The sequence below is a fragment of the Astatotilapia calliptera genome, chromosome 3 (assembly GCF_900246225.1).
Source record: "Astatotilapia calliptera chromosome 3, fAstCal1.2, whole genome shotgun sequence".
Taxonomy (NCBI): domain Eukaryota; kingdom Metazoa; phylum Chordata; class Actinopteri; order Cichliformes; family Cichlidae; genus Astatotilapia; species Astatotilapia calliptera.
This window is the reverse complement of record NC_039304.1, coordinates 33,030,799-33,091,482: the sequence shown is the minus strand read 5'-3', so window position 1 is coordinate 33,091,482 and position 60,684 is coordinate 33,030,799. Positions and strand designations below refer to the sequence as shown.

General features: G+C 41.6%; 4 protein-coding genes across 7 annotated transcripts; 2 read left to right on the top strand and 2 right to left on the bottom strand.

Annotated features, from left to right (window-relative positions):
• Positions 1–4,604: 4,604 nt before the first annotated feature.
• Positions 4,605–13,808, bottom strand: mazb (MYC-associated zinc finger protein b (purine-binding transcription factor)). The gene is made up of 7 exons (XM_026162934.1): positions 13,007–13,808; positions 12,637–12,787; positions 11,241–11,671; positions 10,479–10,726; positions 10,322–10,385; positions 8,624–8,795; positions 4,605–7,307 (listed from the first exon to the last, which is right to left on the bottom strand). The coding sequence occupies exons 1-7, from the start codon at positions 13,037–13,039 to the stop codon at positions 6,964–6,966; spliced, it is 1,443 nt and encodes a 480-aa protein (XP_026018719.1). The 5' UTR covers positions 13,040–13,808; the 3' UTR covers positions 4,605–6,963.
• A 1,068-nt stretch (positions 13,809–14,876) lies between these two features.
• Positions 14,877–46,275, bottom strand: taok2b (TAO kinase 2b). 2 transcript variants are annotated; one of them, XM_026162931.1, is made up of 20 exons: positions 45,654–46,275; positions 41,064–41,204; positions 39,495–39,566; positions 39,306–39,407; positions 37,161–37,206; positions 36,965–37,061; positions 36,591–36,704; positions 35,412–35,503; positions 35,200–35,293; positions 34,629–34,710; positions 34,075–34,242; positions 32,848–33,054; positions 32,153–32,361; positions 31,805–31,982; positions 31,382–31,510; positions 31,030–31,233; positions 27,082–27,321; positions 21,500–21,712; positions 19,610–19,792; positions 14,877–18,719 (listed from the first exon to the last, which is right to left on the bottom strand). In XM_026162931.1, the coding sequence occupies exons 2-20, from the start codon at positions 41,193–41,195 to the stop codon at positions 17,787–17,789; spliced, it is 3,495 nt and encodes a 1,164-aa protein (XP_026018716.1). In that variant the 5' UTR covers positions 41,196–41,204; positions 45,654–46,275; the 3' UTR covers positions 14,877–17,786. The 2 variants fall into 2 exon arrangements, with proteins under 2 accessions (XP_026018716.1, XP_026018715.1); XM_026162930.1 differs by lacking the exons at positions 14,877–18,719; positions 19,610–19,792; positions 21,500–21,712 and having other exon boundaries at positions 25,123–27,321; positions 45,654–46,269.
• Positions 46,276–50,446: 4,171 nt separating this feature from the next.
• cabp5a (calcium binding protein 5a) lies at positions 50,447–53,080 on the top strand. The gene is made up of 7 exons (XM_026162933.1): positions 50,447–50,663; positions 50,907–50,956; positions 51,138–51,168; positions 51,284–51,427; positions 51,569–51,678; positions 51,802–51,949; positions 52,036–53,080. Exons 1-7 carry the CDS (start codon positions 50,624–50,626, stop codon positions 52,062–52,064), a joined length of 552 nt encoding a protein of 183 aa, XP_026018718.1. The 5' UTR covers positions 50,447–50,623; the 3' UTR covers positions 52,065–53,080.
• Positions 53,081–55,910: 2,830 nt separating this feature from the next.
• nif3l1 (NIF3 NGG1 interacting factor 3-like 1 (S. cerevisiae)) lies at positions 55,911–60,439 on the top strand. 3 transcript variants are annotated; one of them, XM_026162927.1, is made up of 7 exons: positions 55,911–55,992; positions 57,000–57,595; positions 57,715–57,871; positions 58,996–59,119; positions 59,216–59,354; positions 59,868–59,951; positions 60,041–60,439. In XM_026162927.1, exons 2-7 carry the CDS (start codon positions 57,010–57,012, stop codon positions 60,223–60,225), a joined length of 1,275 nt encoding a protein of 424 aa, XP_026018712.1. In that variant the 5' UTR covers positions 55,911–55,992; positions 57,000–57,009; the 3' UTR covers positions 60,226–60,439. The 3 variants fall into 3 exon arrangements, with proteins under 3 accessions (XP_026018712.1, XP_026018713.1, XP_026018714.1); XM_026162928.1 differs by lacking the exon at positions 55,911–55,992 and adding an exon at positions 55,999–56,086; XM_026162929.1 differs by lacking the exon at positions 55,911–55,992 and adding an exon at positions 56,133–56,264.
• Positions 60,440–60,684: the final 245 nt, after the last annotated feature.

Below are 60,684 nucleotides of genomic sequence, written 5' to 3'. Positions count from 1 at the left end.
ACACACACACACACACACACATCTATCTATCTATCTATAATATCTATATATATAGATATATCTATATATATATATATATAGATATATATATCAGAGTTTGAAGGAGTCATTATTCAGTTATGGTCAGATGTTTACTTATACTCATTATGGGCATAAATGTTATGGCAACTATGTGATTTTAATGATTTCTTCGAACTGTTTCTTTTCCAGGATGGAATGATTGTACAAAGTCTTTAATGACTTTTAAAAACAAGAATTGGGTTTACACATTTACATGTATTTGGGACTTTCTCTTACCCACATTGGGTGAGAAGTATATATACAGCGTCTAATATATATACAGTACATATACTCACCTAAATCTTCAGTGTCTTTTAACTTAACAAGGCCAAGGCCAATGAACTTCATATTACTGACTATGATAGACTACAACTGCCAGTTTCTCTTTGCCAGCATAAAAAGAATTTGTTTGACAGAACTTATTGGATCAATCAACACAGAGAACAATGGGAAATTCTAACGAACTCAGTGAAGATCTAAGAAAGAGAAGTGTAGATTTACACAAGTTGAGGATTTCTCCTATAGCCATTTCTAAACAACTGCAGATTCCAAGATCATCAGTTCAAACAATTAAGTATAAGATATCCAGATGTGTCACCACTTTGCCAAGGTCTGGAAGATGACACTAACTATCACCCTCAGATGAGAAGAAACTGGTTAGGATGTTCAGGAACAACCCAGGAACCACCAAAGCTCAATCGTGCCATGAACTGGAAACTGCTACAACACCAGCATCACCGTCCAAAATGAAGTAAGTTTTACATCGCTATAGAGTGAGAGGGTGCTGACCAAGGATGAAGCCCCCTTCCAAAAGTGACACCTATAAGCTCAACTGAAATTTGCAGCTGCCCACATGGACAAGCCAAATAGTCAGACGAGACAAAGATTGAGCTATTTAGCCACAATGACAAGAGTTATGTTTGGAGAAGTAAAGCTGAGGCTTTCAAAAAAGAAAACACGGTACCACCGTCAATCATGGTGGAGGTAGCATCATGCTCCTGGGGCTGTTTTGCTGCTAGTGGTATTGGATCAAATAATGAAGGCAGTGGACTACCTTCAAATTCTTCAACTTTACCTCAGATCAACAGCTATATGGTTGGAACGTGGACACAGTTGGGTGTTCCAACAGGACAATGATGCCAAACACATCAACACTGGTTTATGAAAGGATAAAGCAGGCTAACATTAGGCTTCTGAAGTGGCCTTGCTTAAGGATATGTAAAATGGGGGTGCAAGTATACTTTTGACCCTTTGTCTATGAGACAAAATCCAAACTATAGTCAAACCTATGGACCCAATTCTTGTTTTTTAAAGTTATCAAAGAACAGCTACTAATAACATGCAGTGTAAAATGAGTTCTGTTTGTTACTAGTTGATCATACTTTAGTCCACACCCAAGGACATTAACAGTCTTCCTGAACGCTCAACGGCATCCGCTCTTGTAGAAACATGAAATATTTTTTTCTCAGTTAAACTGCAAACATGTAGCTGCATGTCTGAGTAGTAAAATTTGCTTGGGGCCATTTCAGCTACTGGTGTCTGAGTTCTTGTTAAAATTGATGGAATAATGAACAGAGAAAAGTACCATCAGATTTTTATCCACCATGCAATACCATTGAGAAAGCATCTGATTGGCAACAGCTTAATTCTTCTGCCAATACAGTGTTAGAAAACCACACAATGGAACAGTATCAGTCATGGATTGGTCTCCCCAGAGTTCAGACCTCGGTATACTGAATCAGTGTGGGATCATCTTGACAGAGAACAGAACAAAAGCCAACAAACATCCAAAGAAGAGCTTTGAATGTCCTCTAAGAAGCCCGGAGAACTATTCCTAAAGACTACTTAAAGAAATGTCAAGAAAATAATGATACTACTACTACTAAGGGTTGGCTCAAGACTTTTTCATAATGCTGTATGTATAGTACAGTCATCTATACAGTCTGACTATACTAATAAGTACAGCCATACATTTCAAGTTCAAAGGAACTTAATTAATGGTTTAGCTAAATCAAATGACACACAAGGGGGGGAAAATGGCTGCAATAACATTAACTAATCCAAAACAATTAAACAAATTTGAATCATTTGGTTTCACCCAATTAGGCTGTCAGCTATTCTTCAGCTCTCCCAGCCCTTTGCCACACCTTTTGCCAGCCAGGAAGGGGAAGCCAAACCCCAGGTAACTCAAGCAAAGACAGATGTATTAATATAACATAAAACAGAACTTTGACCTTGCGGTGATAATATGTGTGCATGCCATACAAACATTGGAAGGTGAAATGAAAAAATAAATACATTTAATAAAGAAACAATATTGGACAATAAATAGAATATATTTAAAGTAGTGACTGCAAAGTAAACTAAAGTGAATCAACTGGCGGTGAGGTGTGGAGCTTACCATGTGTGGCTTGCCGTCACAGGTGCACATCAGTAATATGAATATCCCGTTCCTCCACGGATAGCTGGTTTAAATCCTATCTCTCAGAAAGGTCCTTTTCTGTCACCATGGGTACCTACTCCTCCTCCATTGCCCCTGTCACCTCTGGTGTCCCCCAGGGGTCTGTGCTGGGTCCCATGCTGTTCTCTTTGTACTTGTTACCCTTGGGCCGAATCTTTGATAAATACAACTTTTCTTTTCACTTCTATGCGGATGACATTCAAATCTATTTTGAACTAGCTGAGGATGTCACGTCGTCATTGCAACACTTCTTTGATTGTATGAATGAAGTTAAAAACTGGCTACTGAGCAATTCTCTCATTTTAAATGATAAGAAGACAGAAATTGTAATCTTTGATACTCCCTTCTCTCGGGCTGAACTAACTGGTATTTTTGGGCCCTTTGCTGACTCCCTTTCTGACACTCTGAGGAACCTGGGTGTTGTCTTGGACAGTTCCTTCAAGTTGGACAAACATGTGTCCTCCGTAGTTAAATCGACTTTCAATCAACTACGTCTAATCTCTAAGGCCAAGCCCTACATACCACGTAAGGACCTGGAGAAACTTATCCATGCCTTTGTTACATCAAGGTTAGATTATTGTAATTCCCTTTATACTGATCTCCATTCTGCCCTTGTTCACAAACTGCAGCTCGTTCAAAATGCAGCTGCGCGTCTCTTAACTGGAACTGGCAGGTTTGAGTCTATTAATCCAGTTCTTTCCGACCTCCACTGGCTCCCTATTAAATTTCGTATTGATTTTAAAATCTTATTGCTCACTTTTAAGATCATAAATAACACCGCGCCCAACTATCTTACGGATCTCCTCAGCTTTTATACCCCTGGGAGAGCGCTTAGATCAGCAGGCCAAATGCTCCTGGTGCGACTTAGATCTCGGCTCAAGACCAGAGGTGACCGCGCATTCGTCGCTGTCGCACCCTACCTCTGGAATAACCTCCCCCTAGCTATTCGGGCGTCTGATACAATTCAATCTTTTAAATCTCGATTAAAAACTTATTTGTTTAGCCTTGCTTTCCCCGCCTCCTAGAGCCCACATTCTTCCAATCTTCCATTTACCAGTTTTGGTGAGCCCATGCATATTGTAGCCTCAGTTTCCTGTTCTTAGCTGACAGGAGTGGCCCCTGGTGTGTTTTTTTTTCATCTGCTTCAAGGTTTGCTGTGTTGTACTTTGTAAGAAGTGGTTGTTTGAGTTACTCTTACCTTCCACTCAACTCAAAGCAGTCTGGCTGTTCTCCTCTTACATCAGCAAGGTATTGTCACCCAGAGAACTGCTGCTCACTGGATATTTTCTCTCTTTTCTGAAAACATGCTAAAACTTTTTTTCTTGTCATCAATATTTTCTGATTAATTTTAAGTGAAAAATGTCAAAGAATTTTAAAGCTGGCTTTATCCAGTATCCAAATTGGTGCTGCTGTATGGACTTTTACTAACATTATCCCTTTTTCCCACAGTGAAACCTGACATTTTAGGACATTCCTGATACAAAAGAAATCCCTAATGTATAGCTGCCTGTTGGAATGTTATACAAAAACCTTTTACTCAATTTAGTTGTCGTGTCTTCAATTAAAATCAGCACTAGTATCCTGCATTGTAAATTGCCCAGCTATGAAGAAATAAATGAATGGGTAAAGATTTATGGTCTCAAATGATCAATATGGGGCGATCGTGGCTCAAGAGTTAGGAGTTCGCCTTGTAATCGGAAGGTTGCCGGTTCGAGCCCCGGCTCGGACAGTCTCGGTCGTTGTGTCCTTGGGCAAGACACTTCACCCGTTGCCTACTGGTGGTGGTCAGAGGGCCCGGTGGCGCCAGTGTCCGGCAGCCTCGCCTCTGTCAGTGCGCCCCAGGGTGGCTGTGGCTACAATGTAGCTTACCATCGCCAGTGTGTGAATGTGTGGGTGGATGACTGGATATGTAAAGCGCTTTGGGGTCCTTAGGGACTAGTAAAGCGCTATATAAATACAGGCCATTTACCAATATGTGCAACTTTAGCATGTAATCAGACAGCACTACACTACTATAATCCTTTTAACTGCCTTCCCTTACTCAACCTTTGTACTTTGCAGACCAAATTATGCATCATTTATGCTTAATAGGCTACTTAATGTGTATTTCAATGTGAAATACTAAACTGAAGACTCTCATTAATAATATTCTTATCAGTGGTGCCATTGTGGTTAGCACTGCCACCTCACAGCAGAAGGTTTTGTTCTCCCTGTGGCTGCTTTGGCTTCTTCTCACAGTCCAAAGACATGCACGTTAGGTTAGTTGGCGGGGGTGTGAATGATTGCCTGTCTCTCTGAGTTAGCCCTGTGATGGAGTAGAGACCTGTCCTGCATGTACCCTGCCATTTACTCAGTATCTACTGAAAGAGGCTCCAGGCCCCACCGGGACCGAGATGGATGGACGATCGTCTTACACGGTCGGAGAAAGGATCAGCCCACAAACCAGTGCCCATTTACTCTTTTTAATTTAAATTGTCCAAATTACAAAATAATAACATGAACTCTACTGCATCTACAAAATAACATAATATTTATGACTGTAGTAAGCATCATTGATTTTTTTTTTTTGCTCTAACAACCTTTTAGACATGCATACTGTTGAGAAATATAAAAATATAAATATAAATACATCCCATTAATATTCTTAATGAATCCATGACTAAGATTTGAAATATTTTATCATAAAAGAATTAAAATGCAGTTGAGTACGATAAGGCATTAAGATGTATCACAAGAGCTGTACAGAATCCTAGAGTAGAGGTATTACTTTTTTTTTCTTAATGTAATGGAGAAAAGCTAAAAATTAACTTGTAGTAATTCACTAATTTTCTCAACAGGAAGAACGTATTTCCAAAGGAAAAGAAAAAGGAAGAAAAAAAAAAAAAGGTGAAAAGAACTCTATGAATCTCGAGATAACGTATCAACACAAAACTGAAAACTCGCTCCAGTACGAAACCAGGATTTAGTTTACAGCAAATTCCGACTTATGTCATCAAACTCCAACTTGTGACTTTAGAAGCCCTTTCAACACCACTCAATCACCCACAATATAACTAAAAAAAAAAGTCCATTCTTCACATGATTAATGCAAAATGACGTGTTCGAAACATTATGTGCTATACAGAGGGTTAAATGACTAAATCTAATGCATAAGTTTCACTCATTGGACTGGTACATAGAGAAAACAAAAGGACTGTGGCGATACAATCAAATGAATGGCCAACAATGTTAAAAATGTCTGAATGAAATCAACACTTTTATAAATATTATTGTTTACAGCCAACTAACTTACTTAGTGGAACTGCTGAAAAGTTTCTTTTGTCATCACAGCTCCCTAACAATACGCATGACTGAGCTAGCTTGTTTTCATGCAAAAAGGTAGTTCTCAGGTGCAAGATTTCGCCATGTCAGAAGCTGAAGTGTTTGTTAGCAGTTGTTTCTTGCTTTTTCTTTTCTTTTTTTTTTAAATTTCAAAGGCTAGACCCAGAGAGGAAGACTCAGAGCGAGAAAAATCCAAGAAATCTTAAACCCACTTCGATCCTTTACAGAATCCAGCAATAACAAGTTTAAGGTGCTTGACGGTGCTGAACGCAACTCTCTCGTCATCTCTGTACCTTTATGGAGACAAATGAATAAAGTACATCCCACGAATGCATGCCGTCTTCTGTCCCGATCTACAAACATCCGAATCAAAGAGACTTAAAGAAACGATCATCGCCGCTTCAAATCAAAAGTTAATTCTCTGAAAAAAAAACAAATGAAATAAAACAAAATACAAGCCAACATGCGAGTCGAGCCGAGACTTCCGCGCACCCATCCACGCGACCTCCCCTCTAAACCGATTCTTCGTTTTATTTTCTGGGAGTTGCTCTCTCCCTGCTACTTTTTTTCTTTACTTATTTTAAATGCAAGCCTTTTGGATTCTTAGTAAGTGAGCTGCAAAATGGAGGTAAGATCAGAGCTGGTGTGAGATATACATACAGTACTTGGTGCGCTTGCAGAGAGCAGCCGACGCCGGGGTCGAGGGAAGAGACAGAGAGAGAGGAAAGAGAGAGGAGAGTGATACAGTAGATGCTCACAATACCACAGCTTCATTGGAGTTTTAAACGTACAAGAGCACTCGGAAATATCTGGACAACACATCCACGTTTGTCGTTAGTGTCACTGAACCTCCTGCAGCTACAAATGTCCTTTTGTCTGCCCCCCTCCCCGGCTCCTCCATTTTCTCCTTTTCTCTGGTGCCTCAGCTCTGCAACTCTGAGGTTAAACTGCCCTTGAGCACTGACTGGTGTTAATCTCCCCTCAACTCTTCATCCTAACCTTACCCGTGAGTGGGGATGTGACAAAACTAAAATCGGATCAGCATCTACGAGTAACTCCAACCGTCTCTGACCTTGCCCTCTGCTGAAGGACAGGGGTTATTGCTGATGAGCTCTCTACTGCTAACTTTGGGGTTGCGGTGCTGCAATGCTAGAGCAGTCTGTGACGAGCAGGTCCACCACCGTGTTACCGGTGACGTAGACGGTGGGTGCTGTCACCATGTTGCTAAGGGTGATTGAGCTGCTGGCAGCCACATTAGAGGTGACGGGGTTCTGGGCGGCCTGGTTGTTGGTGTGGGTGCCCATGTGACCCTGGAGCTGGGTGGGCGTCTTGCAGTGGACGCCACACAAGTGACAGACGAGCATGCCGCCAGAGGCGCTGCCGCCAAAGCCCCCCGGGCTGTCCTTCCACTCCTGGCCGTGGTGCTTCTGAGCGTGGACACGAAGGTACGTCAGTGTGGTGAAGCCTGATGGGCGAGAGGGAGAGAGCCGAGAAGCGTTACTTCAGCGAGAGATGATGCAATTGAGATCCAAGCACAAACAAAACAATGCAGCAAGCTCATAAAACGACAAATTAAAAACTCAAGGTTTTATTTTTTTCTCTTTTGCAAGACTCCCCTGACCCAAGCCTGCCAACCACAGTGCTACCATGTTATTATAATACCATATTTAAATATGTAAACGGTCATAAGTGAAAGAACGAGTGTGTAAATGTGATTGGACACTAAATAAATATCAAATACTGATGTTGGAACCTCATGTTAACAGTCTGAAATTTTACAAATACACTTGTCACCGCAAGAATGTCTCGAGTTCGACTCCACCATCTGGCCGGGGCCTTCTGTGTGAAGTTTATATGGACACTTTTCAGTTAAGTGTTATGCAACAAGAGTCAACTGGCCACATTGTTAGGTACACCTTGCTAGTACTGGGTTGTACTCCTGGCAAAGATTCAACAAGGTGCTGGAAACATTCCTCTGAGACTTTGTTCTAAGAGATTCAAAGTGTGCCAAGAAAATATCTGACGCACCAGTGCACCATCACTACCACTGATATAAGGACTGAGTCATGAACCATGCTTTTATGGCTCATGGCCATAGGACTGAGCCATGCTTTTATGAAGCTTATTCCAAATTCTGACCCCACCATGTTGCAGGAGAAATCAATACTCTGCTTTATTTCTGCATAACTTGGTTGTAATAAGAAGTTATCTGAGTTACTGTTGCCTTCCTATCAGCTCAACGCAGTCATCCAGAGAACTGCTCATGACCGGATATTTTATAGACTGTTCTTTGTAAACACTAAAGATGGTTTTGATCCCAGCAGATCAGCAGTTTTTGAAATACTCAGGTCTGGCACTAAAAATCATGCCACGTTCAAAGTCACTGGACTCTTTCTCTGAAACATTCTGGAGGGTTGCTATCGCAGTAAAACTGCTGAACAAACAGCTGTGACTTCAGGCATTTGCAGCACTCAGCCAGGAAATAGTGCAGCACATAAGCGCGTGCTATAGCGGTGATGGTAGATTGATTTTGTTTTCTTCAGGCAGAGCAAGATAAATGATCCTTTTCTCTGTTTTTTCTTCATCTTTCACACAAAGCAAGAACAAAAGAGTAAAAAAGGTTAAGCCAGGTGCACTGTGGTCTTTTTGTTTTTGACATTTTTACTACAGAGTCCACAGTCTCTGTTTCATCCCTAAAGCTATGTCTGCTTTAATGTCCGTGTTTCTTCCCTCAAAATGCAATATATATTGAATGTAGTGCAATAAAACACCTGTACTTACTGCGGTTACAGAGATGGCATGAGTGGTGCTGCGACTGGTTGTGCACTCTCATGTGATCTGTGATGTAAGCAGCTGACAGGAGCTTCCCACAGATGTGGCAGGGCACCTTCTCTTCGTGGCGAATCATATGTGCACGCAAACGATCCTTAGTAGCGAAACTGGACTCACATGTCTGAAAAAACAAGAAAGCAATATGACAATATGATGGCAAAACTTTTCGCAAACTACAATTTTTAAAGTGAGGTTTTACAATATTATGTTTTGCACGCCACAAAATCTTAGTGACAGCTGCACATATTTGAAAACCCACAAATGTATTCCGCACACTGTTCGTCGCTAACGCACTGTTTCAGGCATCAGACTTTCTTTACAGAAGAAATACATTTGTTTAAAGTGTTTAGGTTCTACAGCTATTTTACCTTTTCAGGATCAATATATGTCCAAAACAATGTTCACACTGCTAATGCTGACAGAGGAAGCTGTAGCTGTTAGCGCCACTGTACCACAGCTAATTTCTTTGGGGTGCTTTTGACATTTTAAAGATTTCCAGGGCATTTATCAGACAAATACTATGCTTTGCTTTGTGGATAATGGACCTAACAGCCTGTTCAAGAAGCCTAAGCTCCAGTTTTGGTGAGTAAAATTCTTTACTTAGCAGTTATTAGCAGGTATCTGTTTGCTATCTTGCGTTAGCTAGCAACTTAGCACTTTGCCCTCTTATCCAAACATGTTCACTTCAGGCTGTAAACCCCCCCCCAGGATGGTGACAGTCATGATGTCAGAATTGAGACTTCAAAGAGGGCTTCACAAACCACTGTGATGTCAGCAGCTAACTCCATCTTTTTTATACAGTTAGCGCATGCCCATAGCATATGATTATTTGGTCTGTTTGTACTGTTGGTAAGCTAATTTACTTAATCATAATAACAAAAATTAAAAAACAGCAGTGGTAAAAGTTATTTTTTATAAATAAATAAACAGATAAATCTATGTATGTTTAAAGGGCCACGTGAACTATGTAATGACTGCTACTACACTCAGCACAGAGACTCTCACCCCTCAATAAGTGCAAAAAAAAATTGTTATGCAAGATTTTGTTCTGTTGATCATACAATGATACAGTAAAAGAGAATTTCATAACTTCAGTGTCATGATGGCTGCATATTTATATTTATATATATATTTATATTGGACTGTGTGAGTGATCCACAGTCTAATAAGTCTGTGTGTATCTGTGTGAAAGAGTTTTATCATTTCTACTGTCACGGTTCGTCATCATATAGTTGATAAACCAATATTTATCAAATTTAAGTTAACGAAAGTTCAAAGATCTGTAGTTCACATCTTTATGTATGACGCATGTAGATGCACATATACATAAACACACAAGTGTGCGATGAGACATGCTGATCTTGCCTGTGTAAATATCCAGCTTCAGTTGTGCTGCATGTAGGCATAATGTTCACAATAATGTTAAATAAATGTTATGCCTACATATCTGATTAAGATACATATGTACTTTATCCACATCGGTTTCCATGGTAATATTCTCATTGTTCATATACTCGTGTCTGTCTGCAATATATAAGCTGAAAATATAAAAGCACTGCAATGTGTAAGAGGAACACTATGCACACAGTGAAGTGACTAAACGTGTAAAGTAAAGTGAAGATAAAACACGAGATAATTGTGACTTACGGGGCATTTGAAGGGTCGTTCTGAGGAGTGCACCTGTCTGACGTGACTATTGAGGTGGTCGGGCCTTGGGAGCAGAGAAAGAACAGAGAAACACGTCAGAGCAGGAAATTCTTCATGTGCCGCAAGTGTGTCGGGAACATTCGTTCTGCTGCATTACCTGGAGAAAGCCTTTCCACAGTGGGGGCAAATGTAGGGTTTCTCCACGCCGCCCTGGTGGGAGCGCACGTGGTGGCTCATGCGGTCCTTCCTCTTGAAGCGCTGCTGGCAGATGGGACAGGAGAACGGCTTCTCGTCTGAGTGGGACAGGCGGTGACGGTTGAGATGGTAGACGTCTCTGAAGGCCTTCCCACACGTCTCGCAGGCGTGGTTCTTCCTCACGGGGTTGGGGTTGGGGTTCGTGGGCCGCTGAGGCAAAGCAGACAAGATAAGCACACTACAGAGTTCAGACGTTAAGCTTTTCGCTGCTGCACTGTGAAAAGAAATGCGTTCATTGTTGGCTGCCCTGTTTCTTATGTGGAAACCATGCAAGATGCACGCTGAGATTTTGCCAATTAAGTGTGGGTTGTGCAAAGTTTTCACTATTTGTGCAAAACATTTAGCCACTTTCACACTGTTTGTGTTACAGAGAACATGCAGGGGAGCATGGGGGAGGCTTCCAAGCACAGTGTTTCTCAAACTGAGGGACCAGTGCCAAACACTGGGATGGAATTTACTGGTCCCTTAACGGATTTCTGTTCCTGGGCTTTATGGAAAATGTGAGAAACTGGGGAATTTGAATCAAATACAAAGCAGGTGACACACGGGCAGCTGCTTGCGGGGAGAAGACGTCTTAACCATCCCTCCGGTCAGGCAGCTTAAGAAACAACATGCTTGAAGGTTCGGGGTTGACGACAGCCATCTCCACAAGGCCCTGACCCACCTGTACTGCCGCCCCTGTGGCCATGACGACAGCAGCAGGAGGCGGAGCATGAGGGTTAACACTAGCCATTACGTTTGGCATGGCCACCCCTTCACAATCCTGACCACCCAGGGGAGGCTGCTGAACGCCCGCCAGCACACCGGGAGGGGCGAGAGGGGGAGGCGCGGAGAGGTGCAGCAGGGAGAGGGGAACATGGGGCCTCTCCGCCCTCCCTCCGGCCCCCACCGCCATTGCCGACGGGTCCGCCGCCGCCGCCACCACCTGGCTGGCAGCTCTCTCCTTTGCTCCCTCCGCCTGCTCTCTGGCCCTGTCCTTCATGCGTACCCCAGTGTGGACCGACTGGTGCCGCCGCAGGTTGTAGTTGTTCTTGAACTGCTTGTTGCAGATGGCACAGATGTGTTGCACGCGAGCTGGCCGAGACACGGGCTTCACTGGAGCCGAGGGAGGTGTGAGGAAAGACAGATGATGGAAAAAAGAAAGAAAGAAAGAAGGAAAGATGTTAACTTTTGATGCTTTATATGATCCTTTAAGGCATCCTGCAGGAAAACAGATACATACAGTGTATGTGGCCGGTCTAAATATAAACCTCTGGAAGGTCAACTAGTCCAAAAAATAAAAAATAAAAAATCCAAAGCAGAAAAGTCCATCTTAAGAAGATGTAATAGAAAAAGATTTTTAAACTTTTTTTCTTTAGCTTACATAACTAACTGGTTAGCTATTAAAATGACTGGCTGATATGATTGATATATGGCGCAGGGCTGTTACTATAGTAACCATTGCATTAACTATTCTGATGAGATTAAAGTCCATTCAGAAATGAGTTCTTCAGACACTCTAAACCTCAAAGATATTCTCTTATCAACCACAGATGACACGTATAATCGAAAATATTCACATTTTGGGAGGGTGACTTATTATCTGAGTGACAGATGGGGATGTGGTGGTCAGTGCTCCATATTTCTTATTTTTCTGCTGGCACACAAGTGAAGACGATGTGCTGAAGAGCTTCATGGCTCAGGCTTGGTAGGATTAAAGAAATTTAGTTGCTTTCTATGATAGCAAAAATAAATACACATTATTCATAAACTACACAATCCTGCTCTGATCACCAGTGTATGAGTTGATATTCTTCATGCTGTTGTCATAGCGATGCTGAGATGCTCTACACTGTGTCATTCACCTGTACCTGATAATCCATGAGTGACCTGTACACTTTTTACATTTTTTAGACCACACAAGTGGTTCATTCGCTGCCATTTGCATTTGCACGTTTAAGTACTCGGCTATTTTAAGAGATTCAAATTTTTGTGGCCATCATCTGCCTCGCTGTGTCCGGTCTTTTCACAAACACTTTTTCTCAGCTCCACAGGTGTTTAAGAGTGCAGTGTCCCCTTACCAGGCAGAGGTTCCTCACTGAGAGCAGTGGTGTCCACAGTTGAAGGAGGCTGTGCTATGTGCTCTGTGGGTGGGGTCTGGGGAGAACTCGTATGAACTGGCAAGAGCTCTGATTGGAGGCTCCCCTCCACTTGGTTTTGAGTGGGAGTACTCTGGAGAAGCAAAGGAGAAGGCCATCACCAAATGTAAACACAAGTCACAGCTATATCTTCTCCAAGAGTGCGGCGTAGTAAATGCAAGAAGTGAGGGCTGCAGGACAGCTGTGGACCCACACTGAGAGACAGACAGAGGGAGAGAGAGGGGGAGGCCTGCGCGACAGCACGCGAGCTGTTAAAGTGAAAGCAGAGCAAAGAGGAAAGAGAGAGGCCTACCTGGAAGAGAAAATTGCTCCAAGCAGCATCCATTTTGCGCCACAGCGATGGAGATTAGAAAGTCAGCTCTGGATTGAGATCGAGGAGAGCGGTCTTTGCATCGCTTTCTTCGGGTCGGCCCGCCGCTGATCGGGGCGCAAACAGCCGCCTGTCCGGCAGCAGAAACGCCGGGCTCCCGGGTCCTCTGGAAAAACGCGAAAAAAGCCGTCTGCAAAAATATGTTTCTCTCATTGAGGTAGCCTAGTGCTGACGATTAAAATGCACGCAGCTGTTGACTAACGCACGCTGCGGTACACAGGCAGTGGTGGAGCAGGCCAGGCCAATAACAGCCCGTTTCTCTCTTTGACTTTGGTTTCTAACTTTAATTAATTTAAACAGCAGTCTCACTGAAGCGCAGGATCACACAGTCCAAACTACTTCCAGAAAAAAAGAAGCAAAAAAACAAAAAAAACCTCGCATCTCACAGTATCACACTTTAGCAACAAACAATAAGCCAACCTGCGTGAAATAAATGCGTATTTTTACGCAAAAGAACAAATATGGGTTATAACACACGTATCTGGCAGCACAGCAGGTCATGCTTTGTTTTTAATTTATGAATCCAAATATTTTTTTTCCGATTTCCCCCCAAATAGGCCAATCGGGTGTTTGTCGAAGCCTCGCTGTTGGATTCAAGCCCTGACCCCGGCGAGCGGCGCTCTCGCCGGGCCGCAGCCTATCGCTCCACCTCGGCCGTTCAGCTGCGAGGATGTCATCTTTCTTTTTTTATCGCCCGCTCTCCCTCCTCCCTCCCTGTCTCTTTCTTCCTTTTCTTTTTTAATTCCTCTTTCTTCTCCCCCTCCTCTCCTTTTCTCGCACCGCTATGTCCCACTTGCTCTTAAAGGGATAGGGTTTCCTCTTTGGACACCCCCCTCTCATTTCCGTCTCTCTCGGCGGAGCCCTGTCCCTTCTCCCGCTTCCTTCCTGGGTTTTCGGCCGACACAAAATCCACTCGTGCGTGTTTTTTTTCTCCCCGCCTTCCTCCAGCCAGGCCCTTACTGAACAGATCTGCACCGCAGAAAACAGCCGGAGTGACTTTCCATTAACGGAGCGATGACAGACGCATCTTAAAGGGCAGTGCGCACAGATCCTCCCAGTCAGGCTAATGATGTCAGAGATACAGTGGAGGACAAATAGCAGCTCAGGATATGAACACAATGGACGAGAGTAATTGTTTAGCGAAGCATTTGTCTGCTTAGGAGGAAAAATATGAATTAAAAGGATGTGAATATTTGACTTGACTTATTTTTATAAAACGAATATATTATAGATAATTAGAAAAGTTTGCGTCATCATCATAGGGAAATCATTTCATTTTAAACTAAGGAGCCCAGAAAATCACTAGGATCACTGGTAAGTGTAAGAATAAAGGGTCCATCTTCAGTTATGTATAATTAGTGATGTCTAAATGAATAAAACAATATGAGACCCTGAATTTTAAAGAGGGGGACTTTAACTGGGCATACGGAGGACCAAGTATGCCAATGAAAAAAATGCATTAAATTAAAAAAACTGTAACAAAATATTATTACAAATAAATATTTGTAATAATATTATATACATACACACATATATGTATGGTCTGTCCAATTTAAAAACAGTGCCATCATTACACTAGAAGGTTTGTTGATCAGCAAAAACCTGAGCTTTTTCTATATAAAGACTAACTGCAGAATGTAAATATTAAAATTGGAAAAATGATACATAGGAATTACATTGAAAACTTGGATTTTATTTAAAAAATAAAAATACATTGATAAATAACATTAAATAAATAAATGGGTAAATTCAAACGCAAATAAAAACATGTCATTTGAAAGACTAACTGATGATACCAATTTAGTTACAGTCATTTAAAAACAAAAGTTAAATTTTGGTCCTCCATATTTTCAGCCCCCTACTGCCTAAAAAATATTTAAAAACACTGACAGATGTTCTTTGCCATATCTTAAAAAACAGAAAATATTCACACTTTAGAAACTGAAACTAAGATCATTTAGGCCCGTTTTTCAGATACTTAAAAGTTACGTGAAAACCAAAAATTAAATCAAGACAAGTTAATGTGTTAATATCAATTTATTATCTTTTTTTTAAATTACTTTTTTAAAGCACCCCATTTCTTTTCCAGTACATGTGTTAAGACCCTTATTCCTCTCCTTCCTCAAGCTTGGAATTGCTTGACTTGAATATTTAATAAGAATTTCAACACCCTCCCCCCAAAATCTCTGCAAAGCACCGCCGAGCATGTGTTCAATCCTCATTCTCCTTCATCCAGGGCTCGGCACGGGAACCGAGACTCCCCTGCCTCTCACCGAAACCCCTGACAGCCGGTCTAAAAACACAGTCACACTGATGTCCCCACACACAACGGCCGTCTCCAATCCACCAGTCTTAGTTTATATAAGGAGTTTATGCATGCACTGAGATTCCAACCAAGCATAAAGTAGTAGGTTATACAGGGAATTGTCTTGAGCTGGTGTTTCTGAGTCATACAAACAGCAGGGTGATTATCCTTTTTTCCATTTTTTTTAAATAAAGTAACAATAATAATAATAATAAAAAAAAACAGAAACAAAAAAGTTATTTCTGATCTTCTTCAAGTAAATGTCCGCCCACGAGACCCTCTGTGGGCGTCACACCAAACACTGATGGGTCTTATTGATCCGTGTGGACGGGCTGCTGCTGTCACTGCTGCTGTGCCGGCACCAGAGGGCGCACCTCCACAGCAGCTCGGTCGAGGCCCGTCCTTTTACTTCCTCCTCCGCACACTTTAAAACTTTCTTTTTTTTTTAAAAAAACATACTGATTGCATGCTGCACCCTTCAGCAGTCAGATTCTCAACTTTACCCTGAAAACAAATAAAAAAGGAAAACCAGCGTTTACATTCCAGTGGCCAATTTTTTTTTCCTCTATGAGAGTCCACAAGAGGTCTGTGTTCACGTGAATAGCAGGGTGTTGTTGTAAGAGTGTCTCTGAAATTCAGTCTAAAAATGAAAAAAAAGAAAGAAGTGGTAATATAACTAGACTTTACCGCCTGACACGCATACAAAATAAATCATTAACAATTATCAATAATCCCTTATTAATAATCATTAAGACCTTGAACACACCACACCTGACAACAGTTTTTATCACCTTTTTTTGTGTTTTTTTGTTTCTTTGTTACACAGCCAAAAGTGGGCCCTTTTTGCTTATCGCAAGAAAAAAATTAAAATAAAAAAATAACCGTGAACATGATTACAACAACACTTACATCAGGATTAGTTATGGTAATATTGACACCTATAGAAAATGCAATTGGAGCTGTCACTCTAAATCTTGAAATTCAATAGTCGTTTTTGAATATATCAAAATTACTATCATTATCTTTGTTACTCTATAAAACCAAATGATTGTTTTTTTTATTGTTTTTTTCTTTAATATTCCCATAAATATGTACAGTAAAGATCCAAAAACAAACCAAATGTGGGACGAGTGATTTTAAATGCCAGTGAAACTCGGGACAGGTACGATACATTTCAAATGTGTTTCGTCATGTTTTTACAAATGTTTTTTTTTCTTTTTTCTTTTTTGCACATCTATCTCATGCAATTGGAGTGACTCCCATAGACACCTATGTTGTTTAGATACTCAATACGTCATGGATGCCAGAAAGCTATGTGTTTTCCCCCCCTCTCTCCATATGTATTTGTACATTTCCACATAAAGATTTTTCCTCATCCCATTTTTCCTTTTTCTTTTATCTCTTTTTTGAAGAAGAGTCTCTTAACTTTACAAACATTCCGTGTTATTTGTATTCGGCTTTGAATCACCTCACAGCCGTCAAATTTAAAAAAAAAAAAAAATTCAGATGGCACGACATCCCTTTAAGAACCCCTTAAAGGCATTGGTGACGTTCTGAGCAACTTTTTTACGCGTGTGGTTTTTCTTTTAAATACACAATACAAAAAAAGAGAGAAATTAACAAAAAAAGTAAATGTTTAAAGCAATAAAAAAATGTTTTTCCAAACTCCAGAAGTCTGGATATTAGAGTAACCCCCCCCCCTTAATTTTTCTTCTTGCATTCTGCCCATTCGGCGCGTCCAGTTTATGGGCGCTTGCTGGATAATATCTGGACTACTACGAACTACATACGAGTACACACACAAGCAACAAAACATCACCCTCGTTTCCTCCCTCGTCCTCGCTCTTTCTCCATTCCAGCAAAGAATATCATAGAAGAAGACATGGCTGCCATCCCCCCTCTCTCTCTCTGTGCAGTTCCAGGAGGACACATACAGGGAAAAAATTGCTAATCGTCCCCTCTTTCACGCACCTCATCTCACTTTTATACAAAGATAAAAACATTAAACAGAAGTGTCTTTTTTTTTTTTTACCTAATGTCACCCTAATCCAATGATTTTACAGGTGGTTACATTCCTCCCTCCCTTCCTCTTTGATACTTGTGGGAATGGAAGGAAACCTCTCCACCCACCCTGAGTCTAAAGAGGCAGGGTGCAGCTCAATAATGTCAGTTTGTCCTTTCTTTGCTTCTGATCTCTTTGACCTTCTGTGCGTTTAGAGAAAATAGCGACGTCCCTAAATCCTTTGTGTTAAGAGTTTAGAATTGAGATCAGCCCAGGAAGGAAAGAAAGAAAGGTGGCAAGCTGAGAGTATTGAGATGCAGCCTGTGATAGCTACCTTCCTAAATCACTCCCACCCTTCTTCCTATCGGGCTCTCTGCTGTTTTAACGCCTGCTGTCTAAGAGTAGGAGAGGTGGGAGCCGTTGGAGATGTGCGAAGTGACTGAGGTGCTTCGGCTCAGGACGCCGTCGCTACCCCCAGCACCTCCTGGCCCCCCGCCGGACGCCGTTCTCCTCAGAGGTTGGGGGCTGTTTCTCAGGGCCATCAGGCTGGGGGCGCCGCGCACTGCCAGCCCGCTGCCACCGCCGCCTCCACCTCCGACATAAATCCCCCCCTGCGAGGAGGAGGAAGAAGAAGAGGAGGAGGACGGCCCGGAGATGGAGGGAGGGGCAGGGGGCGGGGGAGGCAGCATCGCCAGGGACTGAGAGGAGGAGCGCGAGGGCAGGTGATGGGAGAAGGGCAGGGGGTGTGGGTGGGCCAGGTCGCCGCCGGAGCCCCGCACTCCGGCCCACTCCCGCTCCCTCTCCTTCTCCCGCTCCCTATCTCGATCCCTCTCCCGCTCGCGGTAGAGCTGTGGCGTGCTCTGGTGGTGGTAGTGCTGGGGTAGGTGGTGTCGCTGGTGGTGGGAGGAAGACGAGGAGGAGGAGGAGGAGGAAGAAGAGGCGGAAGAGCGCGACGAGTGGTGCATCTCCCTCCCCTCCCGGCCCAGCCCCAGGGCCATGCCCAGGCCGTGCGAGGAAGAGGAGGACTCGCCCCTGCGATCCCCGCCGCCGCTGCTGTTGTGGCTGCGGCGGGAGAGCTGCTGCGAGGGCACATTCTGCGGGTGGATGCCGTGACTCCAGTGGCCAGCTGAGCGGGAGCTGGAGGGCGGCACGTTGGAGTAGCCCTGCTTGGGGTAGGCTTCGCTGGGAATGCCGGTCAGCGCCATGTTGCTAAAACCCAGACGTAGGCTCTCTGCATCAAACGCCTCGATCTCGCTGGCCTGCCGTTCCAGGAGGGTGCGGATACGCTCTGAGCGCTCGTTCTGCAGGGACAGCATCTCCTCCTCGATCTAACAAAACATTAACAAAAAACGCATGTGCAATCATTGCATTAATAAAAACAAAGTACTTAAAAGTAGCGATTCAGACCATAAACTAACCAGGAATGAAGTTAATGAGGTCAAGTTAGAATTGGAGTAATTTATCCACAGATTTCTTTGGTTGTTATAAAGACTGCAGGGTTAAGACACATCTTCACTGGATTCCTGTTTTGGATGACTACATCCATCTTTTATGTACAGTCTATGATTCTTCAGTCAGTCTGAGGACATGGAGAGCTTTTTATCATCATCCTTCGTAGACAGAGCTGCCCAGATGTCATTGTGAGATATCAATAAAAGTGACGAGGAACTGTAGGCGTTAGATTGTAACTGTTAACTAATAGCTACACAATCCTCCATTATTTCCAGCTAAAAAAAACAAACAACAACCTCTTTCCACTTTCCATAGAAGAACAGACAGAGGTCTATGTAATTAAATAAAGCTCCAAAAACAGCTTGCAGGGGGACACTGTGTTAAAGGTGCCCAGACAGCAGACAGATCTGAGCCTAATCTGGACTATTTTTGGCACTTATTTGCTACGTTTGGCTCAGATGTGACTCAAAAGTCCTGACATGCCTGAATTTTGGCCCGTGCAAGGTGGCTAAACCGAGACAACAAGACTACGCATCAGGGAGGGGCACAAGTCGAGGCCAAATGTGGCCTGTAGGAGAACTTTGGATGACGGACACCAAAAACATCTTGCCCTCTTGGAGTCGTCAGCGACTGTTATTTATCATTCAATGTGCTAGTGAAAAGATGAGCTACACCTGTCTGGGATCTTCTCTGTTTGCTTGTTTGAGGTCCTTGCACTTTATTCTAAGAAGCTTTACTTTGAACACGAGTGTCAAAAGGCTCTAACCCTCTGTTCCAGCAGGGCCCGGCGGATGGACACCCTCTGCTCCAGATCCTTGACTTCTCTCTCGTGCTGCGTGTCCGTGTGGATCTTGATCTTGCTCTGGTAGGCGTTAAGCAACTCCAGCTCCTGCTGCAGCTGCATCCGCAATACCTTGTACTCCGCTTCCTGCGTCTCATCCAGTCGAAGCTAAGAGGAAGAGAAAAAGGAGTGTTTAAGTGGAAAAAACAAACCAAGAGAGATCTGAAGGTGGAATCACTTTGCATGTGTTCATAAGGTTAGAAGAGCAAGGAAAGAAAAGGGGAAAGGATTGGGAAGTTAATAAAAGCGTGTGTGCATATTCAACATATTCCAAAATAAATCAATAAAAGAATATTTTCTTCAAAGTGTTGAAGTGCTTCGACCTCTGTGTGTCATGTCTGTTTTATAGTTTGGCTCATGTTTCAGATGACAGACAGATAAATATATATTTTCCTGACCTCTGGATTATAAGTTTAATCAGTGTTTGGGAAACCGTCCCAAACAGACTTTAGCTGCAGTCGCAGCATGAGTAGAACAAACAAGGGCGGCGGGGATTTGGCTTAGCGGACCGACGTGGCGCTCTTCCGTATCGAGGTAATTAAAGCAGCGCAGAGGATCATGTTATCCAAGAGACATTTTGTTACGTCCCATCGTCTTCTTACTTTGTTTCATTCATTTAGGAGTTTAGGATTTACATGCGAATGACTCCGACACTAAGAGGCCGGCGACTGACTGAGAGAAGCTTTTACAGGATGGTCTGAAAGTGATTAAGGAGGCACAGGCTTAGAAAATGTGGGCACCTTTCACAGTGAAAAATAGAACCTGTCTATTATCAATCAGCTCATTTCTTGCTTAATATGTACAAGAGAACGGGTCGCAGGCTTCAGCAGTTTAAATCAGTCTAAATTACATTTAAACTTTATGTTAGGTTCTGCTGTGATTCATGGGGCATTTAAGCCTCACTTAATTATCTTCTTTTTCCTTAAACTGGAGTCACTGCAGCTGTGAAGTGGAAAACAAAGCACAGCAGAGGTGGGATCTTTGCAGTGTTGCATGTGGGAAAAAGACCTTGTTGGGCCATGGCCGGACTGATCTGCTGAGGAGTCCCAGGGCATCACTTGTTTGTTGGGCCTCCCAGGTTTTCTTATTTCCCCAGGGTAGGCTAAACTATTCAAACACTTTAGATGAACTGATTCACAGACTGAAAGTTTAGTGGTTTAACTGTGTTATGATTTTACTGGTGCATGGTTCATAATTTGCTGTGATGATAAAGGAACAGTTCATCTGTGGTCCAACAACAGCAACATCTTGACTTTATGGTCCGCTGATTACACATTCATCATTGACCAAACAGCCTCAATTAAAAAGTAAACACGACCTGGCACAGCTGATTTTTACCTAAGTGCCAGTTAGAAGTTATTGCTCTAATTACACAATATGGCTTAAAATTGATTCAGAGTTTAGTCAATTACTACACTCCGTTTAGGAAAAGTGATACGTTTATATAAAATGATAAAGATAAACTGAGTTTATAGCACTCTTATGTGGCTGAATAAGAGCCCTGAATTTATGGCTATAGCAGAACCTCTAACATTTATCTTCTGAACCTCTCACAAAGCTGTCATCACTTTTTCCTCTCTTCAATATTCCTACTTTGAATGGATGTTTTTTTGAGGAAGGACCTGTTTAACTGCAGGGGCAGGTAGCAGGACAGATCACAAGCTACAAAATTTAATTAACACTGAGGGACCAGGAGGTGGTTGGTTGGCGGGCAGGTAGACAGGCAGGCAGGAAGATCCCCCAAGCCAGGCACAGCAGTGGTGCTGGTGGTGTGGTGCGAGTGTGAAGTGAACGACGTCTCCTTGCCTTACTCACAGCTTGTGTGGACAGCATGTCATTGATGGAGTGGTCATACTGCTCGGCCAGGATGGCCAGCTTACGAGTCTGCTCATCCTTCAGCCGCTTCAGCACGGCCTTGTGGTCCGACTTGGGCGTGTTCTCCAGCAGGTGGTTGCGCAGGGCCTTGTACTGGCGGGTTTGGATCTTGCAGGTGTCCTGGAACTGACGCTTGATCTGAAGCTCTTTGGACTGAAGGAGACAGAAGAAAGATGGAAGCAGCTCGGCTAAAGTGCTCCTATTGATTGTAGAAATGATCACGCTGACAGATGTGACAGACGTGTCAAACATTTTACATATTTAAAGTGTAAACACCTGCTGAACTGTTGGATGACACCATCACGGCCACATAAGGAAATGTCCTTTGTCATGAAAACACATGTTGGAGATTTACCGTTTATGAAGACTTGTTGGATGGTTAAAACGCACATCATCTAAATTCTGAGTCTAAAAATCACATTCTTATGATGAATGTCTGCATCTTAGATTAACATTTATATTTAAGAGGTTGGATTTATAACATTTAAATAAACATATAAGGAAGTCCTACTTAATTCCAGTGTAATCAAAGCTCTGCGATGGTCTTAATGAGATGACTTGGCTTCTTTTATTTAAATAAATTTACCTTTTCTTGTTGCTTATGTCAATATTATTTCCCTCTGAAGAAAGTGCTTGAAATCAGAAGGGTCCGAGGGAGCAGCAAAGTTTAAGCCCTGCTTTGGTGATTTTACACAATCGCTGTGAACTTTTTCAGGTGCTCACATAAACCAGCAGCTGGACGAAACACACAGTACACAGTCTGCTCAAAAGTCCAAGGAACTAGTTTATTTTTAGTGTACTGAGAAATAGATTAAAGCATCACGTTGGCCGATGACTTACTGGGGCAAAGTTAAAGGCTGTGTGCAAGGAAAATGTAATACACTGATCCAAGGCAAAGCATGAACGCATGCAACTTAAATAAATAATGTAAAATACACTTTCTAAATAGGTAGGAAAAGGTTTTGCTGTCATAACCTAACATTTTGTGGTGACCTGATCTGGTCCTGTAACTGTTAATCATCCCTATGTGTGAGCTCTTTAATGCAAATGAATATTTTTAAATGCTAAAATATAATTATTTTGCTATCCATTTTTAATTCTACTCAAAAGAAAAAGGCAGGAGTTAATAGTAAAGCACATTATTGTTTAATTAAGGTGCCAAATTTCTTTTAAGTGGTTAAATGTTATGCTTGATTAATTTCAGACTTCTCGGAGACACATCCGGTGTGGCGACTCAAATTTCTGTGTATAACAACATCAATTCAGTAATTTTTAAACACGTTTTGATGGACTTAAAGTTGTTTTGTTTTAATGACAGGCAGCCTGATACATTTGTAAAGCACTGTATATAAATGTATATATGTAAAAACACTTTCTAGGACCTTTAATCTGATGTTTATTCTTAAGAATGAGCCTTTCTGTATATTTGTCAGGCGATAATAAATCAAGAGTTGTTTTCATGTACTGCACAAACTAACGAGTCATGTCCAAGAAAGACTGATCTCATTTCACTAAAACCTGATCAATACTCTGCTGTTAAACAAACGGCCCTGACCTCGAGCATAATCTGGGTCAGGTCGAATCAGACGATCGCCATTTAATCCCATAAATATTTGCAAGTCATAATCACAATTTTGTGTTTATACTTGGTAATAATGTTTTTGGTGGCTTATAAATGGGGCAAAAAGGGGACGACAGACGACAACAGGAATGTGTGATGATACAGGAGGAATGAACAAAAAGGTAAAAAGGATTCTTTGCGCAGTGAGATAAGGAAGAAAGTAAGCAAATGGAGACATGATAATAATGGAAACAAAAACAAAAATCAAAAACAAACAAGACAATGATTTGAACACAAAAGAATTTATTTTTGTGTATGACAAAATGTTTCTCTATGCTTGCGAGCACACGGCTGTACAGTATGCCAACACTCATGCAGCTAAAATGAGAATAAAAGGATGACGAAATGTCTGCCCAACACAATGCAGCACTGCTCTTATAAATACTGCATTAATTAAATATATATATTAAAAAAAACTCAAGGTGATATAACTCTGTGGAAACACTCAGTGTCACAACAAAACAGAATGCAGACATGTAAACATACACAAAAGGAACAAGTTACATTCAAATAAAACATTGATTGAAACTTTTCTTTTAAAGCTCGAATTGCAAGATGCAAAAAAACAACAACAAAAAAACCCAAAACACATTTTTTCCTTTTCTTTGGGTGAAAATACAGTTAAGACTGAGCTTTCCTACTCAGTACCGTCCCTCCACAAAAACAGCTCACATGTGGCGACACAAACAAAGCTCTTTATTCCTGCCTTTTTAAGCGCTAACGCATTTTACGAATTTGCTCCGGCTTCATTTACATGAACTCAAAGGATTTTGGCGTTTAGCAGAGACACAAACAGCAGAATTAACCGTGGGTTTCTTTTGGTCTGACTGACGCTGAGCTGAAATGATGAACTGACTGATCAGAAAGTTCATTTCCTTATCATTTCAGTCTTTTTTTTTTTTTTTAAAAGGCTCAAACATTTTGGTTTTCAGCTTGTCCGATTATCTTTGGGTTTGCTGAACCCGTAGGCCGGGTGAAGTGGAGTTGCGATGGGTGTATTTTTTAAGCTTCACGAGCTAAAATTGAAACGATCTTTTCATAGTTATTTGTATTTCTTTAATACCTTTCAACACAGTGCAAAACAAAATATTGATAGAATCAGATATCTGCCTTCTCTTCATTCGACCTGCTCAGCCTCATTTTTCACATTCAGTAGTTTCAATCTTTTTACTATAATTCTACCTCAAAAGATTGTCTATATGGCTTCATATTAAATGAGTTACATTGAAATATTAAACAGTTTCTTATACTTTCACTATGCAAAAACATATCCTGATTATCCTGATTCCTCATGTTTCCGCTATAGATTTAGGATATCACTTCACAACAGACTCTTGAAAGCAGGCACTTCTTATTCCATTACTACGAGCGAAATGTTTACATGGTAAATCATAACAAGATTATTGCACAACATGCAATAAAACATAATAGTCATAATATCCAACTAGAATCTAGATGATGTATTCACTAGCTGCATGTATTATAATAATAATAATAATAATAATAATAATAATAATGTATAAACGTATTCTAGATCAACTGAATATGTTTTTTGTTCCAGCTAAATGGCCCCATACTTAATCATTTAAGACCAAAATATTAATAATTATTCCTCTCTGCTCTCACAATGGTCCGAGACGTCACCACTCAGCGGTTTATTGCACTTTTCAGTCGGCTGAGAGCTAGTGTTCAGGCTGATGTTAGTGAAATCATTGACGATCTTTCATTTTCACAGTACTTTGTGCTTTGGGGAGAGATATTACAGCCGTTGAGCTACATAACACTCTAATATTTGTTCGAAGCACTGAGGAAACAGCGCACCCTGTGAAGTAAGACAACTATGAAGAAGAACAAAAGATTGCACAAAAAACGGTCTCAAAAATAACCATAAAAAAAAATATCTGTCTTACAAATTAAGAGCAAAATAATAAAAATTAAAGAAACTTCTAAAGGAACTTTTACAAAAAGCAAAAATAATGAAATATTAAAACTTCACTGGGTTTCATTCAGCAACTGTGGGTTCGACAGCTTGTTCAAGTTGCTCGAGCCAGCTCATTCAGTAATATGGCTTGTTATGTGCGTGCGCACACACACACGCTTCTGGAGCCAGCGCACACAAACCTCTGTGTGCATACGAGTGTGTGGGTTAAATACGGCTCATCTTTAAAAATGTGACCAGTTTGAGTAACAAAGGAGACAATGTGGCCCAAACACGCAATGAATGGCTGCACAATGGCGTGCACACACACGCACGCTCGCACACACACATTCACACAATCTCACACCAAAATGTTCCCGACATGTCTCACTCTTGCTATCTCCACGGCCGAATTTTCCCCTTGACAAACCGTCCCGATGAAGTTCGTCTCAATCCACACTCCCACCTCGTCTCCTCACGAAACATCCTCTCCCTCTCTTCCCTCCTCTGTCTCTCCCTCTCTCTCCTCCTCCTCTCCCTCTGTCTCCTCTCTCTGACCTCCCGGGGCAGCAGGCGCGGTAACCTGCTTGGAATTTCCTTTTTCAAGATGCCAAGGGTTTGGAGTTTTATCCTGACCCTGAGCGGCAGCTTTTTAACGACCTGCCGGGCTAGTTTTAGCACTACCGAGTTAGCTAGATCTGCCAAGATGCCGAGGGGGCGTCTGCCGAAACGCTTCACCCACAGCAGGCCCTTGGCTACAAGAGAGGTGCTCCTGCATTGAGCCTGATACTCCAAGGCCAGGCTCTTTAGTGGAACTGGGATTTTGGACTGGCGAACGCCCCAGTTGCGGCCTGCTTTAGGAAACATCTCATAAAGGTTACGCTCAGCCATACCGCCCAGCACCGACTGGCACATGGCAAACAGTGGCCGAGGCAGGCGGAAGAGGACGCGCATGCAGAGGCGGTTGACTTTGCGGGGCGCGAGCTGGAAGAAATCACGGGCTGGCCTGACAATCAGGACCACGATCAAATAGAGGGAAAGGAAAATGGAGGGAGAGCTGAGGAAGGAGGCTGAGATGAAAATAATGGGGATGTAATAAATCCCCAAACTGATGGAGAGCCCTAAACTGAAGAGGCCATTGGCCCAGAGGCTGAGAGTCAGGTAGGTGGAAAGCGACAGAGAACAGCAGGAACGAAGGAAAAGGTACGAGAAGAAGAGCGCCAAGAAGGCGAGCTCAGCAGAGAGGAGAACGGATGCCACCGAGGGCAGGGGTGGAGAGCGGCGGAGGGAGAGGAGGAAGATGGAGAGCAGCAGCAAAGTGAGGTTGGAAGGCTGCGCAGCGACAGAGAGGGAGAGGAGGAGGCAGATGCCGTGAGAGAAGAGTGAGGGGAGAGAAGTCTGGGCAGGGGGTGCGGGTGGGGGTGAGACGGGTATGGGCTCCAGCTCCTCAGAGGCGTCAGGGAAGTAAAACTCTGACAGCTCATCGATGTCTCGCTCACGCAGCCGCCTCTTTTCTGGGGACGAGGACAAGATGAGCTCCGACGGACAACCGTCAGCTACACCCCTGCCCTCTTCTTCTTCTTCTTCTTCGGTCTCTATGCGTGCAGAGTTACCATGATCCTCTTCGTACTCCCACTGCACTCCTTCTACTTCCCTGACTTCTGTCTCCTCTTCACCGACTTTCCACTCAACTACATCTTCTGATTTACTTCCCTCCTCGTCTACCTCGTCCTTCCCCTCAGCCACAGCGACACGCACACCCTCCACCTCATCTACCCCTCTGCTAAAAACTTCATCTTCATCATCTACTACTCCATCAAGCTCATCCCCAACATCATACACCTCCTTCGCCGCCACCTCGCTCTCCTTTTCTTCCTCTAGCTCCTCCCCCCCTCCCTCGCTGTCCCAGCTGCCGCTCGGCCCCTCTGTCGGCTCGCTCTTTCCCTCCTCGGGAGACCCCTGGCTCTGGGTGCTGTCACTCACTTTGAGGCTCTTGGGCTGTTGGCGGACCTCCACGGCGTGTTTCTGACGCAGCTCTTGCTCACGCCTCTTGTTATACTCCATCTGGTTGGTGAGCTCCGTCTGGTGTTGCGTGCGGATCAGCTCGGCCCGCGTACGCTGCACCAAACTCAGCTGGCGGAACTCCAGCTCCTGGGTGGATTCGTGGTGACGCAGCAGCATGGCACACTCCAAGTCCTTCAGAGTCTGCTTTTTGTTCAGATCCTGAAGAAGGAGAAGAAGAAAAAAAACAAACAAAAGATGCAGAAGGTGATTTGTAATACTGGGAGGACAGAAACCTGCAATAGCCACCAAAGGATATCTTGTATCAAGCTACAATTATTAAAAAGTATGAATTTATAGGTCATTTATTTAAAAAAAACAAACAAAAAAATTATTTTCTTTTTCAGCCATACTGTTGTAGATTTGCTGCTGTGCGTGGGATCATTGTCCTGTTGCATGAACCAGTTTCAGCCAAGCTTGTCAGACAGACGGACTCATCTGACTCTAGAATACTTAGAGATACACAGGAGTTCATGACTCAGTGACTGCAGGTACTGAGATCCTGTCGCTGAAAAACGAGTCCAAATCATATGCTAGTATGAGGTGTTTGTGCTGTTGGCTTTTCTCCAAATGTAGTGCCGTGCAAAACACGTCCACTTTAGTCTCACTTTCCAGAAGTCTTGTAGTTTATTCTGATGCTGCTTTTCAAGCCAAAGCTTTGCTGCCATGTTCTTTTTAGAAAGAAGAAGCCTTCTCCTGAAATCTCTTCCAAAAAAGTCATACATGTTTGTCTTTTTCTAATTGTACTGTCATGAACTTAATACTTGATACTAACTGAGACCTGAAGAGTCTGAGATGGTTTTTTGCACTCCCTCTAAATACTGCAGTTTGACTTTGGGATGAATTTATCGGGGCGTCCAGTCCTGGGAACAATGTTTTTCACTCACTGTAGAGCGATGGATGCAGGTTGTTTGGAGATTGCCTTCTAACCCTTCCCAGACTGATGGCAGCAACATTTACTTCTTTAACCCTTTAAGACCTACCATAGAACCAAGTCCACCAGAGCTTACTTTATATTTTTACATGCTGTAGAGCCATTTTTTGGAGCATTTCAATTTGATATACATCAATACAACATTATAGCCCAAATTTTAATAATATGTCTGCATTAAGTGCATAGTAATTACATAAATTGCAATAAACTAAAAAAAAAAAAAAAATTTGAAAATCGTTTTTTTAACATATATTTCTAGTTAGAGAAGTTTAAGAGGTTTATCCCTCAAAACTTTAAATACAAAAAAGTTGCACAAAATAGTTTCCCACCACAGAAAATTTATTTTGAGTGTCTTCATAGTTTTATTTTTGAAATACACCAATTTTTATATACTGCAGGAAAAACGAAAATAAATATTATAGTGTAAATTTGCAAAAAAGCATCATATGCATCAAAATAAACTATTTCCAGCAGTGCAATATGAGTCCTAAGCGTCCCAGAAACGACACAGAAAGTCATAAAGTCAAACATAACTTTTAAAAACACCAGTATAAGCTCACGAGGCCCTGATGGTAAAAAACTACATTTCCGCAAAATGACGTCACTTCCGGTTTCGGGCAGGACATGGCGGACATGCGATAGTTCGCGCTGATGGACGTAGGAAGTGTTACAAACAGCCGATCGGATCGGCAAAGCGTGTTTCTGGAATATTATGTTTTTGTTCCTGCAAATGCTTTTTATGCAGTTTTTGCAAAGCTATATGTGGAAGGAAACCGTGACCGAGGACAAGCTGATGGCATAAGATGTAAGTACAACTCCTCCGGTTTCATATGCAAAAAAAACATTATTGCGCTAGCTTACGTGGTTGCAGAGCTACCGGGATTTAAAAGTAGTTGCGCAAAACGGAGCGTGCCCGCTCCGACCCGTTTTAAAGGGTTAAGATTGTTGTTGTGTTTCCTACGTGGCATTGTGTTAAACATCTGAATGCTTCAGCAAACTGACAAAACTTTTTAGATGTGCTCACACTTGCTCAGTTAATAAAGTGTATTTGTATATGTCTACACACACACACACACACACGGGCAAAAAAGTATTTAGTCAGCCACCGATTGTGCATGTTCCCCCACTAAAATGATGACAGAGGTCAGTAATTTGCACCAGAGGTACACTTCAACTGTGAGAGACAGAATGTGAAAAAAAAAAATCCATGAATCCACATGGTAGGATTTGTAAAGAATTTATTCGTAAATCAGGGTGGAAAATAAGTATTTGGTCAATAACAAAAATACAACTCAATACTTTGTAACATAACCTTTGTTGGCAATAACAGAGGTCAAACGTTTACTATAGGTCTTTACCAGGTTTGCACACACAGTAGCTGGTATTTTGGCCCATTCCTCCATGCAGATCTTCTCGAGAGCAGTGATGTTTTGGGGCTGTCGCCGAGCAACACCGACTTTCAACTCCCGCCACAGATTTTCTATGGGGTTGAGGTCTGGAGACTGGCTAGGCCACTCCAGGACTTTCAAATGCTTCTTACGGAGCCACTCCTTTGTTGCCCGGGCGGTGTGTTTTGGATCATTGTCATGTTGGAAGACCCAGCCTCGTTTCATCTTCAAAGTTCTCACTGATGGAAGGAGGTTTTGGCTCAAAATCTCACGATACATGGCCCCATTCATTCTGTCCTTAACACGGATCAGTCGTCCTGTCCCCTTGGCAGAAAAACAGCCCCATAGCATGATGTTTCCACCCCCATGCTTCACAGTAGGTATGGTGTTCTTGGGATGCAACTCAGTATTCTTCTTCCTCCAAACACGACGAGTTGAGTTTATACCAAAAAGTTCTACTTTGGTTTCATCTGACCACATGACATTCTCCCAATCCTCTGCTGTGTCATCCATGTGCTCTCTGGCAAACTTCAGACGGGCCTGGACATGCACTGGCTTCAGCAGCGGAACACGTCTGGCACTGCGGGATTTGATTCCCTGCCGTTGTAGTGTGTTACTGATGGTGACCTTTGTTACTTTGGTCCCAGCTCTCTGCAGGTCATTCACCAGGTCCCCCCGTGTGGTTCTGGGATCTTTGCTCACCGTTCTCATGATCATTTTGACCCCACGGGATGAGATCTTGCGTGGAGCCCCAGATCGAGGGAGATTATCAGTGGTCTTGTATGTCTTCCATTTTCTGATGATTGCTCCCACAGTTGATTTTTTTCACACCAAGCTGCTTGCCTATTGTAGATTCACTCTTCCCAGTCTGGTGCAGGTCTACAATACTTTTCCTGGTGTCCTTCAAAAGCTCTTTGGTCTTGGCCATGGCGGAGTTTGGAGTCTGACTGTTTGAGGCTGTGGACAGGTGTCTTTTATACAGATGATGAGTTCAAACAGGTGCCATTCATACAGGTAACGAGTGGGGGACAGAAAAGCTTCTTACAGAAGACGTTACAGGTCTGTGAGAGCCAGAGATTTTCCTTGTTTGAGGTGACCAAATACTTATTTTCCACCCTAATTTACGAATAAATTCTTTACAAATCCTACCATGTGAATTCATGGATTTTTTTTCACATTCTGTCTCTCACAGTTGAAGTGTACCTCTGGTGCAAGTTACTGACCTCTGTCATCATTTTAGTGGGGGAACTTGCACAATCGGTGGCTGACTAAATACTTTTTTGCCCCACTGTATATATAAAAAATAAATCCTTCTCTAGATATTAGGTATAAACCTTAGTGTTCCCAAATAAAAGACCACTACATGCAAAACTTTTGCAACAACTTTTGAGTGCACCTAATTTTCCAAGCCATTAATATTTTGCTTGTGCATTACTGTTACACATAGATGACAAAATGAATTGCAAAAGTCTTAACATTTATAAATATTATAAAACAATATCAAAATAAAAATGATATTAATGTGCTTCAAAGGACTAAGAACAGTACCTCTCTGAGCAGGTCCTGCTCCAGGTTGTGGCGTGACAGCAGCATCTTCCTCTTGTACTGGCGACACTGCACCTCATAATACTGCCTCTGCCTCCGCAGCAGACCCGCCTCTTCCTCAGCCTGCCGCTGCTGCAGGCACTCCTTCTGATGCACCAACCACTCCTGCTTCTCCCGCTTTGGCGTTGACTGATTCTCGTTCAGTTCCTTGAAGAATAACAGCAGCGTTTAGCTCGGCTCGCCGTTTGTGCAGCATTATACTTACCCGTCAAAATGAACCGATTGCAAGTGGAGTGATGAAAAAGAAGACACTCATATATTTGTTGAAACATAATATGACAAAACTCAGAGGCACCTCTTTGAGCTGCTCTTTGCGCTGGCGATACTGTCGTTTCTGGGAATCCAGCAGGCCGGTCAGCTCCTTCTTTTGCTGCGTCAGAATGTGTTGCTGGAACTTCTTCTCCTCCGACACGACTGCCTTTCCCTGGAGGATAAAAGCCCAAAAACATTCACAATTAGTGATATTGAGTCTTATCAGTGCTCTTACTGAGACAACTCTCTGTATGCTGGTGAGAGAACGAAGACTTCTCAGTGGCTGCTACACTTTGGAAAGATCATCAACTTCATATGAAGCAGGCATGTGTACACTGAGCAATGTGAAAGTATTGACTAATATTAGCAAGACTAACAACATAGTGAGTATCAGAACCACACACTGTTGTTTGATATTCATCACGTATATTTGAATTTATTATATTTCTCTGTGATCCTCGCTCACCTCTTTCTCCAGGATACCCTGGTGCTTCTTGGTGAGTTTTTCTCCTTCCACTGAGAAGCTGTTCCTCAAATTCTCCAGCTCTTTGTCCAATCTCAGCTGATGTTCGTCCATCTCGGCCTTCAGCTTGTTCTCCAGGCCCATCAGCTGCTTCTGGTGCTGACGCCGCATTCGCTTATACCTGTGAGGAGAAACACGGTTACCTAATGGCTAATAATCACCAAGCATTACTTAACTAAGCATTTGAAGCCCTTTGTTTTCTTTTATTTGTATAAAGTTCAAAAACATGTGCAAATACACTTGTTTTGATTGTCCCGTAACACCATCAACAATTCACGACTGTGACCTCACCCGGACATCTGCTCTCTCAGTGCAGAGCCCTGCTCGTGTTCCTGGATCTGACGGGTGACCAGTGAGGCGGTCCTGATGGTGGCAAAATGGTCTCGGCCTCGTCGACGTCTGCCCCCTCCCCCCCCTCCTCCTCCACCACCAGCAGATGCAGCTTCTCGCTGAGAATCAACCTCTGGCTGATAGGGATCGTCATAGATGTTGTCATGGCTCTACAAGGTGGAGAAAATTAGAGCAATTAAAGGTGGCTACAAATGCAAAGTTTTATCTCAACTCAATGTCATCCTACCGCTTCAAATAAATGAAACTAATTATTGCCAATGCAAAAACTCCCAGGAGGCTGCGCGCTTAGCAAGTCTGCTACCAGGCATTTGTTTTGTAGGTGTCACACTGCCAATCTGCTGTGCATCTGGTCCTGCTTTTGCCTTCCTTTTCCTGTAGGTGGCACCAGATTGCGCTTATAAAACAGCTTCTCCTTTGGCTCATCTAAACTACAATAAAAAGGTAAAATAGCCCAACTATAAGTATCACTCGATGCTTTTAGCCTGAAAGTTACACGTCTCTCAGCAGATACACACCAGACTCACACTTAACACTGCAAGCCTGAGTTTGGGGGGGCCCCAAACAAGCCCCAAGTACCCTTCAGCATATGGGTCACCAGCTTATCCAGGTGAGTGATTGATAACACGTGGACTGACCAGCGGCTTGTGCAGGACGGAGCTATTGGAGGTGACGGTGTGCTCTCCCTCCTGCATCATGGCCATCTCCCCACTGTCATCAGAGCCGTCTGCCAGACTGTTGACCGAGCTACTCTGGGAGCTGGCGCTGATGGACATGGATGGCAGAGAGTGAGAGCTCTCCATGCTGTTGACTGTGCCGGTGCGCAGCATGTACTGCTCCACATCCTGGAGGGGAAAAAATAAAGCAAGTTTTTGCTAAAATAATGACAAAGCTCTAAAAAAAATAAAAAATAACAAATAACAAATGGAGTCTGTGATTGAGGGTCATTTGCTCAGTGGGACTGTATTAAAGAAAAAAAAAAATGATACTGAGCAAACATATTTAAACATCCCAAACAAATGCAGGTCTGATAGATTGAACCACAGTCGCTATTCTTTCATTTACTTTTGTTTAAACGGCCATCAAAGAATTAAATAGATAAAAAAGTCTTTGTATGAGGACAAAAGGGTCTTATTTACCTTACGTCTTTATTCTTATAGTAACCAGTGCCTGTATTTACCTCAACTGCAGACAAGAATAGGCCTTTAAAGCAGGTTTTCAGTAGAAGCAGACACATTCATGCGCTTTGTGTGCATGAGTACAATTGTTCATGTTTCAAGACTCTTATTTGCTCTGTCAACATTACTGCGTTATGCTGGGCCAATCCTGTTTCTATGAGATTCTGTTTAAAATAAATAAATAAAACTGCAAAATATCATCACCATTTGCCCCATTTTCTCATTTGTGGATTAAATAATTACCATTGGACTCTGGCTTTATTTACAATTGCAATGCAATATAAACAGCAGCAGTTTATATGAAGCAAATCCAAAACAAAACATCGTCACATGTCTCTTGACAGAAGCGCTTTCTTTTTTAATTTTACAAAAAAAAAAAAAATCAGGAGACGAACTCAAATATTTAAAGCGAGCTTAAATGAAGAGATGACCCCAAAGAGTGCTGCTTGGTATTTGTTAATTGTACTTTCATGTTTCAGCTTTCTTAATCCCCTTTCACATATGAAGCAGCTGTTCTCATGTTATGTGCCTGTCTGATGTCATTAGCCATTTCTGGGCCCAAACACTCTCTGTGGTTTCACTAATAAGAAAAGAAAACTGTCCACTTATCAATATTAGAGGCTTGTTTAAATAAAATAAAATAGGATAAAAGCATTACAGGGTTGATACGTCATCACCCTTTCTTACCTCTTCCTCATCGCCTCCTTCAGGTGCGGGACCATTGTGCGCCTCATGAAAGAGGATTTTCTTCATCTTCCGGTACTGAAGGTTGTCCAGCTCACGAACAGCATCCTTGGTCCGTGCAATCAGGTCCATCACAACTGTCATGGGACGCTCTCTGCATAGGAAATGGTGCTGGGTGGATGGAGGGTTGAAAGAAGGGGTGAGATGGACAGTGACAGGATGAAATACCTCAGTCTGACAGTTAAAAATACATAGACATGCCCATCACCAAAATTATACATCCAAGTAAAATAAAATCATTGTTTTTCATTTAAAAAACAAAACAAAAAAGAAAAAAAAATACAACAACAGAAAAAAACCTTCTTGGTGATTATTTGCTTGCACACTGAACCTTCACTCAGTGTTTTCCTTCAAGCCTAAAAATCTGTTTGGAATTTAAAGCACAAATTTCATTATTTGTCCAAAAACAACAAGCTGAAAAGAAACTGCTAGAAATAGAAGAAAATATATTTCATTCTATTCTCTCAGTTAAAGATTAATCACACGGCTGTTTGTACCTTGAGCAGCACATCAGAGGTAGGTCTGTCCTGGGCGATCTTCTGCAAACAGGAGTCCACGAAATTGCGGAAATAATCCGACCTGAAAATTTCCAAAACGTCATGATTATACATATAATTTAAGCAATGCATACTGCATTATTACACATATAATAATCTTAATTATGTTATAGTCCGTTAAAGCGGCTTGAGAGATTTGTTAGCTCAATTAAAACTCAGAAAGCATTAAAAATGTCCTGATGTGGAGACAAACTGGTTAAAAAACAGCAGTAAGTGTCCCATGAGAAATACTGAAGGGTTTGTCCACAGTTACCTGAGATGATTCAAATAATGTAACAATTTAAACACTGATCTATAAGCATGGCAGCAAACTCAAAGTGTGAGTTCATCCCCATGTTCAAAAAGCCTTAATAACAAGTCATTTTTATGAAACCTATTTTTTTTTATTTATGTGTATGTGTACGTACACACACACACACACACACACACACACACACACACACACACACAAAACTAATTGTGAAATAAATGACAGAAAGACACAGGTCTGTTGCAAAGCTTCGTCTCTCACCAGTGATTAGACTGCAACACAGGGCTCTCATTCTGGGCGATGTGGTATAAGGCACTCATAGCATTCATGTTGAACAGAGGAGGCTTCCTTTCCGCTGCAGAATCACAAAGCACGACATAGCGTGACAGAGAAGGAGAGGCAGACAAAGAACACTTTCAGCTTTGTGAACACAAAGAGAGACACTTGTGGAGCACTGTATGGCCATCTCTTACCCAGCTCTATGCAGGTGATGCCAAGTGACCACACATCCACCTTCCCGTCGTACTGACCCTCATCCATGGCTAAGATCACCTCAGGGGCCATCCTGGGTGGAGGAAACAACAACAACAACACATCAGCAGTAATTCAGCCATTTCCAGCCCTCTTCCTTTGATCCAGCACACAATGGCACCTGGTGGCTCACTGTTGTTTCCAGCATCTGCCCCACCTAAACAGGCAGCGTTAGCTTTATGCTCATGTAGAGTAACAACAAATAATTCTGGCTGCTGAACGGTGAGAAGTAGGAGTAAACTACTTGGTGATTTAACCTCCTCAAATACACTTGAAAAGATTGGAAAGGAAAAATTCGGTGGCAGAATAACCTTTGTTTTTAAATTAACAACTTAAAATTAAACACATGCTCATTCTACAGATCAAAGTTTTTCCCAGTGTGAACTGTACTCTGCCTGCTTTGAATGAATTTGAATGTGACATTTGGGTGGCCACACCTTGCTTCACAAATGTGAGCAGCGTTTAGTCAGCTATCTTAGGTTCAATGCAAATTAAAGCACGTTACCCGCATGATTAGAGACTATAGTTTATCTAGACACCAGCAGTACGCTAGATATTAATGAATATTTAAATTGTCAACATCGGAGGAAATATATCTGATTTTACAAAATCAACACACGCAAGTTAATGACAACATTTAAAGATTTCGACTATATTTACATGTACGAAACCTCTACAATGTGCAAACAAGCTCATTTAAGAGTGCTGCTGCTTCTCACTCGCCTTTACACTCAGTGGACAAAATAGACGCCACATAACAGCCATGCTAACAGTCTGAAAAGCTCATTTCGCCTGCACAGACATGACATCATCGTCTTAGGGATATCCTCTTTCTTTGACATCACACAAAGCTAGGAGTAGAAAAAAACAGTGAAATGGAGAGCTCAGAGCCTGAGATTACTTATACATACACTGACCTCAGTATTTGAACTTTAACATGAGCTTCTATGATTGTAACAGAACAGAAAGGAAAGATAAAATACGGCAAAACATCACAGGTATGTTTTAACCCCTTAACGCCTAGTGTATCATATTTCACACGCACGATTTTGGTTAGTTTTTGAGGCTTCTTTGAGAATCCACAATGAGTAGGCCAGTGAGACACTGGTTTGATGTTTTACCAGTAAGGTGTTCCCACGAAAGAGTTGGCTGGAGCGACAATAGAGGCCGAGCCAAAGTCTCCCAGTTTGACCTGACCTGGCTCTGTCAACAAGATGTTTCCGGCCTTCACATCCCTGAGAGAGAAACGATCAGACAGGAGAGAATGACGGGTCAGGAAAAACACGACGGAGACAAAACAGTTTGAGAGAAAATGCATTGTTGGAGGCTGGGGAGCAGCATGATGCACAGTGTGTAAGCACAAGCACCATTGCATAAGCTTATCTCAGGCAGCACAGTTTGTGCTTTCTCCCCTCTATTTGTTTAGTCTCTTGTCAGAAGTGTGGGGGAGGAGAGCAGAATAGATCCAGATAAGTGAGAAATGAATAGGGGTTACCTGTGAATCATGTTGTGAGAGTGAAGATACACCAATCCCTGCAATGCACCATGGGTTATGGCAGCTATCTCCACTTCCTGCAGCGGTTTCTTGTGGACTGAGTGAAGAGAGACATTTGGGAATATCAGGCAGTTTATGTGAACGTAAACTCAAACGGGTAAAACGGGTTTTGTCATTACTCATTTGTCTTACTTACCTTCTAAAAGGTCAGAAGCTGAACCCAAGCAGTACTCCATCACCAGCTAGAAGAGAGACAGGGTGGAGTGTTAAACCAAGAGTACACTTGGTGTTAAAAACTTTGTCACACTTGACCTAGGCGGGAAGAGCTTTTTTTGTACCAGAGACTTCGACCCATTTATCAAAGTTTTAACACTGCTGTCAAACTAAGGTGGAGTCCGAGAAAGTGTTCTCATGTCCACCTCACAATGGAGCTCTGAGAGCCAAAGTATGCATGAGATGTAAAAGCTAACCATCCCACATAATGTAACATTATTTAGGTGTCTATAGACGACAGCACACCTTCAAAGTGAAACATTTTAAGCCTTTTTTGTTTTAATTTTGATGATCGTGACTTATACCTTGTGAAAATCAGACATACAGAATATTTTTATACGTGGTTGGAGCTCCGTTACCATGAATCACTGCATTAATGCAGCATGGTGTACAGGAAGCCCAGGCTGCTCTGATAGCTGCTTTCATCCTGTCTGTATTTTTGGGTCCTCATCTTCATTTTGACAATAACAACACAGACACTCTGGGGTTCAGGTCAGATGAGCTGGATGATCAATGAGGCACAGCAATACTGCGGCCAGCAAACCATTTGCTAGTAGTTTTTGTACTGCGAGCAGGGGCTAAATCCTGCTGGAAAAGGAAATCACCATCTCTCTCCATAAAGTTTGTCAGCAAATTAAAGCACAAAGTGCTCCAAGTCTCCAGGTGGGTGACTTTGTTGACTGTAGACTTGATAACACAGTGGATCAACTGACACCAACATGAGGAGATGACATGGCACTGCAGAAACTTCACACTGGACTTCAAGCATCTTAGATTTTGTGCCTCTCTACTCTTCCTCTAGTCTTTAGGACCTTAAATTTTACTTTTATGTGGAAAGAGAAGCACTGAGCAGCTGTCCAGTCCTTTTTGATGTCGTCTCCGGTTCAGGAGTGACTCGATATTAGGAATGCTAAAGTTGTAGCTGCTTTCCTGGAGACGTACTGACACCAGCCTCAGTCCACTCTTTGTAAAGTCGCCCAAGTTCTTGAATTGATTTTCTTGACAATACCATTGAGGCTGCAGCCATCACTGTTGTTTGTGCAAAATGCCATTAATATGCTGTGATCGAGCACTCTGCGAACAGCCAGACGTTCAGCAACAACATCCTGCGGCTTCCCCTCCTTGTGGAGTGTATCAGAGATCATCTGGAGAACAGTCCAGTCGTCTCTATAACTGTGGTTACATGTACTCAACTATATAGAGAGACGCACTCAATGCCACTGTTCAAACACTAATATACTAAAATATTGTAGTTTTATTACAAGGGCTGCTCATTTCCATGCACTACAAGGCATACTCACACAAAAGGCTTTTAATACTTTAATTTTTGGATGAATATGTAAAAAAAACAAACAAAACTTTCACTTCATTCTAATTTTCTGAAATGCACTAATATGTTTTGTTAAAAAACACACCAGTTAATTACAATGATGTCATTTTTAGAGCTTTTTTGTTTTTTGCCACATCAACTTTCTCCAGGGACTGAGAGCCTTTTGAGGATATCTGGAACGCAACACTGCTTTTTGGCTGCAGAAACCAGAGACTATATTTAATTCCTGCAGTCACAGTGAAACAAACAGACTCTGTGGCAACTGCAACTTGCCTCAAGCTGCACAGAAAAAAGGAGGAAGTACCAGAAACCGGTTTCAATATTAGAACAAATGGTCAACGTTTCATGTTTTTATTCACACTGAAACAAAAGGCTGCTCTCTTCCTGATAGATAGAGAGAGAGAGAGAGAGAGAGAGAGAGAGAGAGAGAGAGAGCACTGCTTTTACTCATCTTTGACATTTTTCAAATATAGTGAAAATGAACACAGGAATACTGCAGAGGGGACAAAGTTTTGGGTGTATTTTTACAATCCATTGGTGGCCCAAATATGTGCATAAAAAAGAAATGTGTTTAAAGTGGATGCTGAAATATCCCCAACTATATTCTTTGTTTTATTTTTTAAATGTGTGGTACTGGGAATGTTAACATCTTTAACGACCTCCTAAGCAAGTCACTTTTAAAATCATTCATTTGATTAACACAACACTGATGAGAGCACAGCTTTTGCACACACTCACCCAGGCTGTGTGCTCTCTCAGGTAGCAGCCACGGTACTCCACAGTGTTGGGGTGGCGCAGTTTCTGGAGGAACTTCACTTCCTTGATGATATCCTGCCATTTCTAGGATACGAGCAGAGCCTTCATCACTCTATCCATAAGATATTACATCTGCAGCAGACCAGCCATTAGAGAGTCGCCAGGTCTTACCTCATTGGACTGTTTGCCACTATAGGACATCTTCTTGATGGCCACCACCTCATTTGTGCGGATGTCGTGGGCCTAGTAGGGAAAATTTAAGGACAACATGCAGTAAATTTTTTGAAGCTTTGGATGCTGCTCGAACCATCTTTGTCACTATTTCTTTAAATAGCACAGACGCCCTCGCCTTGTTTTCTTTTCCTTCCACACAAAGTTAATTGCAAGCAAAACTCAAACACTTAAACCTGGCTGAGAGCATCAGTGCAGCATTTATTCCACAAAGCACTTGAGACACATCCATCAATGCTCCTCACATTAAATACAACAAAGAAATGGCCATTACATAAAACGAGCATTTCTGCAGAGCTTCCTTCCCTCTTCTCCTCTGCCCTCCTATCATCCCTTCATCCATGACTGGCTGCTTTTCACCCTTCATTAAACAGGGACTTTTATCCTGCTCTGAAAAGTTGTTCTCCTTCCCCGACTTGCACTGTGTTTTTACTTTTTCCTTCTTCTTTCATCTTCAGTCGACAGGTTTATCCAGCTTGTGCTCTTAATAGAAGTACCGCCATCTGTCAGCTATTCTTCTTTGCTGCGCTTAGCTTTTCTTAGCATCAATCACTCCGACTTCAGCAAGATTTATAGCAGTAATTACATTTGAACCAAGTGAAATCTCCCCAAAAAACAATGCAAAAATCAAAGTATGAAATTTTTTTTAAATTACGCTATGAAAATTTTGCCTGTCCAGGTTTTTGTTGTTTAAAATGCGCCTATGCACATAAGCACGACTGGCCTGCATGTAGTTTAGGTAATGAGTCATGTTACCTTACTTAGTAAGATCTTTTATTTATAGTAACTTCCTATGAGGGAAGTAATAACCTCTCAGGTGGGCGCTGAAATGGTTTATATGCAGGAAGAACTGAGCCTACACTGTTGTCTATGGCGCCAAAACACTGATCAACTTACATAAGAAGAAAAACAAAGCCAGAGAAATAATTAGACATTAATAAGACGATAATATATATACAAAGGTAATGATTTTCATTTCACCTGCATTCTCATGCTTACATTATATAAATTCAGTGAAGAACAGCTGTATACAACATTATGAACACCATGCTAACTACTCAGAGACTGCAGTCTTAAATTTATAACAAGCAGAGCACTTTTTAAAGTTTGCCAGATGACTGAGTCAGTGTGTGACTGAAAACTAAAATATCATCCAAACTCCAGAATTCAAAAACCGATTTTCAGCGTACTCAGTCAGCGTTATTTGTCCGTAGCCTGTCCCCATGTTTATATGCCTTCAGGTAAGCTGCATGTTAAAAACACATACCTGAACATTTTCCTACTACTGAATTCAAACGAACATAACTACACACCTACAACTCTGTTGCAGAGCTGACAAAGATCAAACACACAATTCAAACCGATAAATGAACACAAGTATCTGAAATCACATTAAGTAACAGGCCTTCACATTTAAGCCTGCACTCAGGGGAAAGCACACTTAAGGGCTCTTGTGTGCACTCTATCACATTTCTATTAAAGAGCCAAACCCTAAGAAAACTAACTTACAAAGTACACTGCTCCGAAGCTCCCGTGGCCGATCTCCCTCAGGTCCGTGAAGAACTTCTCGGGATCCTCCCTCGAGAAGAGCTCAGCCACCTCCGGGTCCTTCAGGCTCCCGGCCCGCACACTCGACGGCATGGCCAGCGCCTGGTGAGCGTGGAAGAGACACACTGGGTGAGCATCTGTTATTTGGAAAGGATACCAACATTTGTGCTGAAAGCACGAGTTGCCTCGGAAACACGGTCTAGTCTGTCACATGAAGTCGACACACTTAGATCTCTGTGGTGGAAATTTTTGACACTGATGTCACTCATGCCATTTAAAAAATATATTGTTCTCAACCAAAGATGAAAGGGGAAAGCAGTACAAAGCACAAATCTGGGCTTACACCCATGTTATTTCTTTTCTTTCTTTCTTTTTAAGGAAATACAGAATTTCTCTTACATATCATGTAATCATTTAAACCCTATTAATGCTTTTTCTTCTTCTCCTACACAGATATTTTCATGTATTGCAGAAGACTGTCTTGTAATGTACGTACGAAGCTTGCAGAATTGCAGCACTATATCAAAGGATGGTCCTGATCAATTTCTTGAAGACCTGGAACATCTTTTTAATGTTTCTAAAATGTGTGGCACGCTGCACTGAGCAGAACACTGCACACACAGACTGCTGCGTGTGGCTAACATAAGCAGTGTTAGCGTTCTCTCCTCGTGGGGTAACGTCCACACACGTGAACAGAATGTGCTTTTGCATTGCTACAGCAGAGCTCTTAGATACCAGTTTACTGTGACACAACCTACATACATCCTTTTTCTCGTGATCACAATACTGCAGAACTGCACCGGCTAGGCAGGGGTGCCATCCACACTTCTTGTTCACAACTTCCCATCACACAGAGAGGAGTCAAGCCGTCTGCCAGAGCTGCAGTCCTGGCTACTAATGGGTGGCTGTGTAACATCTTAGATCCAACAGTTAACTAGCATTAAATTATACATTGTAAAATACTAGTTTTTCAGTTGCAGGCCAGCGAGAACAGCAATATTCAATTGCAATGCATCATCATGCAATCATAGCCTCCTGAGACCCGGCCTATTTGTTAATGTCCTCTGTAGTGGACACACAAATAAAAACAAAAACAAACAAACATCAACTGAAAGATATTTTTCACTTCACATGAGGATGCGCCAACTTTCCCACCAATGTGACCAACACACTGCTCTGCAGATCCATCCATTATTTGCTGTTCTGCTTCTTAGGAGCAACCCACTTTGGTTTATACTTATAAAGTAGAATAGAAACCCTCATATACTGATTAACCAATGCTGATCCTATAACATATTCACGTGAAGGCCCCATCCTGTAACCACCTGCCACACCTCTTTGGTGTGGCAGTGTGTGCTGCCACACCAAAGAGGTCCCTTTGATCATGTCATGACAGGTGGGATCTTTTATTTCTTGGTGGCACAAAAGTGACTTTTATGGTTTTAATCTTGTGGCTCATCAATGTGCATATGTGTGAAAAGAGCTCATAGGACTCCATGGTGTAATCAGCAGCCACCGATTAAATGCACTCTAAAAAAAGCAGAAGTTTTGACAGTTTGCTGGTCTGGAGCATTCAGATGTGTGTTAACACAATGCCACAATCTTCCCAGCAGGGAATGTCCCAACAAATTCAAGATCAGACCATTAAATGCTCAGAAGAACAAAAACAAGAACTCTACAGGCCCCAGTTAGCATTTTAAATGTTAAAGTTCATGACAGCACATTGGCTTGTTTGGAAGAGTTGGCAGGAGAAAGCTTCCTCTCTCTAAAAAGAAGCTCATAGCTTAGGTTTTCAAAGCAGCATGTGAACAAACCACAAGACTTCTGGAGCAATGTGCTTTAGACAGACGGGACCAAAGTGGAGATGTTTTGCGACGTGAGGAGAAAACCAGGCGGCATATCAGCACTAACACCTCATATCGACGATAAAGCGCGGTTGAGGAGGTGTGATGATATGGGCTTGTTTTGCACAGGATCTGGGCACACTGCAGTCAATGAGTCAACCATGCACTCCTCTGTATACCAAAGTATTCTAGAGTCAAATGTGAGACCATCTGTCTGACCGCTAAAGCTTGGCTGACATTAAGTCATACAACAAGACAGTGATCCCAAGCACAGCAGCAACGTGTGGGCAAGAATTTCCCCACAATCATGTGAGAGACTGATAAAGTCATACATAAAACCATTACTTCAAGTTATTGCTGCCAAAGGTGGCTCTACAGGCTACTGAATCTTTGTCTGTCTCTACATTTATGGTGAACATGGCTGGCCACACTTACCGCTGTATGACTTTTTTTTTTTTTTGTTTAACACTGAGATTTGTGACTCCATAATGAAGTGTTTTATACATCTGCCTAACAAGCAAAAGCTCTCTGGTTCGATCCCAGGAAGAGAGAGAAATCAAACAAGTGGAGGTAGCCTTCTATTTATTCGCTGAAATAAGATATACGTTTTTTTTAATTGCTATATTTTCACCAAACACAGAATATATGGCTTTAGCTTCAGTACAGGGAAACAAACATCATTTTTGAAGCACATAATCAATTTTAAAGATCCAAAATGATCTTAAAATGGTAGATGCAACATCTTTTTCCTCGAGTTATTCTTTCTTTAATGGCTTCTTTAATCTCCCTGACACATGAAACTATGATTTAAAAAAACAAAAAACAAAAACTGGACTATTTGATATTATTTTCTTTCTCAATGCTGAACAAAAGACTGCTCTCATACAATGATGTTGTCATTGGTCCTTCAGCAGCCCGCGCACAAAACCACACAGCAACTGCGACAAGATAAAAGGTGTGCTTCTGTTAAAACTGAAGAACAAAACACAGACGGGTAGGTTGAACAACCAGGTGGGCTGGATTGCTTTTCTTTTCCTATCAAAATGTTAACATAGTGACTCACACTTGGTTTGATTTGCATTTGTACACACTTGCACAGTATTCTGATAGGCCTTATAGAAATACATGAATTAAAGTTCATATGATTATAAGGAGAAGCAGGCATCAAACTGACTGTGTAGTGTATTGCAGAGCATCAGTGAGACTGGATTTCTGAGGCCGATACCAACAGCCAAGAACTTCAAAAGACCAACTGCAATATATTGACAGGATCTCTTTTCCCCCCTAAGCCGTTTCTTTCTTTCTTCTTAATGAACTGTGACCAACAAGCAAATTGAGGACTACATTTTGTAGCATTAACTTGGCCCTGTCTGACTTTCCATACAGCTTTCGAAATGTTGAAAACCACCAGACAACATCAGGCCAAATTCCACATAAAAACTGCCAACCAGTTTAGCAGCCCCATGCTTTGCTTCCTGTGTGGGAACAACATGACACGATTTACCAGTTTTAAGTAGAACACCATGTAACCACTATGCTTTGGAGAGCTTTCATGAGCAAAAACAATGATATGGCTAAATGGGTGAGGAAGACCACGTTTAAATATGTGGGCGATTACTACCCCACACTAAAAGTATGTCCTACTGAGAGAGTTGATATTAGACTATAAACCTTGAAATAACAAAGATGAAACGTGATGTCTGTCTCTGAATTCTAGCAAGAACCATCAGATGTTTTCTGAAGGTCAAAATCAACGCATTCTTATATGTGAACCAATCCCCACCCTAACCCCCAAGTGTGGTTATGGAAAAGATATTTTTTGGAAATGCTGAATAAATATAGCTGATATATCTTTACCAAAGAAAAAATATTGGAAAAGCCAACTGATGATACACTCACATGCACAGTACAATGGTGAATGTTTTTGTGTAGCTGCAGTGCAGATAACAACTTCTCCCTGGTGTCAAAGTTAGCAGCCTGGAACAAGTTAGGTCATCATGAGTCATTAAGATTTTATCAAGGGTTAACACCTTGATAAATGGGCAATGGCAGCTTTTGCAATTTTGTAAGTTCACAGTCACCAATCAAGCTCAAGTTTTTTCCAAACCCTTGAACATGAAAATACCAAGACTCACTTGGCCATTTTGATTCTGACAAACGGGAAGCATTAGGTTCCCTTTAAAAATGGGAACTTCTCTGACGACTGTAACTAAGGCAAAAGGAAGCTTGTAATCATTTTAACTAAACCATCCATGTCTCGTTAACGCCACACAACGTCTGCCACAATTACATGGTTTCACCAATGATTCTCTCTTTAACATACATGCATTTTATAACATCAGAGAAGCACAGACCTATTGTGCAAAACATGTCTACTGTGTTTGACTGGTCAGGCACATAAGCAATTATCCATATATGTGCTTGCCATCAGCATCAGCTGAGCGAGCTAGACGGCTTTTTGCACTCGGCTGCTCAATTAGGCTACCCAAGCTGCTGCTTTCTATAGAAATCCACATGTATTCAACAGCAGCTTGACAACAACTCAAGAATGTTCAAGGTGCAGGCCAACAACAAGCTTCCACGTCAATGTCAAACTCCCCAAGATCTGAAAATCAGGCAGCTAATCATGCTAGCCGGTGTCTCCCCTGCAAACGGGGTGGGATGCGCTCACAGCCCCGCATGTTGAATGATTTATAGCACGTCTTACCGTGGCTTTTGGGATCCACTGTAGCTAGCTCTGAAGCTAGCTAACCGGCCTGCCTGGAAAATAGTGGTCTTCACTCCTCTTTCCTCGGTGCTGGTGTCTATTCAACACCAATAAACCACATTCTGCCTGTCGATGCTTTTACTTAAACCCCTCTCCATCCTGATGCCCCCAGTCAATTGGACAGCTAGCAGGCGTGTGCGACTTGACATGAGTCAAGTGGCAGTCAGTTTAAGTGACAGCTAGCTAGACCGACGCCTGCCAGCTAACCTAGCAGCAGCGTCGACGTCCAGAGAAAATCAGCGGCTAGCTCTGGCTGCTGTTAGCACCAGCGCTAACTAAATAACGCAACGCCAGGAGCTGCCGGGGACGCTTTCAGTGGGAGGCTGGTGCATTCAAATGGACAGCTCCGCTCCGCTCAGCACTGTGCACTGTCATTACGATAATGTTGTCGGCGGATTTCATCAACAGTTCGTGTTATCCCCATTTTGCTCGACTCTCATCCGTTTTTGTTCAGGACTTCATGATGGCGGAGCGGGGCGGGAGCCGAGCGGAAAACGGAAGTTGCTCTTCTTCGACGCCTTTCAAACGAACACGTGAGGTGTAAATAGTATCCTCACGTGGCCGAGGAGGTTCGCAAAAACATAACTGAACTGGTAAGAGCAGCTCGCATTATTTATCAGGGTTCGTATAGTTAACTAATGTGGAAGCGTATTTCAGTCAAAATAAATAAAACAAAACAAAACTATGACCATAATTTAAATATTTAGGACAGGTATCTCAAAATTTCAGATTAGGAATCTCAGAATTAGACAGATAGAAAGGAACTTTATTAATCAGACAGACGCTGTAGAAATCTAAAGATAAAAGTTCATATTATATGTAAGACCAATTTTGTAAAGTTGCTCTTACAAATATAGATAAAATGTTTTAATATTAGCATGGATTAATGATTTGTAATAACACAAATAATCATCTGCGTCCAGAAAATGTTATTTCTGAAAAAAATGCATTGCAAAATTACATAAAAGTCCACTGTTGCTATAAATCAACCATCAACTCATGCTGACTGATTGTCAGCATTGCCTGAAACACACACAGCAAGTACGAGAAAACACCTTTGGTGCACGTATTTTTATATTGGCCTACATTATGTCCTTAAACATCTGCAGGCCAGCCTCATAAATAGATTACACAGTAGATTGCGTGTCCTCTTCGATGTGCTCCTTTGTGAAGGTGAGAAAAAATTAATAAATAAATGAGAGGATTTGATTCAGAAAACAATAATTAAGCTCTCTTAATAATTACATCATACATAGTGATGTAAGTATTTAAAGCTTAGCTCAGTGCATATTAATGAAGTTGTTTATTCTTTCCTTATCATAGTGGCCAGCATTTGGGATGACAGATCATTATGCAATCTTTATGGAGAAATTTCTGATGCTATAGCGTGATGAGATTGCGGGATTTTTCCAAAACTACTATATAATCCTTACTGAGAATTAAAAATGCTATATAGTGATGCTGTTGCATAACCTAACAGAAGGACAGACATGTCTAGCAGTGACCTACCAGCATCAGTAAGCCATTATTTAAAATCAAGACCAGTACATAGGCTACAATGTTTCAGGTATTTGTTACCAGTGTGTAGGGGTAGAGCTTATTCAGCGACTATTAAATGCGATTTTTTCCCCCCAAATCCCTTTTCACTTAAATGGATTTTGTTGTTTTCCTTCATTCAACCTGATTTGATTTCAGATGATGTCTGCACGCAGCGACACGTCATCGCAATCACACATATGGCTTGTTTGGCACGGCACTTGCTGTCTTAATCCACTCAGTATAATCTGTGTTGTGCATTTTCAGATGATACACACACACACACACACACACACACACACACACACACACACACACAAAAGAAATATTTTCCCCTAAACCTTTATGTATGTTGTGATTCTCAGAGGCTGGTCAGGCTGTAACACTCCCACAAAGAACTTTCTTATGAAAGGGTAACACAGCTGAGGGAGTCACACTTGTAGGATTCATAATTTAATTTTTGCTGTTTTTACAGCCTTTAGGCATCGTAAACCTGCTCTGGTTTTTATGTTATCCTGTGTTGAGCACATTGAGTTTCATGTAATGAAATGTACTATACGAATAAAATTGCCATTGCTATTACAAACGTGGCATTGATAGCATCTTGGTCTACTTATTAATCAAATAACATATTTTTCATCAGCCTACAGCTGATGTGAAGTTTCTCTCCCTCCTATAGTTTTTTCTAAATCAGGCTCTCTTCACCCATATACCTCCTGCCCTCCCCTCCACAGACATTTTTTCAGCAGCTGTGGATGTGATCTTGCATAACCCCTCAGCTGGCCCACCACTGCAACGACTGAGGAGAGGGTAAAAAAAAGGATGATAAATCATTATTGGTTCCTGTTGCATTGCCCAGCAGATTATGCTTCTTATGCAAACAGATTTCTGGTAAATTTACATAACAGGAAGGCATGCAAAGAGAAAATGGTCAGGAGAAGAGGACATGCACGCCACCGAGACCGTTTAGTGTTTCAGCTCATCTAAAAATATCAGACTAAACATTTACATGGTTTTGGTGGAACCCCCCCCCCCCCAAGCTGTTTAGATAAAGAGCTTCAGCAAACAAACTATCCAGCCATATTTGTCACTTATGGTGAAATTTTAACCGTTAAAGCTAGTGTATCATGTTTGATACACAAGGTTTTGTGGGTTCTTGAGACTTCTATATAATCAGTGTGATTTTTCTTCCCCCGAAGAACTAAAATAAATTGGAAAAAACATACCTGATGTAGATTATACAAATTACTCATGTGTGGAATTTAATATTCTATTTAAAAAAAGAAGAACAAGAAACAAAATTCTCCCCACACGAAACCTGAAGATGTCGTGAACACTGTAAAATCACAATTAAAGTCATTTATGGGACATGTGAAGCAGGTTCAACACAGAGGAAAATGCTCTGAGCAGCAGCAGTAACTCTGGCAGCTTATTACTCAGCTTTGCTTATAAGTGTATTTTTCTGTTTTACAGTATTTGTGATTTTCTTTTGCAGCATAGCAAATATTATTGTTAGTTTAAGAATATTATACCTGCAATAGCAGTGTAGCTTTCCTACTTTGGGGTAGGTGTTCATGAACACAACGTGATATTTATTTAGTAAATGTTGGTCCCAAGGAGGATGAAGCAGGCTTTGTTGTTGGAGTATCTTGTAATTGACAGGGGGAAACTGATTTCTTCAACAATAAAAGAACAAAGAAAAGGAAAAAGAAACAAATGATGTTGTTATACCTATATATGAGATCTGCACATAACTAAACGTATAATTTAAAGAAAAGCCTCTATACTAGCCTTTGCAGTTAGCTGGTTTTCACATTTCCCTAACAAAGAAACGATCTCTGGTTCAGTCCCAGAAGGACACACAAATCCGTTTGGGGTTGTATCAGGATGTGCATGTGATGTAAAAACTCTGCCTGTCAAACTGGCAAAAAATGAAGAGACACACACACACACACACACACACACACACACACACACACACACACACACACACACACACACACACACACACACACAAAATGAACATAAAATAAAATGCTATTTTAAACCTCTGTGTTGACTATTAACCTCAAACACAGCCGTAAATCTCTTTCTTCATTCAAATGAAACAAATAGTCGTGCAGATTATCACACAGTGGGATAATAGCTGTAATCGGCCTCTGACTCTTTAATACTTCAAAAATCTGTTTCACTCTGATGTCTTTGAAAATAATCAGGGCTGGAACAACAGAGCGATGAGCCAAATGACCATCTATTCTTTTATTGTGTTACTGTCACGTGTTCTGCAGCACAAAATATAAATAAAGCCACAAAATCCAGAAACAATCAATGATCATAAACATGTAACTTTATTTGTAGTCTTTGATGAACACTGACTTTTGCTGCAAACTTCATATAAATTACCTGTTAGCGTCCTGATGAGAAGATTTTGCAGGATATAACTTTTTTTTTTACTTTCAGATATCAGTTTGTCCGAAGACATGTTTGTAGTTCTGTTTCAATTATGACATTTCCCCCAAAGTTACACTAAGAACACTGAAAAGCAAAATCCTGTTAAATTTAAAACATTTAAAGTGTTACAGGAATTTTAAGAAATACTTTAGATTCTGAAATGATTACAAATTAAAAGAGATTGCTACATTATTGTGTGGTGATTTTATGAGCCTGTTATTCACACAGAGGTGAGAGACCACTGTGACAGTTTTTATTAAAAATGAAACTTTTGCTGATTTCAAACGTAGATTTGTCACCAACATTTTTCAACTTAGAAAAGCAAATTGTAGATGTTTCTTCAGGTCCATGAAAGGTATTTAAACTAATAATAAATCATTAATTATGAGTATCTGACAAATAAACGGCTATAAAGTGCAGGTGTGAGTGATAGCCCTGGTTCTTTTATGCTGCACTTGAAACAGTTATTCACAATGATAGGCTCGTGTTGCATCTCCTGCATAAAACATGAGTGAGTAGAAGGACACTGTAATTACTTCAATGCATAGAAAAGCACCTCTTAGCTGACTTCATCATATCGCATATTTTCGGTCGGCTCTGGGCTCAGATACCAATAAAGTTTGTGATGTCACCACTCAGCAGGAAACCAGGGCATCATCTCTTTCATCCCTGATCCCGCTTTCCTCCGGTCACACCGCTGACTCCTCCCCCCACGTCTGGATGCAGCCACACACACCCTCATACAATTTCCAAGCATCCCGGCAGTCTGGGCACAAAGGGTCGCGACACACTGAGAGGCACAAGCTGTTGCGGTTAATCAGAGACAGCGCTCACACTGAGAAGACTAAGCAAGAGGAGGAAGGCAGGGTAGTTTTTGCACTGCACAGGTCAGCTGCAGGTCCTCAGCTCCAGAGAGCTTATTTATGATGCGTTTGGCTGACAAACAGAATTCATCTGAGGAAGGTAACATCTCTTTAAAACTTTTTTATTTAGAAGATGTCAGTAACCTGTAAAGTTTTTAAGAAATTTTAACAGTATATATAAATAACATGTTTGTACTATTGCAAGAGTTTATTGGACTAATTATTGTGTGAACAGACCTTTTTTCAGCAGTAGTGTCTTCATAGCAAAACCCACCAAGCTCTACATCGTGTGTCAGTGATTTCCTGACATTTCATAAAAGTACATCTGTATTTCCTCTTGCAGAAATGAGCTTGGGGGCAGCGTGTATTTTCTTGCGGGGAGGGAAAAACATTGTAAGTATAAGCTGCAGGAATTTAATTATTGTTTTGATGGATTTTGCGCTGGAAATGTAAACTGCTATTGTGATTGTGTGATTGTGATAACTGCTGCATTCATAAGTAGTTAGAAAGCACCGTGTTTCTTCTTAATGTTCATATTATACTGAAGTTAAGCAATTATTATTTCTTTGTGCAGACAAGACAGCTGGCTGATGATGAGATTGATGGTAATATTTTTTGTTTTCTCATTTTTATGACTACGTCATTGTTTTTTACCTACATTTGTACACTTTGCACATTTCATTTTATGATTTGATTTTTTTTTACTTTAAACCTCTGCAGAGCTGCGTGATGCATTCAATGAGTTTGATAAAGACAAGGACGGGCTGATCAGCTGTAAGGACCTGGGCAACCTGATGAGGACAATGGGTTATATGCCCACTGAGATGGAGCTGATCGAGCTGAGTCAAAATATCAACATGAACCGTGAGTCCTTAAAAAAGTGTTTGTTTAAAAGTTGAATTTGTTGAGGAATCCCATAGTTAGCGGCTGTTTTCATTGCTTTAATCTAGATTTGATGAGAGACAGAAAAGCCCACAGACATGTCGAACCTTTTTTCCCCTCTAGTCGGTGGCAGAGTGGACTTTGACGACTTTGTGGAGTTGATGGCCCCGAAACTGCTGGCAGAGACGTCTGGAATGATCGGTATGAAGGAGCTGAAAGACGCCTTCAAAGAGGTGAGAGTAAAGAGCTTTTTCTGAAACTTTCCAGCCACCTGCGTTCTAGACTGCCAGATGGCGATCATTATCATCACGGCTGTGATTAAAAGCTGCTCTCTGCTGTTTGCTGCCTCTTGTTAGTTTGACATGGACGGAGATGGAGAGATCACAACGGAGGAGCTGCGATCAGCCATGATAAAGCTGATGGGAGAGCACATGAGCCGGAGAGAAATCGATGCCATAGTGAAAGAGGCCGATGACAACGGGGATGGCACCGTAGATTTTGAAGGTACAGACTGTCTTTCGCCTACATCAGTAAAGAGTAACAGTGCAGTGAAGTGAAGCAACTGATCCTCGTCTTCTTCTCCTTTGCAGAATTTGTCAGAATGATGTCCCATCAATGACAGTCGAGGACAAGGCCAGTCAGGAACATTCATTTGCACCTCTGCAAACACGCACTAACACTGAAGTTGTTCTTTTCTGGGCTTGCAAATGTTAAAATTAGATGCTCAAAACAAGCAATATCAGACTGATCTCAGAGCAGATTTTATAGCTATGCAAAGAATTACAATTTGTAATGATTTTTCAAGCACAAGAGTGCTAAAAAAACAAAACTCTGTTGTTATGTTTCATCATATATACCAGGGATGTCAAACTCATTTAGTTCACTTTGATCCTAGTGGGCAGTGGAAAGAAGTCTAAGTATATATTTAATCACTGAAATATCTTAAAATAAGAAAAAGAAGTCCAAGTATGTCTCAGTGTTTCCACATGATAAAGAAATAATGCTGTAGTAAATGAAAGAAACCCTTCAGCATCTCTTTGGGCTTAGATTGTGAGGAATAACTGTGTAAGATTACAGAAAAAATCAGAAAGTTCCTGTTACTTCACACCTTTTTTGTGGACTTATTGTAAAAAACTGAAACTTCTATTTCTTCTGTAACCTTTCTGGGTTTAATTGTTTACCTATTACTTAATTACTTTGGTATAGAATGAATGGGCACGAGGAAAGTCTTCATCAGCAGGAAAAAACTCCAAAACTTGTTACAAAACATTAAAAGTCCAAAAATGTATGCATATCTTCCAAAGGCATCTCGTGGACCAGATTGTAGTCTTTGCCAGGCCCACTCTGGCCCCTGGGCCTCATGTTTGACAACCCTGATATAGACTGTATACAGTGGAAGTTTGTTGAAATGGAATTGTTTTTATATTTGTATTATTATTAAATTATTCTTACCATTTAAACAATGTTACAACAAAGCAGGATGTAAAGTTAAGTCACTACTGTACTGTACATTATTAACCTGAGCTGGTTGTATTAGGTAATCTGTAACTAACTTCCAACAAGTGAAGCAGTAACATGGATCTGCCTTTTCTTTAGCAAAGCACAAAATAAAACATCTGATCTGAACATCCGAAACGGATTCAGGAGTATCTGTTGAACAAGAAAGTTTTACGTGTCTGCCTGAAAGGAACCCAAAGACTCATTTAGGTGTAGACCATATTGTCCTTGTGACTTCTTGCATTCCAGTAACGTGCAGTCATTTCACTCCAGAAAGAAGTGATTTAAACATGAAAAAGTTTAGGGACTCTGCTCTGCTAGGATTGAGTAAAAACTTTGGAAGGACACTAAGAAACTATGTCACTGAAAAGAGGCAGAAATGTGGGATTTTGTGACTGATGCATAACAGATTTAAAGGTATTAAGAGCAACAAAAAAAACCTCCCCCAAAACAAAAAAAAGAGGTTCATGTCCCAGAACGTGTCCTTTTAGAGAGACAGTCTGAGCCATTATTTGAGGTTAATACTCTCTGTAAGTTGGGAACTTCACGGAAATATGGACATAAAACACAGAGAGGAGCTTAAAAGTATTAAAGAGTATTATAACCCCATATCCATTAAAAAAAGAAAGGAAAAGAAAGGTTGAGTGAAATTTGAGGCACGTGAACACTTTTTTTTTTTTTTTTACCTGTGGACTGATTCATTCTTGCAGTTGGTGATCAGTAATTGTGTCATACCGATCCACAGTGTGCGCAGCTGGGATTAAATATTGGGGCTGAATTCAGGGATGTGCCACGGGACAAGCTGTACTGTCACACCAGCCAGGCAGATGTTGCTGCACGACAAACTGGGCACAGCATCAAACAGACAGACAGATGGGGCATGAGGACTTATGCTCCCAATGAACAAAAGTGAACCTAATTACTAAACACACATCTGTGAATGGTGCTCCACAGAGAGAGTGTTCGCTCTGCTGGTATGCTTAATGGATAAGTAACAAAATATCTGGTCTTTTATTACTATTATTATTATTACTTTTATTTTGAAATGATTGTTCTTCTATGTGGATTGGGACTCAGACACTGAAACAAAAAAAGTGACAAGATTTCACTGCTATTAATGGCACACTAATGTAAGTGAGGGTGTTTAAAGAGGAGGGTGGGGGGCACATTTAACCTTACGGGTGTAGTGCCAAGCGAGGGTTGATGAGTCCAGAGGAAGAATCTGATGATGTAATGCTCACTGGCTGGCCTTTGCCCTGATCCTTCCTGATCCCTCTAACATCCAGCATCAACCTTTATTGCATTAATCCTCAGTAATCTCTCTCTTGGTTGCTCTCAGACTCAACTCTGATGTAGCCTCTATACCCAATGACTTCTTCTCAGCCAGACACATTAAAAAAAACAACCCTTACCATTTTAACTTATTGCACTGATAGCCCCTTCCCCAGGCAGATTTCATTTGGTTAGCTTTAATCTTTCTGAGAAGAGTCGGATGCACTGCGGGGTATCTGCTGCTGGAGCACCTGCCCTGTGAGAGTAAATACAGCTTATCAAAGTCATCCAGTTGTTGCTTGCTCACATTAATCTGTGAATTTGTTTTGTAACATTGAGTACAGACAATATTGCATAACACCAGCGCTATAAACATCGGGAAGCTCGTTGTTGAAAAACACTAAGCCGAACCGTAACGACTTGAGAAATATTGTTTTTCTTAACTGATTCTTTGGGATGCTCAAATCCCAAAGATTTGGGATTTGAACAATGAAATAACAATGAAATGTTGTTATTTCATTATTTCACTGCAACAAATACTTCTACAAATACTGTTGCTATTTGCACTACCTTAACGGAAAAAGAAAGGACTGAGTGGGACAGGAGAAGTGAGTGATGAGGGAATTCTGTGCGTCTCAGTCTTACTGATGTGCGACCTGTAATAAAGAGATCAGTAAGCTGCTTCACCTTCAGCTAATTAACTTCCTTTTGGCCTCTGTTTGAAAAATGTGCACAAGTTGTGTTCCTTTAAATGAATACTGTAGCTGAACAGTGAGCCACTTGTGAATCTTTCAATGCGTCTGTTGTTTTCTTTTTCTTTGGTGGCCAGCGTTATATTTTTTATGCTGTAGCGTACTGGGACACCACAGCTGATTTCCGTAAGACCGTCTTAAGGAAATCACCTTCTGTCCTCTCAGTGCTGAGGAAACTTGTCAGCATAATGGACACGGCCTCTAATCTTGCATCAGAGTCACACCAGAGCGCCTTCAGGTGTAGACCAATAAGACATGCGGTGAACTAAAGGTGACACAGGAGGTCTTTGCAATCAGCGTCCAACAATCTCTGCAGCACTGAAACCAATTATAGAAGAGATGTACACAAATGCCAAACAGAGGACAATAAAAAGGGGAGTAAAACGTACACCAGTCACTCTTTCCCACAAAATCCAAACCAAACCAAATATATAACCAAATTTTCCCGAGTTCAACAAAGTCTTGATAATACTGTTTATTTTATTCATCGATGCAGATTCCTGAATATTAAAACCACCTTTCTTCAAATTTTATGAAGGATATGTGAAACTTTAAAAAGTAAAAAAAAATAAAAGGACATTTACAAAGCTCTGTTTCTATTTTTTATTATTTATTTATTTCATTTGGGCTGAATTAATATCACTTGTAATTATGTTAATATCATTCATTGTTATTCTCTATTTTCCTCTTTGTATTGTTGCACATGCGCTCAGTCCTTTCTATATTTAAGTTGTAGTTTCTGTGTCGATGGCGCAATGGCCAGTTTTTGGGTGATAAATAAAAAAGAAGAAGAAGAAAGTAACCATATATGTTAAATAAAACTTACTTTATAATGCTTACTATAACTAATTTATACTGCTAAGTTTATAAGTTATATGTATATGTCCTCATGGTCAAGACGAAAGACATAACTTGACCCCATAAATAAATAAATAAATAAATAAAGCCATTCATTAAGTAAAAAAAAAAACAAAAAACCAACTGTTGCGGACGGAAGCCGAAAAGGGACATCGTGCGAGTTCTGCAGTAAGTACAGCCTCTGCCACTACACCAGAATATATTTAGCTAAAAACTGAAAACCATCGTGTTATTAGTTTCCATCCGTCAGAAACAAGCGACGGTAAGTTGCCTCGTGCATATATTTACATGCTGGTGTGTTGACGTTAAAGGACGGTTTACTGTGGCAGCTAAAGGCAGCTAACTAGCTCTGCTGTTAGCTGCACGCTTGGCAGCTGTCACAACTCAAAGCTGCTGGTTTTAAGTCTATGAATAAGGTTTATAATAATCATAAAGTGCAGGTATGTGGCTTTTACTAAATGATTTGCTCCGGACTAAAAAAAATGTACGCTTAAGAGTTGTAGCCGTCTGTTTGCATTTGTTGCTAACTGTTCTGATTAGTGTTTAACTTTGGATGGAGTCTTTAAGCGAGGCAAAAACAGCATGTGTATCCATGTGGAAATGGGCAGGTGGAAATGCGTATAAAACCATACAAAACCGATCACTGGATTAAGTTAATTAATCCAATTAATTAAGTTAATTTTTCCTTTTAAAAATGTCAGACATTCAGTGCATGTGAGATCTGAAGGTGTCGGTGTGAGCAGCACAGGCTGGGACTCAGAATAGACAGGACATCTAATCATTTGAAGAGGAAATCAGTAGAATCCTCATGGCCTACCTGTGGAGGTATAGAGATTACAAAGAGGGACATGGAGGGATAAAGATGACACCATGAAGACACGAGAAAAAGAAAAATATAGAAGATGCAGCTGCCAGGCAGTAGGAGAAGAGGAAGACCACCGAGAAGATTCATGGATGTAGTGAAGGAGGTCGTGTAGATGAGGATTTTAGAGATAGGGTGAGATGGAGGCAGATGATCCACTGTGGTGAACGCCTAAAGTGGACAGTGGAACGAAGAAGAAGATGATAGCTCAGCAGTTGTTAGTTTCAGTCTTGTACAAAAACCTGCAGTCACATATGAATCTGTGAATGTCTAACATTTATGATTATTTAGTTATTTCTTTTTGTCCACACAGATCTCCCCTGATGTTGACTGGATGTAGAAATCTCTCTTGGACATTTTTCTCGCTCACCAGTAGAAGGCTTTGGACTAGACAGAGTTTTAAGTCCCGAGCTGCTCTCTGCTCTTCAGCCTTTTCATCCGTCCTTCATTCTCTTCCTTCATCTACCCACAGTCATCACATCCTGCCTAGCAGACAGAGCTCAGCTCGCCTTCCTCCGTCTGTTAATTTCTCCTCAGTTCATTCGTCCGGTCTGATGGAATTAAAGGAAGTCCTGCAGGTTTTGGAGCAGCTTGCTCCGCTGTCGCTTGCCGAGTCTTGGGATAATGTCGGCTTGCTGGTGGAGCCGAGCAAACCTCGGCCCGTTAAGACCATTCTGCTGACCAACGACCTCACAGATGCCGTCATGGAGGAAGCAGTGGCTGTGAGCTGCGATCTCATTATTTCGTATCACCCGCCGTTGTTTCGGCCAATCAAGCGTCTGGTTCAGAAAGACTGGAAGCAGCGGCTGGCTGTGCGGGCCGTGGAGGTCGGCATAGCGGTCTTTTCCCCTCACACTTCATGGGATTGCGTGAAAGGAGGCGTGAACGACTGGCTGGTTGGAGGACTTGGTGAGAAGTCTCTCTGAATGTAAAATGTGATGCTCGCACTTAAATCATTAGATATGAACACGATGCTTATTCACTGACCTTCATTTCATCCCCACTGCTTTTTTTCTTTGTCGCATCAGGCAGCGGTCAGGTGTCGGTGTTGAGTCAGGTTCTCGGCGCCGCCTCCCACAGTCACAAACTGGAATTCACGGTCAGAAGCGCAGAGGAACTAAACATGATCATGGAGGAGCTGAAGGCTTGTGACGGTGGAACGACCCTACAGCATTCAGGCAGCAGGTTGTGTTCAGACATCACCGATTAGCAACAAGCTTTAAATTAAAACCATTTTGGTAGTTTTGTCATATATGTGTTACTTTTGATTTATTTCTTCCAAACACACATTATTGTAATTTGCGTTTAGCTTTAATCAAAGCTGGAAATCACCCGCAGACACTTGAAGCCATCACAGGTAATCCAAAGCTGCTTTTGGACTGTAACTATTACCAAAGATTTGTTTCAGTTTGCATTCGGACCACTTACAGAAACTTCAAATGTATATATTATACATTTTATGTCTGAGGGGTTGAAAGTAAGGCTGTGTTTAGCCCCTTTTCCCAACTAAAACCAAAATGTCATTATTATGGTAAACATCAGGTAGTATGGCACTACGAGTATGGATGCTCGAAGGCCTTAAAATAATTGGATATTCTATCACTGAAAGCGTATTTCTAAGGCTGTAGAAACTGTAGAGGACTGATACTTTATCTACAGTTTCTCATGCATAAAGCACATAATATCCTTTTAAAACTAAGTCGGATGAATAATTTTACACATACTAAAGTTTGAATATGGGGAAAAAGAAAAATGAACAACATTTTGATCCAACTTTAGTCTGATTTTTTTCCCCCTCCTATATAAGACACCATATTCAAAATCAAAATCTTTTTTTCTTGTTTTAGAAATAATAATATATCCAAACTTAATGATGGATTTCTCTTCTTCCTCCTTGCATATATTTTCAGATTTTTCTTTGTTTTTTTTCCCTCTTCTTTTTAAGCCTTGCTTTAACAGCTGTTGTTTGCGTGGCTAATGCTTTACTGATGTTAATGTCACCTTTGTTTAGTGGTCGTTCGGTTTATGTGTTTGACACTCACACCCGGACCAATCACAGTACACTTACATCACTCAAAGTGCCTTTTAAGTTGGGAAAGAAGCTTTTCTGTAGTTGTAAATCATGGATTAAACATGGAACAAAGAGTCTGAAAGAACCTCAGCACAGTCAGAAACCAATGTTTTCAAAATTCATGTCTCAGTTATCGAGACATGACAGTTATGTAATGGATGTAAATCGTACACTTGATGTTATTAAGCCTTTTGTTTCTTTGTACTGGTAAATAACAGTTCATGTCTCTTCATATTAGACCAGACAGCAGTGGTATCCATGTAAGCGTAACCTGTTGTGACTCAGCGCTGACCCCGAGTGTCCAGGCTCTGTTAGGACACGGCACTCCCAGCCAGTCTCTCACCATCGTAAAGTTAGAAAAGGTGCGGGCTGTTACAGGAATCTGAAGAAAAAGTTCCTGACTATTGTTATGATTAACTTGTTCTGTTCGCATTAGTAACACTTCATCTTTTCTTTAGCCCCCTCTCCTGGGCCACGGCCAAGGCCGATGCAGCGTTTTGGACCAGCCAGTGACTGTCGGAGCAGCCGTCCAAAAACTGAAATCTCACCTGGGTTTGAGTCACCTCCGTTTGGCTCTGGGCTGGGGGCAGACGCTGGGTGAGAGACGAGTGGACACACACAAATCTGTCACTAAATTAGAATAGTTCAATTATAACACGCTCACATTTAATTTCTACCACGGTTGCAGTAAGGGTAGAAACGTAGATGGAGGTTCAAGAATTTCCACCCATTAGCTCTGCACTCTTTTTTTTCTTATATTAAGTGGGCTTAAACGTGTAGTTCAATATCATTACACTGACAGAAAGGGCAGTTTTGCTCGTTCGGTCCACTTAAGATCAAAGTGGGCTGCAAGTGGCCCATGATGTCAAATTAGTTGGACATCCCTGCAGTAGAAGGTCATGGAGGACATGAGTTCATAAACACTGGTCACTCTGGTCAGTTTGGGAGTCTTTCACAGTCGTTTACGCTCACATGCACAGAAAATTTAAATTCACTGATAATCTGAATGAGCAGAACAACAAGCTGGAGCACCCAGAGGAACAGAGAGAGCATGCAACTCCACACAGAAAGAAGAAAAGTCATGTCCCTGTTCTGTTTTTCCTTCCCCAGAGTCCTCTGTGTACACTGTGGCTGTATGTGCTGGGTCAGGGGTCTCAGTACTGAATGGAGTCAAGGCAGACCTCTATGTCACAGGTAACAAACATTTAATTTTATTAGTTTAAATATCACTAAAACGTCTTCGTATCACAACGCTTGCAGACATAATTATGCCCCTTTTTCAGGGGAGATGTCCCACCATGAAGTGCTGGATGCTGTGGCAAAAGGAACCAGCGTGATCCTCAGTGACCACAGCAACAGCGAGCGGGGTTACCTGGCTGTGTTCAGGGAGAGACTAGCCGTGCGCCTGCCCGATAGCGTAACAGTGGTCCTGTCGAAGGCTGACAGAGACCCTCTGGAGGTCGTTTGACTGACTCTTGATTGGAAGTCACAGTAGTTTTTCTGAAAGATGACTTTTTACTACAGATATGTGTGACATTTTGGCAACCCCCCCGGAGTTTAACATGCAGGCTCTTTACGTAAGGCTATCCACTGGCTGTGCCTTGAAAATATTGTTAAATGTTGTTGTATTTATCATGTCTCTCTGGAAGGGTCTTAATAAAATGGGCTGTGGTTGATCAAAATGTGCTGTTGGCGTGTGGAATAAGACAAAATATCATCAGCTAACAAATGCAGTGCGAGCCGAAGATAAAACAAGTAATCTGTAATCTTAATGCATGCAGCTCCTACATGCAGACGACACATTGTGTGTTTTAATCCCGATGATGTGACCTTTGCTTCCATGCCGAGAGGAATTTCAGCATCCGCAAGTTTTGTTTTTTTTTTTCCTAAAATGAATAGTTTCTGCTTCCTGCACAGAGAGAAGGTA

Coding starts and splice junctions, on each gene's coding strand:
- mazb (XM_026162934.1), bottom strand. CDS start 13,039: ATGGATGCTGCTTGGAGCAATTTTCTCTTCCAG. Junction 11,672..12,636: donor CAGTGAGGAACCTCTGCCTG/GTAAGGGGACAC, acceptor CCTCGGCTCCAG/TGAAGCCCGTGTCTCGGCCA. Junction 8,796..10,321: donor AACGACCCTTCAAATGCCCC/GTAAGTCACAAT, acceptor TTGTTTTTTCAG/ACATGTGAGTCCAGTTTCGC.
- taok2b (XM_026162930.1), bottom strand. CDS start 41,195: ATGCCGTCGAGTGTGCGGGCCGGGAGCCTGAAGGACCCGGAGGTGGCT. Junction 36,705..36,964: donor TCTCACAACATGATTCACAG/GTAACCCCTATT, acceptor TTTCTCTCTCAG/GGATGTGAAGGCCGGAAACA. Junction 33,055..34,074: donor AAGGAGGCGATGAGGAAGAG/GTAAGAAAGGGT, acceptor TTTCCCCTCCAG/GATGTGGAGCAGTACATGCT.
- cabp5a (XM_026162933.1), top strand. CDS start 50,624: ATGATGCGTTTGGCTGACAAACAGAATTCATCTGAGGAAG. Junction 50,957..51,137: donor TGCGGGGAGGGAAAAACATT/GTAAGTATAAGC, acceptor TTCTTTGTGCAG/ACAAGACAGCTGGCTGATGA. Junction 51,679..51,801: donor TGAAAGACGCCTTCAAAGAG/GTGAGAGTAAAG, acceptor GCCTCTTGTTAG/TTTGACATGGACGGAGATGG.
- nif3l1 (XM_026162927.1), top strand. CDS start 57,010: ATGTTGACTGGATGTAGAAATCTCTCTTGGACATTTTTCTCGCTCACC. Junction 59,120..59,215: donor CCATCGTAAAGTTAGAAAAG/GTGCGGGCTGTT, acceptor TCTTTTCTTTAG/CCCCCTCTCCTGGGCCACGG. Junction 59,355..59,867: donor GGGCTGGGGGCAGACGCTGG/GTGAGAGACGAG, acceptor TTCCTTCCCCAG/AGTCCTCTGTGTACACTGTG.